Genomic DNA, 72089 nt, shown 5'->3' on the forward strand with positions numbered 1-72089 from the left:
CAAATAAATTATATACAATACTTGATTTGAGATTAAACTTAATTTTGTGGGGAAACATCCATCTGAGCTTGAATAGTTCAACAAATATTTAATTTAACTTTCTTCTGCCTTTGTTATATCTGCACTGACTGTGAAACAAAATTGGAATTGAAGCTCAGCATTTGAAAAAAAAAGCAGATAAAATATATATGATAGCTTGCTATCTATAAATATGTTCTTTCTTTTAAAGAAAACTATTACATTTACTCAGGCCTGGAATGAAACGACGCTATGACATTTTATTTTTAATAGCATACATAAACATATTCATCAAGCCAATCTTTAGATAGCACTTTTATAGTTGTATTTTGAATGTTCTCGGCAGGGCAGCAGCTTAGCAAAGTACAACCACGGTACAGCTTTGTCTTTTTATGGTTCTTAGCTAAAGGTTTCTTTTTCTTTTTCTTAATTAAATACTTTATAGCAGACTAAATGTTGCATTTACAGCAAAACAGGGTAAAATAGCCACAAAGCTGAAGCAAAGAGGCTGTGCTTTGTTTTACTTACAAGTAGCCTCGATATCTGCATTCAGAATTTTTGGCAGATGCATTTATTCAAGCTTTGAGCCCAGCCCTTCTTGGAGATTTAGGGCTTTGAAAATAAAGGCCTGAAATCACTTTATTTCAGGGCTTTTCTAGGAAGCCATAGATTGCTGGTTCGAATCCCCGCTGGTATGTTTCCTATAACATCTATATCAGGCAGCAGCGATATAGGAAGATGCTGAAAGGCATCATCTCATAGTGTGCGGGAGGAGGCAATGGTAAACCCCTCCTGTATTCTACCAAAGACAATGATAGTGCTCTGTGGTTGCCAGGAGTCGACACCGACTCGACAGCATACTTTGCCTAAAGGATAAAAATAGTGGCTTACATGTCCCGTAGCATAAATCAGGCACTGAAGACATGCACACCCTGTGCTGCTACAGGGTACTAACACATGCAGTGATGGTGCTCCACAAAAAGATAGTGCCAGAACTAATGGCCCCTTGCATGATTGCACATTGTGTGCCACTTCCATTATTTCCAATGAAAGTAGCATACAATGAGGTCGTTCTTACAACCAGCTGTACCTGGGTGGAACAGTGATAGCCCAGGTAGGACAGGTTGTGAGAAGTGCCAGTATTTAATTAATTAATTAATTAATTAATTAATTAATTTTGTTATATTTCTATACTGCCCTCCCAAAAGTGGCTCAGGGCGGTTTACAAAGAGAAATATTAAATAAATAAGATGGATCCCTGTCCCCAAAGGTCTCACAATCTAAAAACTCCCAATCCTGGCACTCCACCTCCAGGTAACCTGGGTTTGAAGCCAGGGCTAAAAGTGCGGTAGGAGAACACACATGTGCCTCCTACCTCACTGCCTGGTCATGTGGGTGCTTGTACCGCTGGCAGCCATCCTGGCCATAAAGGCCAGGGGAAGGAGCAGCCCAGCAGCCCGAAGATATCCCAGTTTTCCTGCACTGCTCATGCAGTGCATTGTGGGATATCTGGGAACCCAGCTATCCATGCCTCCTTCTCACCCTGCTGGTCATCGCTCATGTAGGCATGTGAGCGGCAGAGCCCTCTGCAGGCTCAGATGGTGGGGGGAGGCAGGTAGGCTCTTGCCTTCTTCCCAGCCCCAGCCCTGAAGGTTCAACAACCTTAATGTGTGGCTGCGGTAGTTCCAGTCCCACAAAGTACTGTCACTGCATGTGTCAGGTTCTGCAGTGCCTGCATTATGCTGTGGGACATGTAAGCCATTGTTTCCAGCATAACTACCAAGAAATACTCAAATGGGAACTTTTAAAAGTTGTTGGCCAACATCTGGACTTACAAAGCACAAGTGCAGCAAAGGAAGCACAAGTGTATTTGCAGCATTCCCCATTAAAGCAGTGTTGCAGCTCATGTGCAAGGGAACTATTTTCTCTGAACTCCTCTTCCCTCTGAAGCACTCTGTGACCCTTGAAATTATGTCCCTGGAAGCTGCACAACCCTCAGGTACATATTTTTCAGGGGTCACAGAGAACTTTCAAAGGGAGGGGAGATTGACAAAAAATCTCCCTCCCCCCATCCCTGAAAATGCTGTTCTACTCCGCAACACAGAAAATGTGCATTGCTTCCTTTGTTGCACACATGCTTTGTACGTCAGGATGTCAACCACTGAGACTTGTTTCAGTGGATCTCTGGTGGCTATGGTGCTTAGTTCATATACTTGTTTAGCAACAACTTAGTTGTAGAAGAATGCCCCACTGCTCCACCATCATGCACCTCACATAATTGGAGATGTGGTCATAAGCCCCTGATCTGTATCATCAGCTCCCCTTTCAGGAGAATAAAGAACACATGCATCAGGCTTCATGTATACAGGACATCAAGTGGAGAGACCATGTCAAATGTCACATTAGGTGCATGGAAAGAGTGGGAAGCATAGTCCTGATCTTCAACCATGAAAACTGGATCACCACCCTGTAAGTGTGTGAATAGGACTCATACTTGCAGAGCATCCAGCATCTCTTTGCACACTCTTGGCAGATGGCTTTGTCATACTAACTCTCGTAGCTGCTCTTGGAGATCACGATGTGATGCACGGGCATCACGGAAGGTCCTAAGTGCTGTCATCTCATTGGACTGATGCAGTAAAAAATCATCCATTCTAATAAGCTCCCTAATGTAATGGAACAGTTCTGCTACCCAGCTGCCTTGAACTTCTCCAGCCCAGTGGGTAAGATGTTCAGTAATTCATGCATACACATTTTCCCCCAAGGCAACACACTTTGCACACATGGAAATGAATGCAAATCAAATGGATTCTACATGTGGTTTGAACTTGCTGAATCCAGGCAAGTGTCTTTCCTTCTAGACTGATAAAATTTTTGAGCTAAATATCAGAAAATCACTCCTAACACTGAATATGCTGAAGAACTGACCAACTCTGGTGCAATTTCTTTCAAACAATGGAACAGTGAATTTATGTTATTTCTAAAAGCATAGATTAATAGGCTGGCATTAGTCAAAAGTAGCTAAACAAAAAATCACAACAGATAAACAAGTATGGGAAGTGTAATTTATTCAGAAACTTGAAAAGAATCAAATGGCTTTTTAAAAAACCCCAACTACTTAAAATTACAACTATAAAACATCTTAAAAAAATAAATCTGAAAAATATAAGCCTTAGGCTTGAATCCATCAATGGATGCATTGCTTTTGTTAAAAGAAGCATTGTGCCCTTATCATACCATCTAAGTGCAAAAGCAGCCATTATATGCACCTTGAGATCGTTGACCTTTGTGCATTAATGCATACAATGTGCAGATGGTGTGTGAAGTCTCCTGCTTTTTACCTTCAGCAATGCATGTCATGAATTCCATGGTAATTTGGTGTATCATGCTTCTCTCATGGCAGTGTTTGTCTTGGGTGGCATCCTGACTACAGAAGCAGGGACAACAGCAAGAGGCTGCATCTTTATACCTGAACACTTAGGAACATAGGACACTGCCTTGCACTGAATCAGACTATAGGTCCATCTAGCTCAGTATTGTCAACACTGACTGGTTTACAGTGCTGACTTATTATTAATGTCAAGGTTACAGAAAGAAGTCTCTTCCATCCCTGCCTGGAGATGCCAGGTACATGCCAAGGAGTGATCCTGGGACCTTCTGCATGCAAGCCACAGCCCCATCCCAACATATACAGGTGGTTCTCACATCCATGCTGTGGAGGGTGGGCTCCTGCCTGCCTCCCTGCACATGATCTGCCTGCCTTCCTAAGCTCCATCACTCACCCAACACACAATCAGTGCTGAGGTGAGTGGCAGAGCTGGGAGCTGAAGAAGAAAATATTCTGGTTACGCAGCAGGGATTAGGCTGGTAGGGCTGCTTGTGTGCATGCCCTCATAGACTCCTTTCTAAATACAAACCAAGGATGATGCTGCTTAGCAAAGGGGACATATCATGCTAGCCAGGGCTGCACCTAGATGATTTTGGTGCCCGGATCAGCCCTTCTGTGAGTCCCCCCACCAGGTGCCCCCACCACCATGAGGTCCCTGAAACCTACTTTTGGGGGGCCTCCTGCTGCAGCTAACCTACATGCCTTTTTTTGTTGTTGTTCTTAAAAAAAAAAAAAGCGACTGCGTGGCCGAGAAGTGGCTGGGGGTGGGAACCGAGTAGTTGACCTTCTCCTCCCCCCACCCCACTGGGCGATAGCGGCAGCAATGGGGGAGTGACTGCTAGGGGTGTCCTCTCTGCCCAGCGGCTGCTGTGCACTGTGAGGCACTTCTGCACAGTTCAGAAAAAGATAGTTGCAAGCCTGTGACTTCGCAGGCTTACAATGATCTTTTTCTGAACTGTGCAGGCACGCCTCATTTATCACAGCAACTGCTGGACAGAGAGGATGCATCCAGCGGCCACTCCCCCCATCGCCTCCACTGCCACTGGAGAGGGGAGGAGCTCGACTACTCAGCTCACTCCCCCCGCAGCCACCCCTCGGCTGCGTGGTGGCTTTGTTTTTATAAAAGGCATGTAGGTTAGCCCCCTGGCCATTTGGAGGTCCCCCCAGACCTCGGAGGCCACCTCAGCTCACTGGCTCGCAGATTCTCAATCTTGCTGCTTTTAAACATGCAGTCAAAACTTACTAAGGCAAGTGGGGGGTGCAGGTATGCCGGTGTCTCTGTTGTTGGTGGCTGGTGAGAGGTAGCTGGGGAAAGCAGAAGCGGAGACACACTTCCCCGCTTTCTCCATAATAGGCCTGCAGCCTTTGCTGCTGCCGGACACCGCCGAACAGCTGATCAGTGGCATCCACATGCTCCGGAGGCCTCCCTCCAGCCAGGGAAAAGGGGGGGGCAGTGAACACGGACTCTGTGGTGGTGTTGGGGGTGACCCAGAGTGGGCCCACAGGGCGGGTAGCCGAGACCCCCTCAGCACTCACATGTGAAGCAGTCTGGGGGGTCTTGCCATGCAAATAAGAGGGTTGTAATGGAGGTAGGTAGGAGCAAGGAAGCAGGATGGAGAAGAGAAACTTAGAGAGAGAGAATAATAATAATAATATACAGTAACCTTTCATGTTTAGACTCAAGATATCTCATTATGCAAATATTCCAAAATCCGGAAAATTCCAAAATCCGGAACACTTCTGGTCCCAGCAGTCTAGCTAAGGGATACTCAACCTGTAGCATAATACAGCTTCATGTGCTCCAAAGCTGACCTTTGTGTCCCAGCAGGTACACATGGAGACAAGCTGTTCCTGAGGTAAATTGGACACAGAAATTTAGGACTTTAAGGATAAGACCAGCACTTTGAAATGTGCCCAGAAAGAAACTGGCAACTAAGCTGCTGCAAAATTGGGATACATGAATCATAAGCCCCACACCCACAACACTCTCACCTCTTCATTCTGCACCAGTTGAAGCTCCTGAAAAGTCTTCCGTGGTAGCCCCATGCACAGCACATTATAAGGCTCGCCACAGGAGCAGAGGGGATACCCTAAGAGGGTTTTGTGGGGAGAGTGGGCAGTGGGGATCAGGGGCCTCCTGGCCCCCGGAACTCTCAGGAGGCTTGTTGTAGCCTCCTCATTGGTAGTCTCCTCTTGAGTTGCCATGGTGTGGAGCCATGCTGGGGTGACACACAATCAAACAAATGGGGTTCGTAGAGTGCATGCTCCGCTAACCTCATTTAAGGGGAGGAAATTAAGCAGGCTTGTCACTGGAAGCCGCATGGCTCCCAGCAGTTCACACGTGCAGTGGAAACCAGGCTGGGCTCCCTTAGCCCAGTTTCCACCATGTGTGAGAATAGCCTCTAAGTGTGTTTCCAGTGGGCATGCCATTCCAACCAGTGTTCCCTGTAACAGGGAATCCGATATTGTTGACTACAGCTCCCAGCATCCCCAACCAAATGCCAATGTTGTTGGGGATGCTATTGTAGTCAACAATATCTGGGATTCCCTGTTAAAGAGAACACTGGTCCCAACTAGGGATGTGCAAACAGGTTCGACCCAGTCCATGCAGAGGCCAAATGTGCAGGTGCTGCAGCCTCCAAAATGGCCACCAAACTGGAGGGGGAAGGTCTGAATAGGTTAAAGAGCCGGCCAGTATGGGCATGAAGGGAGGCCGGCAGGGGGAGGGGGAACCTCCACAGACCCACCACCACCTCCAACAACTCCCCCGAAGGAGGTAAGTAAAAAAATGATAATTTTAAAATTTAAATAAATAAATAATGTTCGCGTAACCCTGCCACCAACTGGACCAAACCCGGGCAGGGGGGCTGGCCTGGTCCGGTTTGGGTCTGGTCTGGACTTGAACCGAAACAGACCAGCTGGTTCCATGAACACCCCTAGTCCCAACCCACTGGCATGCCTGGTTACCAAATTCTACTTCCACCCAACAGACCAATGAAATGTAGAGAGTAGCTTCTTACACCTGTAAGTAGGTAAAAAGGAGTAGGAGGGAACTGGAGGTTCCTGGAGAGAGAGTGCTCTTGGTCCACCACTGTGCCCTGTTATGACTTCCACCTGAGATCCTGCTGAATCTCTGCCCAGCTTCAATCAAGGTGTCAAATTAGGCAGATATTCTGGATAGAGTCTTGGGTAGAAGTAGAAATTGGTGACCAGGCATGCCAGTGGGTTGGGACCAGAGTTCCCTGGAACAGGAATTCCTTGTTAATGTTGACTACAACTCTCAGCATCCCCAGCTGCATTGGCCTTTGGCTGGGGATGCTGGAAGTTGCAGTCAACAATGTGGGATTCCCTGTTACAGGGAACACTGCTTAGAATGGCATGCCCACCGGAAGTATACATTGGTTTGCTCCTATTCCCTTAGTACCTACTTATGGGTGATCATGAAAAGCCCACAGGGTTACCACAGGACCAATACTTCCCCCAGAATCCCAACCAGTAAACAAAGAGCAAGCAGCACTTACAGCCAGTCTTCATGAGTGTTCTGACTAGACTTGGAAAAGAATATTCTACAATTTGATTCCCACCCCCCCACCCCCAAATATTCTACACCTGCAGCAGGAAAGGACTGCTAAAAGAATAAAACTGCCTCAGTAAATTCTCAACCACAGATATTCTCAAATACAACCAACATTCAAATTCATACAATTCTATTGCTTCAGGGCACAGAGATGGTTCTGTGAAAAGTTAAATCTGTCCTTTTTAACATATGAATGGAAGCTGGTTTTTAACAGCAGTTACCATCTTAGCAAGTGCCTCTCAGCAGGGGAGATAGAGTCATGCCTTCTCTGAAAAAGACAGTTTGTTTTAAAGTAAGGGGAATAATTTTTAAGTAATCCATCTGATTTTTGATTATTCTGAGAATGAGATTGGCACAAGGTCTCATGGTTAGTTTAGTGGCTGAGAAGGAGAATTGGACATGGATTCTTTTCCCACTGCTCTGAAGACTGTGGTGTCACCATGCTCAGATTTATACAAACAGATTGGTACTTTTTGAATCTAAATATCATATTATTTCCCTGTGGGTCTCCAGCTGTGGCTGGACTCCAATACCCATCACCCTATCCTGATGTTTGCATATTATGCACATACAGTCTGTGTATAGTGTACACACATACAGCCTTGTATGCACATACAGGCCTTGTTCAGATGATCATCTGCTGGCACATGCAATCAGGACAGGGATGCACTAAGTTTGCCTACTCTGACGTCACTGCAGGACACTATAGGACAATATGCTGTCAGGGCATCCTCTAAAATGGTTAGGGGGCATGCATCTGAATTAGGCTTGGGCCCGAAATGGCTCCGCCATGTTTTGGCAGTGGCAGGCATATTCCTTTAAGTGCGGGGGAGGGTGCACTCACCCCTCCCACCGCATTTCCCCTGCTGGTGCTCCGTTGTTTTAAAGCCCCTCGGGGCAGCAGCATTACTCCCTGCCGACCTGTTGCCCTCATCGGCTGGAAGTGGCTGGAAGTACAGGGCACGTATGTGCCTGTCGCATGCGCGCACATGTCCATCTGCCATGCACACGCACACCTATGACAGGTGCATGCACACCCTTTATTCCGGCCACTTCTGGCCAATGAGGGCAACAGGGCTGCAGGGAGGAATGCTGCCGCCCCAAGGGGCTTTAAAACAATGGCGTGCTGGCGGGGGGAATGCGGTGGGAGGGGTGAGTGCACCCTCCCCCGCCCTTAAGGGAATACCCACCCACCCCCGCCGCCAAAATGCCAAAATGGCCTCGGCCTCTACATGTGCTCCAAGTTTGGCTTTGCTGAAAATTGTCATTTTAATTTCAGTGGGACTACTTTGACTAACTTTCCTCATCATGTCAGTCAACGTATGCTATAACACAGATGGAACATTTCTTGCTTGCCATTTGTAACTATTTGCATAGCAAACTCTCTAGCGTCTTTTACTTTCTACTTACTGCACTTCTCAGTTCCAGCATTGCTGATAGTCTGTGCTGATATGGTTGCTGAATGTTCCAAAATAGAATTCATTTTACAAATCTGACTTATTCCCTGATTAAAGGATGCGAGTCTTCCTGGACAGCAGTACAATCACATCCAATGCTTTCTCAATTTCTAAGCAGCAAGCAAACATTTGAATTATGATTCCCAATTAAGCTGTAATTGGCCATAACGTATGCCCCTTCTAAATAGACAGGGCAACCCAATTGAAATAAATGTGATCGCCCACCCCCCAGACTTGAATGCTAGTCATTTAAAAAGAAAAAGAAAAAAACTAATTTCAGCCTAGGAGGCAAACTTTATATTTTAATCAAGCATTACAGATTCTCCAAAATGCATATATACATGTCAGGGAGAGAAAATTTTGTTTCTGAAGTGCTGAGTTTATTTGTGGCCTTATATTGCCAACTGCTGATTGGAATAAAACTGCTTGTTTTTTGATATGCGGTAAAACTGAAGGAAGCCACATTGTAAGGACTAGACTTGGGACAAATATTTATAATTTATTTATTGTTACATTTATATTTTGCTCTCCCTCCTGTACAGCCCAGAGCGCTGTACATGGTTATGTTTATCCTCACAACAACCCTGTGAGGTAGGATATTATTATTATTTCTTGTTTACACAGTCAGACAGGTGTTATTGACTGGTTTGTTTTATCCAGACATCAAGTCCTTCCCAAGGACCTAGGATGCCAGAATTTTATTGTCAATGGTTATAGATATTGTCGCAGAATATAGGCTGTTCCCAGTAAAGCTGCTTTTTGTAATTGGCTGATGGTGATTTCTGTGGCCCCTATAGTGTTGAGGTGCTCTTCAAGGTCTTTTGGAACTGCACCCAGGGCGCCAATGACCACTGGGATTATTTTGGTCTTTTTCTGCCACAGCCTTTCAATTTCAATTTGTAGATCTTTGTATTTGGTCATTTTTTCTATTTCTTTTTCTTCTATTCTGCTATCCCCTGGTATTGCTATGTTGATTATTTTAACTTGTTTTTCTTTCTTCTCAACTACAGTGATATCTGGTGTATTATGTGGCAGATGTTTGTCTGTTTGTAGTCGGAAGTCCCATAATATTTTTACATCTTCATTTTCTACAACTTTTTCAATTTTATGGTCCCACCAATTTTTGGCTACAGGTAGCTTGTATTTTTTGCAGATGTTCCAGTGTATCATCCCTGCTACCTTGTCATGCCTTTGTTTGTAGTCAGTCTGTGCGATCTTTTTACAACAGCTGATTAGGTGGTCCACGGTTTCATCTGCTTCTTTACAAAGGCGGCACTTGCTGTTTGTTGCTGACTTTTCAACTTTTGCTCTTATTGCATTTGTTCATAGTGTCTGTCCTTGTGCAGCCAGCATTAAACCCTCTGTTTCTTTCTTCAAGTAACCATTCTTAAGCCATTGCCAGGTCTTGGTGATGTCTGATTTTCCACTTATATTGTGCAAATATTGACCATGCAGGGGCTTCTTTTTCCATTTTTCTGCTCGGTTTTTGACTTGTTCTTTCTTGTAGGCCTGCTTTCTTTCATTGGTGTTGAATAGTTTCACATTATTGACCATTTGAAGTGCATCTTCTTCACTGTCATTATTATTATTAATAATAATAATTATTATTATTATTATAATTATAATTATTATTAATTCGGATAGGCTGAGTGATACAGCCTATTCACAGTCACCCAGTGTGTTTCATGGCTGAATGGGGATTTGAACTCAGGCCTTCCGGGTCCTAGTCCAACACTCTAATCACTACTCCATGTTGACTTTTGGAAGATGCCACAAAGTATTCTCAAATGATTCTCATGGTAAATTTGTGAGGTAGAAAATTCCACTAATATCCTGCTGAACTTCTTAGAATGTTCTCCAAATAATTATCACATTGTGGCTTCATCTGCAAATTGAACGTTAATCTGCACCTTTTTGCAAATCAGCTACCAGCAATTACCAGCTTAGCACCAGGAATTAGTGTCTCTCAGCAGGGGAGGTAGAGTCATGCCTTCTCTGAAAAAGACAGGTTTTTTTAAGGTATGGAAGAAATAATATGTTGTTAATTAATCAATTTGATTTTTGATTAATCTGAGCATGGGATTGGCACAAGGTCACCTGGTTAGCCTAGTGGTTGAGAAGGAGAATTGGACATGGGTTATTTTCCCTCTGCTCTGACCATGCTCAGGTTTATACAAACAGAATCAAAAATTATATTATTATCTAACCCTATTGTCCATCACAGCAGGGCATAATGGGGACCCAATCTTGAGAAACTCCTGTCCCACCTCACACCTTTCACCTCACCACACTTTGCCTCACCTCCAATCTTGTCCCACCTCTGGCAAGGCTGGAGGCAAGGCGAGATGAAGCTGGAAGCTGGAGGGGAGGGGAGGAAGAAGATGGTGTGCTAATTTGGAGCATGTGTCCATGCACTAGGGTCCAACCTGTACCTTGCTTCATATGTTTTGCAGGGAACCTTTGCACAATAGTGCAATACCCCCCAAATCCCCATAAGCTAGCCCAGCAATACCTTCCTGCACTCGTGCATGCCCATTGTTCATTGTGCATGACCAGCATTAGTAATTCTTTTACTTTCCTTTATTTTGCATTTAAAGCAGCATCAGCTTTCTCTTTTGTTTGTTTTGGCTTCTGCCTTTTTTATTGTTGTCTTCTTCACATTCTACTTTTTGGGATATTGGATCAGTTCAGATGGCCCTTCAAACTAGCCAGTGTAATTAGATGGCCCATGTGATTAGATGATGAATGGGGGTGGGGGGAGATATTCACACCAACAACCCTCCCTCATGTATTTACAGGAGCCAATTGGAGCATAGTCTGGCCCATTGTGGGTTTTGATTCTATGTTTTCCTGGCTTATCTTTCTAATCTTTTTCTTGTGCTTCTTCTCCTTTCTATCCACCACTTTCCAAAATCCACCAGGTCTCATTTATTGCTTCTCTCTTTGTTTTTATATTTTCATCTTCTAGTTTCCCTCATTCATTCCTTTGATACTGGTTATCACTGTATACCAATGGCATTCCCTTATAGTTTTTTATTTGTTTCTGGCTTTGATTAAAGCATTGTTCTCTATTCTTTCTTCTTGTCTTCTGTTTCTTCTTAATTGTCTAATCATTATCTGAAACTCTAAGAGTTTGGTTTTCATGCTTCTGATCTGTTTCATTATATGTTGCTGATATCTCTGTCTCTTCAAAATAAGATGCTTTGTTAGATATGTCTCTTCTTTTTCTTCTCAGATTTCCTCAGCTGCTAGACACTGCTCTTTTTTGTCTTAAAATTTTCCAAAATTTGCACTTATCTTTATATTGATACTGCTCATTTATTTTATTTTTTTAAAAAATCTAATCTTGGTTATTTCAGCTATGTGCTTTTTGGTTTATCCTTATCTTATATTAAGCCTATATATGTCCAATGGTTACAATTTTTTCAGCGGAAATTGTAGCTTTGTCTGAGAAGACTTGCACTTTACTTAGAATATAATGTGTAAACTTAATGTGTGAATAAGGATAGATTCTCCCCATGATGTGGAACACTGAGAATATCTGAATACAGAATTTGTCTCCTCAGACAAATGCTATTCTCAGTTACAGTGGAGGGGGGCTAAGGTACATGTCAATGTGGGGGTAAGATCTGACTGCACCAGGGGTGTAGCAAGGTTGGAGTGGGCCCAGAGACAAGATTTTAAAATGCCCCCCCGGAAGCTCAGCTCATGAAGTAAAGAAATCTTAAATGAGGCTGAATAGTGATAACAAAAAGCATATAGATAGATAGATAATTAGATAGATAGATAGATAGAGATAGAGATAGAGATAGAGATAGAGATAGAGATAGAGATAGAGATAGAGATATCCTATGTGCCACAATAGAACATCATCCTATCATCCTAAATTATTTTTTAAAAAGTTTTGTAAATTGTGGACGATGCAAGTCATTTAATGGTACTAGAGAAAGACATGCTGTTCTGGTAGCTCCAGGTCTTAACACTCACATCAATTTTGGAGGATGAATACAACTCAAGGAAGCCCGGGCGGGTGTGTGGCTGGGGGAGTCAGTCATGTGACTTGCCTCTGGGGGGGGCCAAGGCATTGGGACCCCAGACAACTGTCTCCCCTTGCCCTATTATAGTTAGGCCCCTGGACTGCACACTTGTGCAGAGGCTGTGCCACAAAGGGTTCAGTCTATATTGTAGGAGGCCTGAGGCTAGGGTTGCGTACAGACTGATGTTTGAATTCAGATCAAATTTCAACCAAACCACTGGTCTGTGAACAGGTTGGGTCTAACCTACCAGCCAGTCTGGTCCATTCAATCAAACCAGCTTGAACCAGTTCAGCAGTTCAAGAGACTATGCTTGTAAAGGGGAACCGGTGAGGATTCCCCTTTACAAGCAAAGAGGAATCCTGGCTTGAAAATGCTTCTAAAGGACGGCTGGGGATAGTGGATGGTGAGAGGGAACCTTTAAAAGTAGATCCTCACCAGATTTCCCTTTACAAGAATAGGCTCGCGAACCTCAGCGAAGGGGTCCACCACAAACCGGGCTCAGTTTAGTTTGATTGCTGACTGGTCTGCCTCTCATGGAGGCCAGTCTGGTTTGCAATCAAACCATCAAATGAGCCTCTTTCATGGCGGGCCTTTTCCCTCTCATATGGTTAATGCACACCCCTACCTGAGGGATACATGAGCACACCGTGCAAGCTAAGTAGAAACAATTTGCCCAATTAACCTAAAAATCCCCCTCTAACAACATTCTCCCAAATGTTGGTAACAAATGTTCTCTAAATAGTCAATAGGCTTGTTCGTATGACCGTATGGGGATGGCTAGAAGGGCAGGATCACTCCTACTTCATGACTCCCAGGTGACCAGAACCTCTGTTTGGGTTCTGGCAAATCCATCATCTACATGACTGATGCAGCGGCAGTGGATTTCATTGTAATTTAAACATTTTATTTTAATATTTTAATATTTTCCTCCCAAAAATTAAAATTTAAATATTTTAAATTTTGTACACCTCCTAAAGATGTACATATCAGGTGGTATAAAAATATGATAAATACACACATACACACATACATACATACATACAAATAATTGAGAGCTAAAAGTGCTGCTTCAATGTGGATGGTCCTCCAAACATGCCCCTGCCTTCCCAGCATGCACTGTGCCATCAGAAGCCTAGATCATTCTCATGATGGCAGCGGCTGCTTCCTTCTGACTGCTCTGCCATAGAACTCTATGGTATCCATTTCAGGACAGGTGGGTGGTGCAACATTTTGCTTAGTGAAAAGGCCCTATGTGCCCAAATGACTGGAGGAGGGAGAAAAATAGGAGAAGACTCTTTTCCTCCTTCATCAGTTAAGAGCAGGATAGAGATTCTGGACGATCCAGGATTGGAAAAACTGGGTTGGAGGGATTCCCGTGGCTCCACTTGAGCCTGACTAGCTGGGATTTTCTGCCTATTTCATAACATTGTTGGTCATGAGAGCAGCCTTAGTGAATGTTTTGTAAGGGTAGCTTGGGGGAGGGGGCAGAGGGCAAGCACCCCCTCACCCGCCCCCCCTTCATGTTTCAGAAACTGGAACATGGCTCACTCACCTAGATATGCACTTTCCCCCTTCTCTGTGCCCCCTGTGCCCCCCCCCACCTTTGGTGCTGTCCACTAATGTGTTTTGTTTTTTAAAATATCATTAATATTTGATCTCTGGCTATTGGATATTTGATTATAACTTACTTTGTGCTTGCCCTAATGTAGAAAGATGTGTGGGGATAAATTGTTAAAATAAAATAAGTGCTTTTGGTAGGAGGGTGGCAGAAAGGAGAAGGAAGAAGATTTGGTTCTTCGGGAAATGGGTATTAATAAAGCAGTTGTGAGGATAGAATTGCACAGAACAAGAGCTATGCAAGTGACCAGAGACCAGAGTGAAGACATTCTCTTGCAATCTGTTGAACATATGAAGCTGCCTTCTACTGAAACAGTTCACTGGCCCACAATGAAAGATATCTAGTTCAGCATTGGATGGACCAACTCTCCAGGATCTCAGGCAAGGGTTTTCCCCTAGAGATGCCAGGGATTGAACTGCCTAGAGATGCCAGGGATTGAACCTGTGCCCTACTGCTGAGTTATGGCTCCTCCCCATATAGTCTTTCTTTTGTTGATGGGGCAAGGGATATACACATAAGAATTTATCAGCCATCACTCTGTCTGCAGATCCCTAGTTTGACTTTAATTTAAAGTTGACTTTTGAGAGTACATGAAACTTAATAAGCAGTGGCATCAAGCATTTCACTGTATCTGACAGATTGCAGACTGTATTCTGGATTCCATCTCTGTGTCACGCTTTTGCATAACCATGAAATAGAACCTGCGGTGCTGTGCTATGCAGAAAAGGTGATGGGATTGAAATAGGGATGTGTTTATTAATTCTCAATGCTTCCATTGATCTCTTCAGGACAGTTACAACTCTGGGACATAGTCACACGGTAATTCAGTCATTAATCTGGTTTGACTTGACTTAGGGATGATTCACATATTAACAGAGTGAAATTTAGGTCCGTTGTCAGTGGGAAGACTCTTTGTTGCCTTTGATGCAACAATCTAATTTATTCATTGCCTTTGTCCATTCATGAAGTTCCACATTGACTTCAGAATGGAGAGAGAGGTAGGGCAACACTGAAGTGTTGTGTTGGGGAAATCAAACTCATCAATAAGCTAGAGGACAACAGCTAATTTTTAAGCGTCACTCTGGGAGAAACATTTAGTGCTTTGCAGTGCACTTCATGGGCATAATTAGAAAGCAAATTAACTGGAAGATGCTCAGGTGTTATGGCAATCTCTAGAAGAACCTGCAGAGAAATAAACTAGATGAGGACAGAATAGAGCCAAGAAGGAAATAAATTGCTTTGCAATTGTCTAATGCAGGGGAAACAAACGGTCAGTGCCAGGATTCAGAGAAAATATGTGCGTCCATAGAAGAACACTGCGTGTGCAGCTGGAGCATTACTTTCACTGTCCCCTGCAAGCTGTTGCTGCTGTCCATCAGATAAGCAGCTTTTTCATTTAAATTGTGGCTCATCTCTTCAGCAATGGGAGCTCCCGAAGAGAGAAGGGAACGAAAAACTGCATAGGAAACATGATTCTCTATCATTATGATGATTTTTTAAAACATGTATATCTGCCCAAGGAGCCCAGAGCAGTGTACATGGTTATGTTCAACCTCACAACAACCCTGTGAGGTAGGTTACACTGAGAGATACATGACTGGCCCAGAGTTACCCAGTGAACTTCATGGCCAAATGAGGACTTAAGCTTGGGTCTTCCTGGTTGTAGTCCGACACTCTAACCACTATGCCTTGACGATGAAGATGATGATGGAAGATATGTATATACTACTTTTCCAAAAAAAAAAAAGTGCTCAGAGCAGTTTACATAGAGAAAAATACAAAATAAATAAAATGATTCCTGTCCTCAAAGGGTTCACTTTCAAAAAGGGAACACAATGTGGACACCAGTAGCAGCTACTGGACAAATGCTACGTTGGAGTTGGATATGCAGAGTTGTTTTTCTCCTACTAAATATAAGAGAATGGTCAGTTTAAAAGCTCAGCAGGGTTGAATGTGTGCATGTATCAGTTCCTTGAATTTATCATGTACTGGAGAGGTCGTCCTGTGCCCACACCCAACAACAGGGCCAGCACCTTTCAGTGAGAGACAAGTAAAACCTGATGGCCCACTGCAGAAGTGCAAACATCTTCTATTCTATTATGTCTTCATGTTCTGAGATGAACTCCATAAAGTGATGAGGATGAAGTACCGTGTTGTATAGTTCCTGTGCCCCACCCTCACCCCCTATAACTTTCTGCTGGATCTGCTCCTGATCCCTAGTATCCCCAGGGCTTAGATAAATACTTGCCTGAACCTTGGAGAAGCCACTGCCAGTCAGTGTAGTCAGTACTGAGTAAGATGAACCAATGATCTGACTGGGTATAAGGCATCTTCCTATGCTCTTATGTACCCTACATAACATCTTAATATTCATGTGTGAGAGTTGATGTGCATGTGCATTAGGACAAGATGTATCCACCCGTTCAGAGATTCCATCCCTAGAGACTCTAGAGCGAAATGAACCCTGAAGAACGACACCTCTAGGTAGCCCTAGAAGGCAAGAATAATGATTTCTAAGGGACAAGCAACAGAAAATAGCGCCTATTCCTCCTAAATAGGGACCAGGGGTATAGCTATAATTGAGCAGATGGGTTCAAAGAACCTGCCCCCCAGCTCTTGAGTCCCCCCCCCGGATCCACCCCTCCCTACTTTCTTCATTATCTCCCCCACTCTGAGGGGCCTCCAGGGAGAGGGGTGAACACGGACCCCCTCTCCCCTAGCTACGCCCTGACAGGGTCGTTGGAGCATATGCATTTGGGGGTGTTGCTAGGTAATGAAGTACTGGAATGGACAACAGAGTGCAAGACTGGAGCAAACTCTAAGTATTCCCCCCCCCCCCACGACTTCATGCTGTGGAGTTTTCAAGAGCATTTGGTGTCATTTGTCAACAATGCTGCAGAAACAGAGAGAAGCCCATAGGGCTCTCTCACCAGGACCTAAATCTTTAGGCAGACAGTTTACTGAAGCTCAATTTAAAAACACGATTCCTCTGGATTATTGTCATTGCTGTGGGCTGTTCTCAGGGCAAGTGGAATAACAACTTTCAACAACTTTACTTTAACTGATATATTTCTGGAGAACAATTCTTTAAGGAAGTCAGCAACAGGATTGAATTCTCAGAGCAATCTAGTCTTCTAAATGGTTGGAAAATATGAATAAAAGAAGGAGAGTGAGAAGCAGTCAAGTTGCCATTCTCGTTTTGGAAAATGTGTACTTGGCAGGCAGTCATTCATTTTTCATTCTCTCCTGTTCATTATGTCAAACGTTCTTCTGAATGGAACACGATTTTGCACAGCACCTACTGTAACCACTGGGCTCTTGATGCTTTCAGAAATCATTCCTCATCTTCTGAATCTCAACTTGGCACAAAGGTATTGTCAAGGTTTGCCTAATAAATTAACACTCCAGATGATCTATTGCATAAAGTTGTGAACATCCATTAATATTAAAATCTGTGTCATCTAGGACAAGTAACCACCAAAAATGTTGTCAGTTTAATTACTCAGTTGAAAAGCAAGGCCAGAGGAAACATGGAGGATTTGTCCACCGCCTGCCTGGAGTCAATGAGGGGAGATTTTTTAACACCTCTTTAACCCCTAAGTGACTTAATTGAAATGTACTGTGAATAACTACTGTAATTATTTTTCAAGCAATGTCAGGAGCATTTCTAGATGGGGCTTTTAGTTCACTTCTCCTCCAGAATGGAGGGTGTGTGTTTACAAATCAGTCAGATTTGCCCGAAGTCCCTGCAAGCTATCGGAGAGCACCCCAGACACAATTCAGGTTTTTCAATGCTCATTAGAGTGTAGCCTGGTTTATGTCCGGGGTAAAAAAATCCACTATTTGTTTGGGGGGGCAAATTTGAACTCACCATAAAACCTCACAGTAAAACCTGCTGTTTGGAAATGCTCCAGGTTGCCCTGCCTCACTCAGTCCTTAATAAACATCATCTTTAATTAATAATTTTTCAGACAGGATGAACAATTTTAGCAAACATACATTAAGGAAAAAACAAAATATTTCCCTTTCTCGATTTATCTAAATAGCCATCACACTCTTCCAAACCTTCCTTTAAATAAGCGTTGAAAAAGGAACAAAGCAAAACAAAAAAGATTCCAGTCACAAAATCATTCTGACCACTATTTTCTACCCCCCCCCAAAAAAAAATCTTTCACAATGCATGCAATTCCAAGAATGGTTTCCAAATTACCTGGAATGTGTCATAAACTTCCCTTTAAACACAGAGAGAGAGAGAGAGAGAAAAATGGCATCATTATCACTGGGGATTAGAGAAGACAAGACATGGGGTATTGTTCAGACTCTTACACTAGTAGCAGCTATTTCTGTCATAGGAAACATGAGGTACAGGAACTTTATTAAATTATGCAGTTGAGTTTCCCGCATTTGGAGAAATCGCAGGGGTCAGCACACCCGCAGTGCAATGGATGAGACATGACAATGACATGTCTGCCATGTCACTGGCAGACATGCAGAGCAGCATAGTGAGGATGCAGTGGGAGCAGCATCCTCACAGATGGAGGAAGCTCATAATGCAGCTGGAGAGTTCCCCCACAAGCACTGTACCTGTGCACAATATAAGTGAGTGATTTTCAGTATCTGTCTCTGGAAGCATTCTGTGCCTTCTAAAAATATGCCCCTGGTGGCTGCGTGACCCTCAGGGAAATATTTTTAGAAGACACAGGGCACTTCTGGAAGCAGTGAAGCCCAAAACTGCTCCCCTGGCAAGGAAGTGGGGAAACTCTCCACAGCATGACTATATTGATGGGTGTGAGGAGAAACATTAAAATCCTCACACAGCAGAGCAGTGTTCCCTCTAACAGGGATTCCCAGATGTTGTTGACTAAAACTCCCAGAATACCCCAGGTGAAATGGCATTTGCTTGGGGATTCTGGGAGTTGTAGTCAGCAACATTTGAGAATCCCTGTGAGGGGGAACACTGCAGCAAAGTATGCTCTGGTGGTAAAGACAGTTAGCCCAAGAGATTATCTGGAGATAATAGGCTGAGAAATAAAGATTGATTGAGAAATTTAAACATCACATGCTGAGATGAGCAACATACCCAAACATGCATTAGGCCTTCAACAACCACAACCACAATTCTGACACTTAACTGACCAAGAGAGACCTATTAGTATAACTCCTCATGCCTCTAGTGGCCAGAAGAGCTTGCTGCGGTGCTAAGATCAATAACTAGCTGATTTGGCACAGAGCATCTGTGCCCCTAGTGCATTCCCCCCTCCAGCCCCAGTCCATTCTCCTCCCCGATTCAGCCTCCCAGGCCACTCCTCCCAGGCCACTTTTCCTCCAGCGGTGCCTTCCCTTGGCAGACAGCATGGCTGGTGCTTTCCCTCCCTCCCCGCCCACCAGCAGCACTTTCTCTCACTGGCCAGCCTGGCTGGCATTATGCTTTGCTTCCCTTCCCCGCCCGCCCGCCCGCCTGACTGGCACTTTCCCTCCGGCCGACCGGCTGCCACCGCCATTTTCTCCCCTATCCCCGTTGCTATCCCCCAGGCAGCTGCTCGCAAACTCTCACGAAAGCTCTCACGCATGGGATTAACGATGGGTACGTTTTGGTGAAATATCTATATCTATATCTATATCTATATCTATATCTATATCTATATCTATATGCTCATTTCTAACAGAATACACCTTCCTAGTGTGTTTGCATTGCTCTGGATGTCTGCCAGTATTTTTAGTCACAAAATGTGTAGAAAGAGAGCAGGTGGAGAGGAGTTGCCAAATCAATGGTACACCATCCACTCATTATTTGATGATAAATGCTAACCCGAGTAACAATGTGAACATGCAGCCAGAAGACACAAGCCTGCAGTGAATATGTTCCCACTTCTGAAGCATGCATTCTTGAACATGTGCAGGAGCAATTTTCACCGACCTCCAAGGCCATAAGGAGATAAGAACACCCAATGGGTGGAGAGGGAGTACCACCATGTTCTGTCTGTCCTAAAACCCTGCCCATTGCTGCCCATTGTGACAGCCCATACTTTACAACAGATTCCTAGTCCACTGAAATCCTGGACAAGCCCTGCCCTAGGGCCTTAGGACATATTGTCCTTTCAGTGCAGTGGGAACTATAAGAGCCCTTCTGGCTGAGACAGGTCTTGCCTCATTGTCAAAGTTCCCTTTTTCCTGGTGTGTCTGTCTTGCTGCTTCTCTAGTGTGCTTGGTTTGCACTCTGGCTTGTTTGCACTCCTGATTACCTGCTTGACCCCCTGGCTCCTGACTATTGATCTGGCTTGGATTTTGGCTTGTTTCTGTCTCCCAGCTCCTGCTCTGACCCTCTGACATGACTGATAATCAGCTTCACCTCCAGTGTGTTCCTGGCTCCTGCCTGACTCTCTTGCTCCTGAAGACTGCATGGTTTGACCCTTGGATTGTTCCTGACTTCTGGCTTGATCCTCCTGGATTCTGACTGTCTGCATGGCATGAATTCTGGTGAGCCAGAAACCTGCGCCCCCTTGCACTTTGGACTTACACTCCTTGCAACTGCTGCACATGGCCCAGCTGCCTGACACAAAGACATTTTAAGGATTTCCCCCTCTTCTCTGGAAGATATCCCATGATGCTTCACTTGCTGTTTAGGAGGAAAAACTCTGCCCTTCTCCAAAATGGTGTTGTTGCTCAAAAACGCTCAGGCAGAGAAATATGGCAATACTGTGAGACAACCATGCAGGTTTGAGAGGAGAGCTGGTCTTGTAGTAGCAAGCATGACTTGTCCCCTTAACTAAGCAGGGTCTGCCCTGGTTGCATATGAAAGGGAGACTAGAAGTGTGAGCACTATGAGATCTTTCCCTCAGGGGATGGAGCTGCTCTGGGAAGAGCAGAAGGTTCCAAGTTCTCTCCCTGGCTTCTCCAAGATAGGACAAGATTTGTATTTTTTAAAAAATAGGACAAGATTTTTGTATTGAACCAACAAACTACCAAAGCATACAGTACGTTGCCAAAGCACAATTATATACAAAGTGGTTGTTTGTACATGATATATCTACAAAGATTTACACACAAGGATTTGGAAACCCACAAGGTTATGAAGTATATGCAGGTAGTACTGTAACTCGGGGGTGGGGGATTTCAAGGCACATCAGGTAATGGGGGGGCGCGGTTTTACGTCCGACGTCCATTTCCACAAATTGTCCCATTGCTGTTTAGAAGAGATACTCTTGTCTTTTTGCACATAGCCATACAAACTTTTCCAGAAGAGATTTACTGTCTCATCTGCGTGAACCTCTTGGTTGCGTCTTCCCTCCCTAATCCTATGCACGAGCATTGCATAAATGACATACAGGTTTACTAACCTGATTACGAGAAGGGGATAGGGCTGAGAGAGATTCCTGCCTGCAACCTTGGAGAAGCCGCTGCCAGTCTGTGAAGACAATACTGAGCTAGATAGACCAATGGTCTGACTCAGTAAATGACAGCTTTCTATGTTCCTAGGTTTATAAACTAAGATAATCTGTGCAAGATTAGCCACTCTGGCTGATGAACAAAATGCTCACACTGATTAAGTATGACCACTTGAACAGCATCCCACATTATTGCAGTACACATGAACACAATACCACGAGAGAAGCTTAGCATGCCAGATTATCAGAGAAGTCATTATGTGGATTGCAGGAGATGTAAAGGAGACTCAAAGCACTGGCTGATATTGAGACTTGTGTTGCATTGGTGCAGTGGTGCTGCCATAACACTGTTGCACAAGTAGGGGAAGAAGTGTTTTTTCACTAACTTCCCTTCCCTCTGAAGTCCATTGTGACTTCTGAAAAAATGCCCCTCAAAAATATGCAACCCCCAGGGATATATTTTCATGATGCACAGTGGGCTTCACAGCGAACGGCATCATCAAAAATCATGCCTTGCCCCACTTGTGCAACAGTGCAGTGTTAGTCTAGAGTTAGTAGTAGTAACTAGCTGGGCTGGGTGCAAAGCAACTGTGCCTCTAGTTTTCCCCACCCACCTGCCCTCTGCCACTGCTGCTGATTTCTTTTCCAGCCTGCCCACCACCATTTTCTCCCCCCAGCCGCCCCTGCTACCATTTTCTCCCACTCACCCTGCCGCCATTTTGTTTCCCACATTGCCTCCGGCGGTGCCACTTTCCTCTTCCGCTGCCGGCAGCTTGCTCACGAACTCTCACGAGAGCTGCCATACATGGGATTAGCGACGGGTATACCTAAGATAAATCTATCGATCGATCGATCAATTGATAGATAGATCGATTGATTATGGTTTTATATTGTTTTTAAATATTTTGTAAACCACCTTGAGATTATTTTAATGAAAGGCTGTATAAAAGTTCAACAATAAAAATAAAAATAAATAAATAAATAATAGAGGGGGAAGCTCACAACACAATCCAATAAATGTTAGAGTAGCAGAGTGAGTATTCTGCTGCACCCATGCAGTGCTACTCTTGAAGTCCGCCACCATCTGCATATGATATACCCTGCGAAGAAACACAAACAACACATGAACTGGCCAAAGATCACAAAGTGAGGGTAAGATCTGTGAGCTTTCAGCAACATCAGTGCACGTATTTTCGCAATGTGAGTGCCCAATCAGACCATGCATTCATCTAGTTCATGGTTTACAATAGTGCTGCTGGAAACAGAATGCTGGACTAGATTAAATAAATGCCTACTATCCAGGCAGCTTGGGTCATCAAACAGATGCCATAACAAATGAGTTGGAGGGCCCAATATGGTCTGCAAGCCACCAGTCACCTATCACTGAGTTAAAGTAATGATATTCATCTTCTCAGTCTCATGAGGCAATTAATTGTAGATTTCACAGGAAAGTCTGTGGCATTTGTCAAATCTATTGAAGTATGTTTTTTGGCGGGGAGGGGGGATCTCCTGCTTACAGTTTGTCCCAGAGGAAAACAAAACTGAGAGATTGGAATCATCCAGAGTCATCAGTAAAATTAGAAATGCTTAGCAGCTTTTCAGCCTTTATTTATTTGTTGCCCATCTGGATGAGGGATGCAGAGGTTAAATATCGTTTTACCCATTGCTCTCATCAAAATATATTATTGTCTCAGATGGTTCATTACAGCTTTTAATAATTTAGTACAACTGAACATACTGGTTCATACAACACAATCTATAAACTGTAATGAACCTCATCCAACTGTTCAGAAGATTCTTGATATGCAGAATGGGATCATAGTGGTTTCATTCAGGCCCCTAAGACATGAGCACAATCAAGGGTTCCACCAGAGGTGGTATCCACCTTAGGGACGTGCGAATGGATTCAGGTACAAAATGATTTGTACCCAAACCTACTTGTTTTGAGTAATTTGTGGATAAAACAAATTGCCCTTGTGTTAGCTGGCCAGTTTCAGGTCCAAAAAAAATCACCCAGACCTGAAAAAATTGTAGATTCAGACCTCCATTTTGTGGTGATTTCTCTTGCTGTCTCCATTTTGTGTCAGGAAATATTTTTGAAAATCCCACCCTCCCAAGCTTCAGATTGATGACTTACAGTGTGCAATGATTGGCTGGTGATTCCCCACCCCACCCCCGGTTCCAGATTGGCTCATTTCCATCCAAATCTTGTGTTGCCTGGGGTAGCTGACCTCACATTGGCTAGGTGAAGGGTAAAAGAAGGGACAAGGGTGGGGGGAGTTTGAAGGAGGGATTTTCAAATGTACTTGAGGAGGCAGGCAGCCACCATATTGCCTTTCTGCCTTGTGGGAGAAGAGACAGAGCGAGAGCCAGAAGAGCTTTGCTTTGCCTTGTCTGTCTTCTGCCTGGAGTGGATTCTCTGCTCTTTGTTCCTGCTTTCCTGATTGAGGAAATGAGATGAAGATTTTTTTCCCCGCCCCCTTCTTGCTTCCCCGCCCCCTTCTTGCTCACTGCCTGCACCTGCTGTCTGTGTGAATCGATTTGGGTACAAAACTATTTGTATTCGAATCTACCTGTTTCGGGAGATTTGTAGACAAAACAAATCACCCCTATGCTAGCTGGCCAGATTCAGACCCAAAACAAATGGGGGGTGATTCAATTCGGGTACAAATCAAATCGGAAAAAAATGATTCGTGCACATCCCTAGACCATGTGCCATAAGCAAGAGGAAGTTGGATTTCTGTACTTCCACCCTTCAGCTTCTTTTATGAAATCTTCTCCCCTCTGTGTGGGAAAAAGGCAGGAAAATGGCTTTCTTCTGTGGAACTGAGGGTATGCAGACAAGTTGATGTACCACTCCAGTGGATGAAAGAAGAAACTCAAGGCGGGGAAAGGGAAGAGATCTCTAAGGAAGTCTGAAAGTGTCACATGATTCAGCAGATTGCTGTGCTTGCCACAAATAAATCAGACAATCTGTTGGCCATGAGCACCATATATCTTGTAAGCTCTTTTGAGCACTGTTGTTAAGGGGGAATAAAATATGTTTGATAATTATTATTTGGAGGGGATTGAGGCTTCAGATTGCTTTTTTACTTCGAGGAAACAGGAGGAGGAGGTGTTGACAGCAGCATATGAGTGTGCAGGGAGGGGGAGGAGGTACTGTGTGAGGAGGCACCTTGCTTGCCTGACCTCTCAGTTCCACAGCTGTCAAGGTCTTTTTCGATTTCTGCTGAGAAGGAAGGTGCCGGCAGCCCACACCTTCTTCTGTCTCCAGCAAGTGACTGTGGGGTGCTTCATAAGGCACTGAGGGGAGGAAGGAGTGGCAGTGGTCTCTCCTTGCACAGGGTTTTTGTTTCTTTTTTAAATGATAATTCTTGGCTATGCTGCAGATACATTTACATTAAAAGTGAGCACAAAGCTGTGCACAGCACTTTGAGCTTCATTTTGATATATGTCTACCTCAGCCCTTTGAGAAACCTTGCTGCTCAGCACACTGGGTAACAGTGTGGCTGGAGCTGCAACTGAAATTTTACCTCAACAAAATCAAAAGGAATTGGGGGGCATAAATTGCAGCTGGGCATGATGGGGGTTGTAGTTCAGCAACATCTAGAGTACCACTGGTTGGGAACCCCTAGTCTACCCTGACTTGCAGTGGCTCTCCAGGTCAGGATTCTCACCCAGTTCTAAACGGAGATGCCATGGACTGAATCTGAGATTTTCTGCATGTACTCGGCCACTGAGATAGCATCAGCAGCAACTTTATTTATACAGCCATCCTATATCAAATTGTTCTCTGGGTGACTACAGCCCTTCACAAAATAAGATGAGTGAAATAAGACAAGTAGAAATGAGTGGGATTTCTCATGGTAGGGTTGCACATCTCTAGTATGGCCTTTCCCCTCCTCTCTAAGACTCCTGTAACCACCCCTTTCCATAATTTCCTGTGTGTCACGGTTTTTCACAGAAGACTGGTCAAGAAAATCACCCAAAACCAAAGGTGGGGAAAAATATGCAAGAGTCAAATGATGTTGCATATAAATTATAGTTTGGCTCTTAAAAGCACACTATTTGCAGCAACCATCTAGAATGCTTGTGTTGCTGGGCTTCCCTTGAGAACTTTCCTTTGAGAACTTTATACAAAAACTTATGTCTTTGTATAAGGTGCTAACCTAGATGGAGACTCCACAATTAATTTTATGTCTGAACTGGAGGTGTCCAATAATTCCTCTTATATGATTCAACTAGATCAATTTCAGTTTGTGATTCATGAGGATGTGGACAAGCTGCTTGGATCGGTGAGACCTACCACTTGTTCTCTTGACCCTTGTACAACATGGGTCAAGAGACTGTTGGTCCTTTTGGACCTCTCAGCGGCTTTTGATACTATCGACCATAGTATCCTTCTGTAGCGTCTGAGGGGGTTGGGGGTGGAAGGCACTGTTTTACAGTTATTCCGCTCCTACCTCTCAGACAGATTCCAGATGGTGTTGATTGGAGATTGTCGCTCTTCAAAATCTGAGCTTAAGTATGTTGTCCCTCAAGGCTCCATACTCTCTCCAATGCTTTTTAACATCTACATGAAACCACTGGGAGAGATCTTCAAGGGATTTGGAGCTGGGTGTTATCAGTACGCTGATGACACTCAGATCTAGTTCTCCATGTCAGCTTCTTCAGGTGATGGCATATCCTCCCTAATGCCTGCCTGGAAGCAGTAATGGGCTTGATGAGGGAGAATAAACTGAAGCTGAATCCAGATAAGACGGAGGTACTTATTGTGCGGGGTCAGAACTCCAGAGACAATTTTGATCTACCTGTTCTAGATGGGATCACACTTCCCCAAAAGGAACAGGTTCGCAGACTGGGAGTACTCCTGGGTGCACACCTCTCCTTGGTTTCTCAGGTTGAGGCGGTGGCCATGGGTGCTTTCTATCAGCTTCGGCTGATACGCCAGCTGCGCCCGTTTCTCGAGATCAATGACCTCAAAACAGTCGTACATTTGTTGGTAACCTCCAGACTTGACTTCTGTAATGCACTCTCTGGGGGGCTGCCTTTGTATGTAGTCCGGAAACTTCAATTGGTTCATAATGCAGCAGTCAGGTTGGTCTCTGGGTCATCTCGGAGAGACCACGTTACTCCTTTGCTGAAGGAGTTACACTGGATGCTGATAGGTTTCCGGGCAAAATACAAAGTGCTCGTTATAACTTATAAAGCCCTAAACGGCTTAGGTCCTGGGTATTTAAGAGAGCGTCTTCTTTGCTACGAACCCCACCGCCCATTGAGGTCATCTGAGGAGGTCCGTCTCCAGTTCCTGCCAACTCGTTTGGTGGTCACACAGAGACGGGCCTTCTCGGCTGCTGCCCCGAGACTGTGGAATGCGCTCCCTGTTGAGTTAAGATCCTCCCCATCTCTGGTTATTTTTAAAAAACATTTGAAAACGCATTTTTTTACCCAAGCCTTCTCAGGTTTTTAATTAATTAAAAAATACTGTTTTTAAATTTTATGGTTTTTAAATTAGTGTATTGTTTTAACTTTTATATGTGTTATATGTTTAACTGTTTTAACTTTTTATGTGTTTTAATTGTTAGCTGCCCAGAGACATAAGTTTGGGAGGGGTATAAATTTAATAAATAAATAAATAAATAAATAAATAAATAAATAAATAAGGTGGCCAAATGAAGCAGAGTACCAAACCCTCTTTCAAGAGCTGCATGCTGTGATTGCCAGTGGCATCATCCCTGGAGAGACTGGGGCAAGCATCTTGGAACAAGTGTACAGCTGGAACTCATATTGAAATACCTAGGCCAAGGACCTGCTACGTATATTTGCAACTCAGGGAATCAGATTCTGCACCAAGAAGAACCATATGGATCATGCAAATTGAGCAGATGTGCATAATTTTTTGGCATAATTTATTCTGCATGCATTTTTGTTTGTTTTGGTGTTTTGCTATTTTCCATCAACCATTCTAGTTTTGCTAGTCATAGTAAGGGGTAATGGAACATGCAGGACACCATAAGTCCTGTCCCCAAACACTGGATACCTTGTATCCCCTTTGGCTCCTGACATTTTTGCAGCTGTTGCATACTTCCAAGCATATCTTTCATATCTGTACTAACCTAGATTTAAAATAAATAAAAGTTGAAATGATCAGGAAGTTAAATTTCATTACCAATGCCACATTCTGCACTCTGGTGGAATTCTGACCTACACAGAGCCCTGGTTATTCCTCACTTCCATAGTGCTGGGTACTATGCTACTCATCCAGTAATGTACTTATTATGTTTATGTTCCACTTTTCTTCCATCATGAAACTCAAAGTGGAAAACATATGGTTTTCAGGTATCTCTCATTCAGATATTGACCAGAACAAGCCATGCATAGTTACAGAAAAGTAGAAGAGACCCAAATTTTAACCCTCGGTTTGTAGTGAGTTTTGCTGGTTGAAACCAAGGGTCTATGGAGACTCTGTTCCATCCTGATGCAGAACTGGAGGAAGCATTCCTCCAGTGAGGGAGGAAGCTCCTCCTCTCTGCCTCCATTATTGGCTCTGAGGGCTGTCTTTCTAGCCAGAAGGAACCTCGATTCTATGATAGCAAATTAGAGTGGATTCATGGTGTCTCACTGAAAATCATTTGCTATCATAGAATCCACACTCAGAATACCTCTGAAACAACAGAACCCTGTACCCCATGGGTTAGAAACCCATGGGGGTGGTTGGTACCCTATGTGAACTACACCACCACTCGCTCTGGGCCACCTCAGCACCCCCCAAGTGCACTTATGGGGCTGCTGAAAGCTTCATTATACATCATGAGGAAAAACCTTAAAGACGCATAAACTTCAACAATTCACCAAAAATCAGCCCTCTGCCCAAATCCTTTGAAAAAATTCAGGCAGCTTCCTTGCCCCTACCCGGCACTACCACCAACCCCACACTGCTCTAGGCCACCCCTTTCCCCCTGACGTGAAGCGATACACCCTCCATTATACCTAAAGGGGGAAAACCTTAAAAATGCGTAAACTTCAGAAATTCACCAAAAATCAGCCCTTTGGCCAATCCCTCTGCAATTGGGGTGGTAGCCTCCACCCATTAGGCACTACCACCCACCCCACTCTTTTGCCCCTGGGACCTGAAATTTGAGCAGACGTCACATCAGACCTTTTTGCATTGAAGTCAATGGGATGCAAAAAGGCGGGAAATTAAAATAGACGTCATTGCTCAAAATGGAGGGGTGGAAAGAAGGTCACAAAATGGAGCTCCGAAACATCCGAATATTTCGGATCCGAAACGGGTGATTCATTTCGGATCCGAAATTATTCGGATTTCTTAGAGGGTGATTCGGTTCAGCTCCGAATCACCCGAAATTCGCTGCTTCAGGTACAGATCGTTCTGTACCCGAAACGTTTCGCACATCCCTATAATTCTACACAAACACCAAGAAAGCCCTCTCCCAAAGTTACATTTGCATTGGGACAATGTTCAAACAATTGTGCAAAAGCACTTGTGCACAATTGCAAAAATGGTACGATTGAAGTCGTGCAGAAGTAATGGGTGTTCTGTTATGCAGCTGTGTTTGTGCAATATGTATGATTGTACAAGAGCACTCAAGCACAATTGCAATGTTAATGTTGCAATGCAAATGTAGCTTTGTGCAGTATGTCAGCCTACATGTATTTGTTCACAGGTGAGGGTGGTACATTTAGAGTTCAGAATATACCAGGATGTGGAAAGCAGCTACTTTGTACTCCACATTAATAAGATCCTGTTGCAAATAGGTGTGATCACAGAAGAAGGAAAGCCTGCAGAAGGACCTTAATTGTATACCTGTTATAGTGTGATTACTTCTCCAATTAGGTTATGAATTTTCCATCTGTGCATTAAAGCATTAAAAAAATGAGAAAGAAAGGTAGGGGGAAGATAACCCAGAAGCCATTAGTACAACATCATTTCACATGAATTCATACTATTATCACCTAGTACTTTGAGTACAGCAAGGCACACCAAATGTTTAACCTGCAAGGAAAAAGAAATCAGGATAAGCAATAAAATGCCATCCCATAATAGCTGGAATCCTGTCAGACTCGTGAGAATCAGCCATCTAATTTGGGCCACTTAAAGAAACAGTCTGTGTAGGATGAAATAATGTTGGAATTTTAATGCAGAATGTTAAATACAGTCTTCCAAAGCAAAAACTGTCACTCACGGGATAATTAATGACGCCTTTGTACAAATGGAAGGTTAGCAACGCAAGTTAAACAACATCATGCAATATAATTTGTGAATTCTTAACTCCAATAATTACATAATTGGAGTGTATAACATTCCTTGTCAGCACAGGGCATTTTCTTCCATTTTTATATCATGCACATTTCCCCCCCTTGCTAATACTAAGGCATCGTTTTCGAACTGAAGAAATTCAGAGTGACAAAGAGAACTATGAAATGGCTGTTAAATGACCAAATATTTGATTTAATACTGTTTCCTTTGGAGGAGAGGAGTTGTTTGTTCTGCCAGTGTCTGATAATAATTTAATTTAACAGCACAATAACATTTAGAAGATCATTAATATTTGATTACTAAATGGTGTAGTTATAGCGTTGCTGTGTCATTTCTTTCTTTTTTCTTTCTTTTCAATTATCAGTTTTAAGAAGGGGGATTATCCATTTCAAGGCAAATGCATGATCCTGTCATAAACACAATGGTTTACATTCTTTTTAATATGCTCATTCAGAGCCATTCATTTCTGGTAAAGATGGGTTGGAAAAAGACATAAACTCCTACTAGCAGGATGCTTATGGAATGCTGGGAACTGCCTCATCCATATTGGTAAGGTGGAATAATATGCTCGGTATATGCGATCGGTATACACATACATGTATGCTATATACCGAGCTCGGTATGCTATACCACCCCAAGCCAATTTTGGAAGGGCGGTATAAAAATTGAATCAATCAATCAATAAAATATTACCTGCTTTCATTTTGTGGCCTGCTCATAGTCAGAATTGTATGCCACGTCCCTACACATTGTATCCCGCACCTCCTGAGCTGCTTGGCCACACTCTTTGTATCTTTACAAGCAGGTATTGGTGAAACATTTGAGGATATGCTAGACAGGTCTACAGTAAGTTGTACTGAGCTCAAGACTGCATAGGATCTAGTGATCCCTATTTATTCTCTATTTTCTGAAATCTGCCCCAAGTAAATCACTGTTCCTATTTTGCCCCAATTATTATTTCTTGGGGCTACATTGTTCCATTTTGTTCATGTGAGCTGCTAGATTTGTCATTCTTCAGGATTGACAAGCGAGCTGGTCTTGTGGTAGCAAGCATGCGTTGTCCCCTTTGCTAAGCAGGGTCCATCCTGGTTTGCATTTAAATGGGAGATTGCATGTGTGGTCACTGTAAGATGTTCCCCTTAGCGGAGGGGGCTGCTCTGGGAAGAGCATCAGCATTCTTTCCTGCAAAAGGTTCCAAGTTCCCTCCCTGGCATCTACAAGATAGGGCTGAAAGAGACTCCAGCCTGTAATCTTGGAGAAGCCACTGCCAGGCTGGAAAGCTCCAAAAATTTCTGAAGCGGGGTCAGAGAGGTCTGTTCTGAACTGGGCTATGAAAGTTTGGGTTTGGACTCTCTCCGAACCCCTCCAATGTAGTCAAAATCAGACTGATTTGGGTAAAATTAGATGATTTTGCACAGCCCTACCTCCTATGGACATGTCCCTATTTTCATCAGTGAAATATTGAAAAATATGGAAGGTCTGCTGGGGACAAAAATGCATGCTAGTGACAGGTAGGCCACTAAATAATTTGGGGGGTGGTTGTGGTGCACACATGCCTAGAAAATTTGGTCTCGCTCCCTAGAGATTTCTCTCCTAACATTCAAGATCTTTTAAGATGTCCCTCCCATCTAGTCAGGAGGCAGGCCACATGTATGCAGAGTTAACTCTTCCATGGAGGGCTCCATGTTCCCCAGACCAGCCCTAATGTTTGTAAGTTACAAGAGCAACCTACGAACATTTAAAGAGCAATGGAAAGAATGGCCAGAGCATTGCATTGTTGCCAGCCCCTTCACTATGCTGTCAGGATTGCTTTCAAGTTTGCCAGTAGGCCCAGCAGTTTCCTAATATCGACAGAGTGCTTCCTGTCATGTCAGCTGCTATTTTCTCCCTCACTTCATTTTCTGTTAGAGAGAAGATTCCAATCAGACTCTCACATACACTATTTATCTGAATAGAAGGTGACTCTGAATTCAAAGACAATGACTTAAAAGAGAGGTTAAATACAAGTTATACTAGTATTTTTCCAAAAGACAGGGGACTCCACATTTAAGAATGCCCAACCCCATTGAAAAGGAAAGAACTGTGGGGAAAACCTCATCTTGTATTCAGGTAAATACCGACTGATGTGGTATTGATGTGGAGGTGTCCAGAGACTCCTCTTATGTGATTAGGTTGTATCAGTTCCAGTTTGTGACTCCCGAAGATGTGGATGTGCGGTGTGGCCTAACACCTGTTCTCTTGACCCTTGTCTGACATGGCTTATACTATCTGGCACGAGGGTTGTTGTAGAAGGCTTGGTAGAGATCATAAATGCTTCCCTGAGGGAAGGCAGGATGCCTCCTTGTTTTAAGGAGACTGCCTTTGTCGGCCTGATGGACGATCTGCAATTGAGAATAAAAGCCTCCCCATATCTGAGAATTTTTAAAAAAATCTTTAAAGATGCATCTGTTCACCCAGGCTTTTAATTAAATACTGTTTTAATAGTTTTAATAGTTTTAACATTGTTTTAGAACATTGTTTTAAAATTTTAAATTGTTGCAATGTTTTAACGTTTTCTGCTGTTATTTATTTTAACAAATCTTGTAATTTTTTCAGTTCTCATTTATTTTAACTAATGTTTTAACTGTACTGTTGTCATTTATTTGGTTTTATTGTAAAACGCCCAGAGATGTAAGTTTTGGGTAGTATATAAATATGTTAAATAAATAAATAAATAAATATGGTAGTATATCTCTTCCCAGATGTCCCTCTCCCACTCTGCAAGCTTTCCCTACGGTGCAATGGAAAGAATGGAAGGTGGTTAGAACTCAACACTAACCAAGGAATTCAATCAACTCAACTCAACCAAGGTAGTTAGAACCTTGAGATTTTCAACAACAAACTCTCAGTCCACTCTCAGATGCAACCACTCTCAGATGCAACCAGTCCACTCTCAGTCCACTCTCAGATGCAACCAGAGTCCACTCTCAGATGCAACCAGAGAATCTACACTCAAAACATCTCAGAAACAACAGAACCCAGTACCCCATGGGTTAGCAACCCATGGGGGTGGTTGGCACCCTATGTGCTCTACACCACCACTCACTCTGGGCCAACCAGGTGCCCCCCAAGTGCAGTTATGGGGTAGCTGAAACCTCCATAATTCCCTATGGAAAAGAACTTTAGACGCATAGACTCCATTAAATTTTTAAAAATCAGCCCTCTGCCCAATTCCTTTGAAATAATTCTGGCAGCTTTCTTGCCCCCACTGGGGACTACCACTCACCCTACTCTGCTCTGGGCCATCCCTCCCCCCCCCCATGAAGCTATACTTTTGCTGAAACCTCCATTGTTCCCTATGGGAAAAATCTTAAACTTCAAAAATTCACCAAAAATCAGCCCTTTGCCCAATTCCTCTGAAATTTTGGTGGTAGCTTCCACCCACTGGGAACTGCCACCCTGTCCACTAGTTTTGCCCTGGGGTAATTTTTTAAAATCCAAAATGTTTTGGATTTGGATTTTGCAGTTTTGAACAAAGAACAAAATTAGGGTGTTTTGGATTGGCTGATTCCAAAAAAAAAGAACAAAGTGGGGGTGTTTTGAATTCAGGCCAAAAACAAAACAAAATGCACAACTCTAGTTAGAACTCAATACTTGTCTGAAACCAACATAGCAGACTCCCAAGTCTCACCTTCCCTCCCAGAGGCAGATAAGGCAGTATTTCCACAGGCTCCATCCAAACCACTGATACTGAGATGTCAATAAAAGGACTTTTAAAAAACCTATGGGGAAGTATTCAAACATGTGATCTTCTCCCTCTGCTCTGAACTGGTACAGTCCAGCAAGAGATGTACCATATGACTCTGGTGAACTGTGTGGCATAGCAATATATCAGAATAATCTGTTGTTCAGGTAAATTCGTTTGTTTCTAAGTTCTGTTTCTTAAGTCAGATATAGGCAATGAAATTCATATTGTAGTCTTGTTATCAAATTTAATAAAACATAAAGCAAAACTATATGTGGAGAATCTGTAAATGTGTACAGTACATATTTCCACCCCTATTTCCCATTGGAGTAATGTGTCTTTTACAGCAGAGGGATGGGATGGGTCTTATAAGTTATTTGAAAAAAGATAAGAACCAGGTTGTTTACATGTGGGGATTGCCAGCTGGGGAGGGGGGAAAAACATACGCTTGCATTCCAGAAAACTTCACTCAACCTTAAAAAGAAACCATCTGGTTTTGCCGTTTTGTTCTTGTTTAAGAACAGCTTGTGTTTGCAGATCACAATTTAACACATGGTAATAACTGGCAGGACTTTGTGAAGCATGAATCACTTTCCCTTATGCAGAGGGGGGGGGGAATGGAAAAGATTTTTGGAAGCAGTCATTTACTTCTGATCACTAGCTTGTCTTCTGTGCTGGCTTCTGTTGTCACAACTGCTATAATATTTCAGTGAAACCCCAAAAGGAATGAAGAAAATATAATACAGGTCAGCCAGATTTTTCCAGCTGTCATGTCTGTTTGCCATGTGCCACCAATATTGCTGCAATGGCTCTGCAGGATCTCAGACAAGAGTCTTTCCCAGACATACCTGGGTACATTGCGGGGCCAGAGGCATGTTCTGCATTCAACCCAAGCATCCCAGAGATGGAACTAGCATTTGACCAGAGAAGCTCACAATATTAGACTCCTCTCTTCGAAGGCTTGCAAGCAGAATCAAGACAAGCAACCTGCTTTGTGTACTCTGTATGCATCCTGAATTGATCACTCACTGAAACCCTATTCACACATTATGTTCGTTGCATGTACAATCTGTATATATGTTGGGGATGCGGCTGTAGCTCAGTGATAGAGTGTCTGCTTTTCATGCAAAAGGTCCCAGGTTCAATCCCTGGCATCTCCAGGTAGGGTTGTGAAAGACTCCCATCTGAAACCTTGAAGAACCACTGACAGCCAGTGCAGACAATACTGAGCTAAATAGGCCAATGGTCTGATTTGATATAAGGCAACTTCCTAGGGGTACAGGAAGTTGCTAGGGGTGCACAGAACCCGTTCAAATTGAACCCAGCCCAGCCCAGTCTGGCCAGTTCGAGCCCAAAAGGGGATGGCAGCCCAAATTTGAGCCAACCCAGAACTGGTTCAGATCGAACCAGTTTGGCCCAGTTAGACCAGTCTGGGATGCTTGTAAAGGGGAATCTGGTAATGAATGGGGTGTTGGGAATTCTCTCTGGTAAGAGACACCCTTCTATTACAGCAGAGTGCACAGAGGCAAAACACAGCGGAGTCGGCCCAGGCATGCGTGTTTGCTGAGAGCAAAAGAAACTTGGAGCCAGTTCATGGTTTCAAATCAATATGAGGATCACCTTATGCACCGTGGCCATGAGTGCAGGCTGGCAGGGAGCCGATGCTGAGGAGCTGCCACCACACAGCCGCCCGTAAGATGACCATGCAGCCACGCGGCCTGGTTCATGCAGAGGCCAATTGCTCAGGTGCGGTGGCCTCCAAAATGGTCATGGCGCTGGAGGAGGAAGTCCCAAACAGGCTGAAGAACCAGCCGAACAGCCAGTGGCAGCATGAAGGGAGGCCGGGGGGGAGGGAGAACCTCCACAGACCCACCACCACCTCCTACAACTCCGCCAAAGGGGGTAAGTAAACATAATTTACAATTTTTTAAAAAAAAATTGGGTCTGGTCCGGACTCAAACCAAACCAGACCAGCACACCCCTACTCATGTGTGGGGGAGCTGTGTTGAGAACCCCAGCTTCATTCCTGGCAGCTCCTGACACAAACTTGTAAAGGACCATCTAATTTTCTATACTCTTTTAACATGATAGCAAAATGCCAATAGGTTCATTAAAAGGTGTCTTGCTTCCCTTGACAGGATCCTAAACTTTGGGCCCTCCTTGCATACCTCCTAGGATGTATCTAGCTGAGGATATTTTCAAGATGACAACTCCTGGAGATGGTACGAGGTGGGCCCATTGTGTTGTTGGTGGGTGCAAACCCAGGCCAAATTCAATGTCTATTTTTATAGTTCAGTTTGAACGAGAATGCAGAATCCACTTCACTCATCTCAAGGGGTACTGTTTTGACATGGAGCTCCAATTTGCTATTATTCCAGTGTGCTTTGGATCCAAAGATTCAACGGCTTTTTGGACCAAATATCTCATCCAACCCAAATATCCTACCAATGCTTCACCCTGCCCTAATGCCGAGTATGAAGGTAACAATAAACTGCCAAAATCTGACTTTTTCTAATCTCCTGTATCTTGGTCTTATATTAAAGTTACAATTTTTCTACTTTTTTTTGGTTCAGAATGAAAACTACGTGTTACCATAACATCTGAATGCCAGATATGAGAATTGTATTTTTGCTATGTGCAGTTGCTACAAATGTCTGCAATTTCAGATCTATTCCAAATCTAACCTGCCAGAAAACTGGCAACAAACACACTTAGAAAAGTTAGTGAACTTCAAATGATATACTTTTTCATTACCTTGCAGCTCTGGGAAACAGTTTGCTACATTTTCTGTTAGAATAATACACTCTAATGAACATCATCACAGGTTTGAGGTGTCTGCTCATTCTTTCTCCTCTTTCTCTCAGAATTCTCTCATCCTTTAGGGGAGGAAGTTGATGATTTGGTCTGGCAAATCTATGCTCCCATATGTGCCCTTATGATATCAGGCATCTGCTTCCCGTCAAGATGTCAGTTTCATTTGAAAAGACAGAGAGGAAAAAATGAAACACCACCACCCTATTGTCTTATGGATGCTCACAGATTTCAGCTAGAATATTTTGCAGTTATTAAATATGTATATAAACGAAGGTTCATCAAATCCGTAGCAAGTCTGAAAAAAATCCATAGTAAACTTTTATTCCATAAACAGGGTGTGAGCTCAAACCCATTTGCCCCTTAGAAAAACAGAGATACACAATTCCACCAATCCATAGATCCCTTTCTGCATGCAGTAGGTCTTTTGTATGCACTGGATAGATGTTCCGCCTATGTAGACTTCTGACTGCACATGGAAAGGACCCCATCCATTGATCCCCAGTTCTGCCTTTCATATGCAGCAGTATCCATAGGTGGCCTCAAGCTGCAGCATGCAAGTTGAAAAAGAATCCTAGTATAGAATATACTAGAGTCTTTACCTCTACCTGACATTGACCACACACCTGCTGTGCCTTTGATGTAAAACAGGATTCATGAGAGTGCAAAAAAAAGGGGGGGGGGAACACCCTTCTATTGAACATTCAGTCTCTTTAGCCACATGAGTGTTGTATCACTTCACTACAATGAGGAGGATGGACTGAGTTGAGAATGAATTTGAGATCATTGTAGAGCACATTCTTTACATGCTTCTGCAAGTACCCTCAGAGTACCCTCTGAGTACGAGTTGCAGGGGAGTAACATCAGGAGAGAGGGCATGCCCTCAATTCCTGCTGGACACTTCCAGTGGTGGGCCACTGTGTGAAACAGGATGCTGGACTAGATGGGCCTCGGGCCCAATCCAGCAGGGCTATTCTTATGGTCTTATAAGTTTCAGTCCCAAACATCTCCAGTTGAAGGACCTCAGATAGTAGGGCTGCAAAGTCCCAAGAACTTAGAGAACCAACACCAGTCACCGTAAACATGACCAGGCTAGAAGGACCAGTGGTCGAGTGCTCTGATTCCACTGCAAGCCTGAAATGAAGCTCCATGATACAAGGCTGTCATCATCTAGGCTGCACGTCCAGCCTTTCTGAGCCTCCAGCCAGCCAGCCCCCAAGGGCTAATCCTGGCACACTAAGCACCACAAAGTCTTGATCTTTGAGCCAGCTCCTCAGTCAGAGCAAGTTGTCTGTAGCACGAGAACTCTGCCTCTCTTTCCAGATTGCCTTATTGGATCTTGAACTCTGTTTCACTTTGGCCACACACTTGCCTCCCACCCTTCTGATCCTTGTTTGCTGTTCTGGAACTCACTCTGTACTGGTGACTATAAGCCACCTCCAGCCTCAGAGCCAAGATGCCTCCAAATACCAGTTGCATGGGAGTAACAGCAGGAGAGAGGGCATGTCTTCACTTCTTGCCTGTGGGCTTCCTGGGTCACCTGGTGGGTCACTGTGTGAAATAGGATGCTGACTAGATAGGCATTGGACCTGATCCAGCAGAGCTATTCTTATGTTCTATGTTCCCACCTATTTGAACACACTTACTTCTGGCCCACTTTGGATGGACAGCCACTTGCCCAGGTATTAAAAGTAATAGGAACATAGGAAGTTGGCATACACTGAGTCAGACCATAGGTCCATCTAGCTCAGTACTGTCTACACAGACTGGAAGCAGCTTCTCCTGAGTTACAGGCAGGAGTCTCTCTCAGCCCTATCTTGGAGATGCCGGGGAGGGAACTTGGAACCTTCTGCTCTTCCCAGAGTGGCTCCATCCCCTAAGCGGAATATCTTACAGTGCTCACACATCAAGTCTCCCATTCATATGCAACCAGGGTGGATCCTGCTTAGCTTAGGGGCCAAGTCATGACCACAAGACCAGCTCTCCTCAACTGGAGTCTGAAGTCAATCAGAGCCTGAACCTTGTGGCAGATCTATAATTAAGCGGCCATGTTTCATGAAGAAGGGCTGCCCAAAACCCCATGGGGGAGGGCAGAAGCCACTGCAGTCCCCATAAGGCCCCTTGCCTGCTGCCGCTGCCGCTGCTACTAGTAATAATAATAATAATAATAATAATAATAATAATAATAATAATAATAATTTGATTTTTATTCCGCCCTTCCAAAAATGGCTCAGGGCGGTTTACAAAGAGAAATAACAAATAAGATGGCTCCCTGTCCCCAAAGGGCTCACATTCTAAAAAGAAATATAAGACACACACCAGCAACAGTCACTGGAAGTACTGTGCTGGGGGTGGATAGGGTCAGTTACTCTCCCCCTGCTAAATAAAGAGAATCACCACGGTAAAAGGTGCCTTTTTGCCCAGTTAGCAGGGTAATAATAATGTGTATATACCACTCTTCAACCAAAGTTCACAAAGTGGTTTACATAGAATGATTCATAAAAAAGATGGTCCCCTGTCCCCAACGGGCTTACAATCTAAAAAGAAACATAAGGCAGATACCAGCAACAGCTACTGGAGGGATGCTGTGCTGAGGTTGGATAGGGCCAGTTGCTCTCCTCCTGCTAAAAATAAGAGAATCACTACTTTAAAAGATGTCTCCTTGCACAGTTAGCTAGGTAACTAACTGAGCCTCTGAATGTGAAGCAGGCAAGGTAACTTGCCTGCACCTCTATTCATCACCTCTCATCTGCCTCCTCAGGCCACCCACCCTCCTACCCGCCACCTTGGACCCCCACCATCCCTCCCTCCCTCCCACTGCTGGCCTCTACTCCCTCTGCTGCCCACTCTACCACAATTAGAAAATAAGGACATAAGAACAGCCCTGCTGGATCAGGCCCAAGGCCCATCCAGTCCAGCATCCTGTTTCACACAGTGGCCCACAAAATACTGCTGGAAACCACAGGCAGGAGTTGAGGGCATGCCCTCTCTCCTGCTGTTACTCCCCTGCAACTGGTACTCATAGGCATCTTGCCTCTGAGGCTGGAGGTGGCTTATAGCCCTCCGACTAGTAGCTGATGATAGACCTCTCCTTCATGAAGTTATCCAAACCCCTCTTAAAGCCATCCAGGTTGTTGGCTGTCACCACATCTCATGACAGAGAATTCCACAAGTTGGCTTGGTGCCCTTTGGCAGCTGACAAAGGTGGACTGGGCTGTGATGGTCAGTGGTAGTGGCAGCACAGCTGTTATGGTGCCGTCCACATTCAGATGTAATGCTGCCACCAAAAGACCTCAGGTTTCAGGGGTTTAATTTACTACAAACCAAAGGTTTAAATTGAGGTTTGGCAAGGCAAACCGCAGGTCTCTTTTGCCGCAAAACCTCAGTTGCACACATTCAGATGTAATGGAGTTCCAACCTCTGCCCCTTTTACTTTCAGTTTTGCATTGTGTGCAGATGTGGCCAGTATTAAATTACCATCTTGTTGACACTTCAGGTGTAACCAAATTTCACATGGGGATTAGTCTCATTGAATAAAGCCTTTTTCTGGCTGGCCAATATTTCATTTCCTTTTCATCCAGATGACAGTGACAGCAATGGCCTGACTACATTCAGCCTCATCATAGATCTACATGGCCTTCAAGGAATTTGCCTGTACTGTGTATCATGATCCCTGTTAATATCTTTCCCATATATTATAAGGCACTGGGAGGAGGATGGGAAACCTGAATTAATTTAACTCAGTGACCTTTTACAGCTGTCAGATTGTAATAATTTTACCCCCTTGATCTTCACTGGACTTGTGAAGGCCTCTAGAAAGGCATAAGAAGCTGACATTTCATGTTACATCATAGACATGCAAGGGCCAACATGCTTACTTGACATACTATAAAAAGGAATTCTCAAATAAAATTGCAATGCTCTTAAACAAAGCATGAAATCATGCTCTGAAACATCACACCCACATTATACTTTAAACTTAAGGATACTGAAGACCATCCATATGTACATTAATCGCTTCCAAACTTTCTAAGTTCTTATTTCCCTGAGGGGAAGAGCACCATTTTCACAGACCTTTGAAGTCGCTTGGGATATGCAGGGATTCATTCATTTTGTGATAATGAGTGGGGGTTAAAGACACTTAAAGGTAAGGTGTGCCATCAAATCGATTTTGACTCCTGGTGCCCACAGAGCCCTGTGGTTTTCTTTGGTGGAATACAGGAGGGGTTTACCATTGCCTCTCCCGCACAGCATGAGATGATGCCTTTCAGCATCTTCCTGTATCACTGCTGCTCAATATAGTACCAGCGGAGATTTGAACCGGCAACCTTCTGCTTGTTAGTCAAGCTTTCCTCCCTGCACCACTTAAGGTGGCCATTAAAGATACTTGCAGGGAGGGAATTGTAAGTCTATGTAAAACAGCAAAATATAAATCTATAAGATGACGCTGCTTGGGCTTCACTCACTCACTCACTGGCATGAAGCTCCCAGACCAAACCACAAAAGAGGGAAATATGCCATTTTCACACATAGGTTCCAGACCTTGCCCAGACTACCAAAAAAATCCCTAACCCCAGAAAAGTGCATTACTTTTTGTAATTTTCATTACAGAAAATGTGGGGAAACTCTTCCATTGGAAAGCATGGGCAATGATACCTCATAGAAAGAGAAATAGACTAGAGTCTCAGAGAGATAAGACATTCATATGCTTGCAAACTATAGGCTCCAACTGTGCGGGAGGAGGCAATGGTAAACCCCTCCTGTATTCTACTAAGGACAACCACAGGGCTCTGTGGTCACCAGGAGTCGACACCGACTTGATGGTACACTTTACCTTACTTTTAACTCAGCTCCATTGCTGGTTCAGCAACCAGCCCTTCTTCAGGAAGTGCTCTATGCTAGCTGAAAATATGTCCCCAAAGGATGCACAACCCTCAGGGACATATTTTCATGTGATACAAGGGGCTTCCAGGCAAAGGGGAGGTTGTTGAAATTCCCATACACACACACTCACTTACTGGTGCTGTATTAGTCTGGTCTGGAACTCTTCAGAATCACCAGTGCTTCTTCTGTTACACCAGAGCTTTGTTAGTCACCCAGTGGATATATTTAGTTGGCTCTACCCACATTTTAACTACACAGATTTTTAAAAAAGAAAATACCTGCCCTATCTGTCAGGTAGATAATGAAAATATACCACCATCTTTCTTTAAAAGTGATGATACAGATTCAGCCTGCTTAACTATGCTAAACAGCAGTAGTAAAAATGCTGTTAATGTTTTATTCTCCCAAATGTGGTTTTTATGTGATCTTTCCCAGCATAAATAAAATATTATCACATTTTCCTTTTCTCGGAAGCTATTTATCTAGCCTGACCTTTAGAAGTTAGATAACTACTTCCTCACTGTGATATCTGTTATAGCACATCAACCTGTGTATATCCATTCTAATTCAGAAAAGCAGAATTAGTAGTTTTGATTGACAACATGAGTTGAAAGCTGTGAAGAAAGAAAATAATAGCACATGGAGGTATCCAAGCCCACTGGAAGCTGTAAGGTATGAAAAACTCAAATCATAATGCAAGGCCTTTGCAACCATACAGGACCAGGCTGGAATATATGAGGTAGGGATGCCATTAGTAGGAACTTCTACACATAAGAATAGTCTGAGATAATGGATTAACCACAAGATAGAAGATAGAAATAATGCTGAAATCTACAATTGACAGTTCTGGTAAATGCATCCCATCTCACTCCCATGATAGGGAGTTAGGTGGCCCTATCCCTACTTCAACGCAGAATCCCAGTGAGTAGGGTCATTACTTTAATTGGAGGGGTTCAAAATGTGGACTCTCTTTATATGAAACAAAAGTTTCAAGCCATGTCATACTGATCCACACCTTGAAAGTGGATCACCTTGAAAGTGAACCTTGAAATCAGCGGCGTAACAAGGCTGGAGTGGGCCCAGAGACAAAATTTTAAAATGGGTCCCTTGCTGATACACACACACACACACTTTACAATATATAGCCATGTGACTTGCCTCTGAGGGGCCCCTCGAGGGGTGGGGCCCCCAGGCAGCCGCCTCCCCTTGCCTAATAGTAGTTATGCCCCTGCTTGAAATGCGTCACAGATTTAGACCCACTGCCTTTATCCACAGATTTAGACTCACCTGCAATATGAAGAGTTCCCCCCACCTTGCTTATAAAGGGAGGAAAATGGCAGGGGGAGGGGAGAGAAGGTGGGCAAACCCATTTTCATCAGAAATGATTCCAATTAAAAACACCCTCAATATTGAAAGGAGATTCTATGCAATGCTGTATCTCCTTGGATAGGTTTGATACGATGCCTATAAAATGTGGTATTGCATTGAATCTATTTTCACAATTGGGGACATATTTCATAAGAATCGTTTCTGGTCAAAAATGCCCCCAAATGCTCCATAAAACCAATTATTGGGCTGTTTGATGCACTGTTCTACTTGCTATCCTAGGGACAGCAGTAACAGCAAGACTGGGGAAGAAAAGACATTTTCCCTCCCTCTCTCTCCTCCACCCCAGCGGCATGCTGTACAAACTATATTTCCCAGTGCTGCTGGAACACTGCTTGCAGACATAGCAAAGTGTCAAAGGGATCTCCCTTCCCCCTCCATCCCACTACAGTCAGGGCAGCAAGCCAGGAAAATGGATGTGCAGGAGGGAGAGTAGAGGTTTGGTGGGAAGGAAACAGGCATGTGAGCAGGTAAGCTGGGTGGAGGAAGAAAAGGAGGAGGAGGTTGGAGGTTCATTTACAGGGATGGACAAACACCACTCTGTTGGTCTCAAAAAGCCATTTGGGTGGGTAAGCACAAAGCTACTGTAAGTAAGCACTAAGTAGACAGAGGCATAGGCTTGTAGGTGGGGGGTGGAAAGGACACAAAAGGGGTGAACTTAACATCTTCTCCTGTTCAGATTAAACTCTGATCCAGAGAAGAACTTTGGGGGACAGTAATGCTTGCCTCATACTTGAGGCAAGCATTATGAGCTGCCAAGATTTGTATTTCTGAACCATGAAATATGAAACTTGGTGACATCACTGCTTGGAATTTGTAGACATATAGGAGTGGTTAGGATCACAATCTTAATATATATAGAGTGTCTCTTTGTATGTATATAAAGAAAGTGGTGAAAAACAGATCACACCCTTTTCTCCTAGGCAACAAATATTTTCCATTCTCTGCACAGAAGCTTTCCTCTTTCTTGACATGTAGGAAAATGAATGACCATAAATAGCACATAAAACAGTGCTGCAAGGCTGTTTTCGGAAGTACCTGAAACTTGTAACCAACCCAAACATTTTTATCAGCTCCATAAGGATACACAGGCCAATAATAAAGCCATGATTCACTAGCCAATCCAAACCCAAATGACACCTGCTTTTAAAACAAATAGCCCAATCAAAGCAACATTGATGCGACTCTAGAACAATAAATATTAGGTCTGTCACTGCTTAACAGCTTCAAAGCGCTATACACTGTCTGGCTGTCACCACCGACGATCTCAGCAAGAGAAACAGAACAAATATAAAACAGCACATTTTGTTCCGAGGCAGCTGTAACTCCAAGTCATTTTTCCCCTCCTCTGAAGTTTTCTCGTTGTGACTTTGTTTCATGCACAATAAATGATAGATGGAACCTACACTTTCCAAAATTGAATTTAATCTTTCACGGTTGCATGGCAATAAGAAGAGTGCACAGGGACACGTGACAAAGAACAAACCGAATGAGGCACTTAGAGGAAGACACTGCAGAATTTCTGATGCAGCGTCTAATTCAATTAATTCACTTATAATTAAAATAACTAGTTTCATAGAAGGAAACAAAAGGCTTGTATCTGCTTCTGTGAAATGTTGCCACTCTTTCACTGAATATAACAGAAAGGTACTGGCTGATACTAACAAAGAAATTAACCTGATCCAAGGATCCCTGAACATTCCCACCAAAGAGATGGACACTGCCAGTACTGTCTGCTTTGATAGCACCCATCACTTGTTGGGAGAGAAGGTAAAAGGGGAAGTTGAGTTCAACCCTCGCTCCCAGCAAACAAATTGATTCTATGTGCTGCCAGAAGCAAAGCTGACCATCTAGCTTGAGTTGAGCACATGTGCATTGCTCTATTTTAACAAGGGAGGTGGTGCACATAGCTTCCATGCATTTTCAGGGAACTTGATCTGCAAGTGTAAAGGCATGCCACCCTCAGTTATTTACTCTAGGTTTATGTTCCAGATTGATATTTCAGTTGTGAAACACAGAATCTTACAATAATTTATTTTTCTGAAATATATTCATCATTCAAATTGCATTTTAAGTATAAGAAGTACATTATGAGTTCTGAATCATTTGCCTTCTCAACAGGGTCCTTCTGATACTTTAAAAAATGTTTATCAAGGTATATATCCTCCTTTCCATCCCAGCTACAGGATGCCAAAAGTAGCTTTAACATAACTTTTGCAATACAGGCTACCCAAACCTTTTAATGTAATTTTGTTTGTGTATGATTACTTATGGATGTGGCTGTAGCTCAGTGGTAGAGCAAGCAGAAGGTCCCAAGTTCAATCCCTGGTAGCATCTTCAAGAAGATCTGAGCAAGACTCCTCATGCCTGAAACCTTGGAGAGCCACTGTCAGTCAGTGTAGACAATACTGAGCGAAATGGTCCAATGGTCTGATCTGATATAAGCAGCCACCTACATCTAATTTTGGGTTTATTCTCATGCATGAAACTCACTGTAGTAATAATAGTAGTAGTAGTAGTAGTATATTTTATGATATTTAAAAAAATGTTCTTTGTTGCTTCTTGTAAGGACCATGCAATTAAAATCAACTGATCAATAGATTAGGAAGTGGTACAGAAAGAGAGGGACATGCCAGCCACCACACAGTCAGTTGGTTCTTTGAGGTTCAGTCCTAATATGCTGGCTCTAATGAGCCACCGGTTGTGTTAAGGCTCAACATCTAAAAAGCTCCATACTCCACATGATAGCCAGCTGAACTGCATCAGCCTGCCAGACCATGAAGTCTCAGGGCCATTCTGAACCCACCCAGCCAAGCTGTGCATTAGATCTTTCTGGGAGTGGAAGGATGTAAAAGTTTCCTGTCTGAGCTCAGGCTTTCTCTCAGTTTCAAGGTCTCTTTGGTCCCTGTGTGTTCTGATTCTGGTGCCTTCTTGGCTTGACACCTCGCTTTGGCTTTGACTTTTGGCTTGTTTTCCATTTCTGATTCCTGTTTGTCTCCCTAGCATGACCCTTGAATTCAGCTTGGACTTATCTTCAAGTGCTGATTCCTGTTTTTTTCTTGGCTTTGGTTCTAACTTTTTCCTTGTCTTCCGCTCCTGGTTCCAATTGTCCACTTGATTTCAACCCTTGTCTTCAGCAATGGATCACAACTTGCTTCCTGATACAAATTCACTCCTGGCCCTCTGTTGGGCCTTCCTGATCCTGACTTCTTGTGTCTGCCCATGAATCAGGAGAGAGGACTTGCTGCTGAGCCTCTCAGTGCTGGCTCTCATTCTGCCCACTGGCCCTGAGGATGCAGAAGCCTTTAGAGGAAAGCACATTGGCTAGTGGGGAGCAGTGGGAGGAGTAACAGCTGCTGTGGATATAGTTTGGCCTAGGGGTGTGCAATTCGGATTTTCGGGTGATTCGGCTCGGACCCGAGCCGAATCACCCCCGTTCTGTTTTGTGCCCGAATCTGGGTCACCCGAATCACCCTTGATTCGGTTTGGATTCGGATTTAATCTGAATCCGAATCCGAATCGATTCGGGGGGGTAAAAAGGGGCCCAGGGGCAAAATTTTGGGGTGGGGTGGTAGTGCCCAATGGGTAGAGTCTACCACCCCAATTTCGGGGGGATTGGGCAAAGTCCTGATTTTTTGTGAATTTTTAAAGTTTTAGTGACTTTGGGGCAGTTCGGGGGCATAGCATGGGATTTGGGCAAAAGGAGTGGGGTGGGGTGGTAGTGCCTAATGGGTGCAGGCTACCACCCCAATTTCAGGGGGATTGGGTAAAGGGCTGATTTTTGGTAAATTTCTGAAAATTTCATGTCTTTGGGGCAGATTGGGGCAGATTGGGGCAGAACGTGGGGGCTGGGGCAGAATAGTGGGGTGGGGTGGTAGTGCCTAATGGGTGCAGGCTACCACCCCAATTTCAGGGGGTTTGGACAAAGGGGTGATTTTTTGAGAATTTTTGAAGTTTTGGTGACTTTGGGGCAGTTTGGGGGCAGAAAGTGGATCTGCCCCAAAATAGTGGGGTGGGGTGGTAGTGCCTCATGGGTGGAGGCTACCACACCAATTTCAGGGGGATTGGGCAGAGGGCTGATTTTTTGAGAATTTTTGAAGTTTGGGTGTCTTTGGGGCAGATTGGGGGCAGAAAGTGGATCTGCCCCAAAGGAGTGGGGTGGGCTGGTAGATAGTGCCTGATGGCTGGAGGCTACCACCCATCCCCAATTTAAGAGTGATTGGGCAGAGGGGTGAATTATGGTGAATTTATTTGTATGAGGTTTGTCTTCATAAGGTGAAGTGTGCTAAATTGATTACTTCCTCATATTATTCATATTATTCAGCTTTCTGAGGTGTGAATTCTCATTCTATCATAGCAAATGAGATTTTTTTCAATTAAACAACTCTCATGACCCCACTTTCACTTTTTCACACTTTCCTTTACTATGAATAATATGAGGAAGTAATCAATTTAGCACACTTCACCTTATGAAGACAAACCTCATACAAATAAATTCACCATAATTCACCCCTCTGCCCAATCACTCTTAAATTGGGGATGGGTGGTAGCCTCCAGCCATCAGGCACTATCTACCAGCCCACCCCACTCCTTTGGGGCAGATCCACTTTCTGCCCCCAATCTGCCCCAAAGACACCCAAACTTCAAAAATTCTCAAAAAATCAGCCCTCTGCCCAATCCCCCTGAAATTGGTGTGGTAGCCTCCACCCATGAGGCACTACCACCCCACCCCACTATTTTGGGGCAGATCCACTTTCTGCCCCCAAACTGCCCCAAAGTCACCAAAACTTCAAAAATTCTCAAAAAATCACCCCTTTGTCCAAACCCCCTGAAATTGGGGTGGTAGCCTGCACCCATTAGGCACTACCACCCCACCCCACTATTCTGCCCCAGCCCCCACGTTCTGCCCCAATCTGCCCCAATCTGCCCCAAAGACATGAAATTTTCAGAAATTTACCAAAAATCAGCCCTTTACCCAATCCCCCTGAAATTGGGGTGGTAGCCTGCACCCATTAGGCACTACCACCCCACCCCACTCCTTTTGCCCAAATCCCATGCTATGCCCCCGAACTGCCCCAAAGTCACTAAAACTTTAAAAAATCGCCAAAAATCAACCATGAACCGAATCACCCGAATTTTTTGTGCCCGAAATTCGGGTGATTTGGCTCGTGCCCGAAAAAATTCGGGGGGCATCGGGGGTGATTCGGTTCGGCCCCGAATCACCCGAAATTGTTCGTTTCGGGCACAGATCGTTCTGTGCCCGAAATTTTTTGCACATCCCTAGTTTGGCCAAGAGACTCAAGTAACAATTCCTTTTCTCCATTCTCTCCACCATCCAATGGTAGCATCCCCTAGATGACTTATAATTATGTGGGAACCTCTGGGGGATACTCCCACCTGTAGATGGCAGTACCGAGTATAGTGGGCATGTACATTTTGGCTTACTTGTACCACTGCTATGGACTTATTAAGTTTCCTTATACCAAGTCAGACCATTGGTCTATCTAGCACAGTATTGTCGACATTGTCTTGGGGCAGCTTTCCAGGGTTTCAGACAGAGGTCTTTTCTAGTCCTACTGGGAGATGCCAGATTTTGACATTTTTGCAAGCAGGTAAGGAAAGAGCAAAACTTGAAAAACAATGCCACAGACCCAACTTCTTTAATGTTAACACCCACAAGGACCATAGAAGCCTGCTTGATTTCCCTGGTACAGTAGCTTCTGAATACCATTTCAAGCCACCACTATTTGTATACTGCAAGGAGATGGTTAACATTTCCTGTTGCATCTACCTGCTCCCCTCACACTAAAGGCCAGGGGCAGCTCTAGGATAAATAGCACTGGATTAAGAGTGCATTCAGCACCTCCCCACCCTTCATCAGGGTTAAAGTAATTTATCAGTGTTGTCAAGTTGTGGTATTCTAGTGTTCCCAGCCTTCTCAGGAATGCCTGTGAAAAAAGACCAGCACTATCTTTCCATCATTTATTGCTTTGTTGCCAGTACTGATCTGCTCCAGTTCCAGGATCCCAATGAAGTCCCACAAGCCTACTGCAGGATGGATACTCAACAAACTGAGAGCCACCAAGCTCAGCTTGGCACCCTTCAGGCAGGCAACTTTGGTGACTGCCCAGTTCACCCAGCCTTAAGGCCAGCCCAGATAAAGGCAATTGTCTTAGGTGTTGGTCAGGTTCACCAACTGACACAGCTCTTAGAACAACAAATCTCATACTGTTGGGACACTGTTATCTTTACAGACCACTGGTTGTGTCCAGGGTTAACTCTGGTCAACCTTATTTGATGTATTTGTTTACTAATACAACTTTGAATCAGTTGAATTCTCTACTTCAAAGTGCTGGAAGCGATGTTCAGTTCAAAGCTAAAACCGTAAAATGCTATCATCAATGATTAAAATCAAACAAGCAAAATGAAAAGCCAGCTTTCATATTAGAAACAGCCGTAGCCAGAGCCATAAAACTGAAGACTAAAAACTATATACAAAATGGATTCTACTCTTACAGTGTGAATTGATCATATCTCAATAACAGAGCACATGCATTGTTTGCAGAAAGTCAGGGGTTCAATCACCTGGTATTTCTGGGTGGAGTTGAGGGACCCTTTTCTGAATCCTAAATAGCTACAACTAGTCCATGTAGACAATACTGAACTACATTAACCATTGATGTGACTCCTTACTCAGCAGCATGAAAATAGCAGCAATTGATAAACATCCTCCTAATTATATTTTGATCTTGTAAACTGTCTAGACAAAATCTATTAGGCAGTATCAAATGCAATCAATCAATTAATACGGAACTCAGTGTCAAAAGGTACAAGAATATCAATAGGCAGATCTCCTGACAGCACTTTCCAGAATGTGGAAGCCACTACTGAGAAGACTCTGCTTTGAATTATTGCTGTGGTTTGAACTTGCTGTCTCCGGTGAGTGCTTATGTTTGCTTTGCACAACTTCAGCCATCCAGCTGTTGTTGGACTCCCATAATCCCCAGCCAAAGTGGCCAATAGTCAGAAATGATGGGAGGTGTACTCCAACATCTGCAGGAAGGGCCAAAGTTGTGCAGCCCTGGTTTAGGAGAACCTTTTTCTCAGTACAACTCTTGGGTAATAGTAACAAGTTCCAGCCATTCATGATGATCAAACAGAATTTCTTCCAGGCATCTTAATTTATTACAACCCTCCCCCCTCCCTGTTCCCTTGGCACTCCATTAGTTCATTACCCTGATCTCTCTCATCACTTTCAAAGGCCTTCTTATATGTAGGAGGGAACAAACAAAGGATTCATAAGCTATGCTGTCAGCTGTCATCTAAGCAGGAACTGATGCACAGTTCTCCTGAATAGCTCAAACAAAGCTTGCTATCAGTGCTGGAGTGCTGAGACAGGTGGCCTTGACCTAAGCCATTTGCCTTTTCATACAAGCATTATGTTATGAAATGTAATCATTAGCACGTTGGTGACATGCTTGTTGTAACCAGACAGCCCTCCAACAACTGCCTTTTTTCAAGGCAGGGCAGCTTATCCAGAAAAAGCTGCTCTGGTAGGAGTATGCAGGGGATAATATTAAATAAAGGAACATATAAACAAAATGCACAGATTGAGGCTAGGAGACAGCTAGGCAGTCGCTATGCTAGAAAGTATTTCAAAGCTGGGAGACAGAATCCTGCAGGAGACAAAAACAAAAGCCCTATGAACATGCTGTGTTTGATACATGTATGGTCTTTATATAGTGTATATGCACATACCATTCTGTACACACATACAGTTATTCAGACATTAGGCCTGTTCACACAAGCATTTGAAGTTAGTTTTAATGTGGGTTACCAACGTTTGTGTGATTGTGTGAATCCAGGCCAAGGTGGGAATCTCATGCCATAAACCACCTTGGCAAGGGTTCACACAATCACCTCAATGATTTTAACCCACATTAGACCTAGATTCAACTGGATGTGTGAACAAGCCTGTTATGTTCAACACACATACAGTAGTATATTTCCTTGCATTCATAAGCTATGCTGTCAGCTGTCATCTAAGCAGGAACCGATGCACAGTTCTCCTGAATAGCTCAAACAAAGCTTGCTATCAGTGCTGGAGTGCTGAGACAGGTGGCCTGACAGCAAAGCATTTGAGGGCATCTGTACCCAGTTCCAGTTTTTAAATTAATGCAGTGCAGGTATTTGCGCATCTTCATGTATACAGACACATGTACAACATAATGGCTGCATTCTCATGAAATGTGGGCCTGCAGTTCCATGCCCCCATCCCGCTGCGCTTCTGTCCAAATTTGGACATTCAGAAGAGCTGCCTCTCTGCAGCTGAGAGATCGCAGAGAGGTGTGTATCTGGCTGTGAGGACTCCCTACTTGATAGAAGGACAGCCACACAGCCAATCAGGGCAGAGATGAGGATCGAGATTCCTCCCTCAACTCCAGTTCCAGGGTCAGCGGCTTGCACTTCTGAATTTGGATGCATCTCGGCCTTGAGGCAATGAAACTTAATTCAACCTGAGGGTTCAGATTAGAGTCCCAATCCTGAACCCTCTGTTTTGTCACTGCGCCGGACTGGGTTCGCCACATTTGGACATGACATCCATGGAACTGCAGGCCTATTCAACTGTGGTTCCACGTTATGTGCAAATGCAGCCAATGTCTGAATAGGGCTAATTTTCCTGACTGCTGGCAGTGGCGCACCTAAGTAATTTTGCTGCCCGGAATGCTCCTGCTGAGAGGCCCCCCTTCCACAAGGCCCACCAAAACCTGATTTGAGGGGCCTCTTGCCACCACCCCATGCCCATACTGCTGCGTTGAACTCCGACTCCCCCCCCCATTATTTCAGTTGCCATGTGCGCAGCTGAGGGGTGGCAGCCAGGGAGCAAACTGAGCAGGCCTCCCCCCCCAGTGGTAGACGGAGTGACCGCTGGGCCTGATCATCTGGCCCAACAGTTCTTGAGAACTGCAAGGCACTCCAGCATGCCTGCACAGTTGAGATAAATCTTCACAAGCCCATGACTCACAGGGTTGTGACAATCTATTTCAACTGTGCTGCTGAAATTATGGGGGGAAATTGGAGGTTCAGAGTGGTGGGGCAGCAGCGGGGGGTTCAGGGTGTCAGCAGGAGCCCCCCCCCACTTTTTGAACACCCCCGGAACTTGGAGGACATGGACCAGGGCCCCAAGGTCCGGGGGTAAGAACACCTCTGACTGCTGGTATCCCTAATGATGATGATTACTACTACTGCTTAAATACTACTTTTCAAAACAAAAGTTCTCAACATGGTTTGCATAGACGAGAAAAAGATGGTACCTTCTTGAAAGGGCTTACAGTCTTGAGCCAAACAACACATTAATGTATGCACCCATTTTCTGGCAATGTCCAGCATCTGTACTGTCTTCCCGGTTTTGTCAGTTTTTCCACACTCCCGAATACCAACATTCACTTTGTTTAGATTGCTCTCATTCACCCACATTCTCAACTGGTGTTGCATAGAAAACTCATCTGCAGTACAGGTACATCACACAGAGAACCAGCAGTTCCTTACTTAGGACGCCACACATAATTTATTATCAGCTGAGGGATGGCAAAGGCTGTACAGGAAACACTATGCTCTTGTAATTCAGCTCCATTTCATCCATGTAAAACTCAAGTCTAAAACCAACACTACAATAGTAATCGAGAAAGGGAAGCCTCTCTTCTGTGTAAAGGTCTTGTAGAATACTGACCAGGGAAGAGATTTTGGAGTGATTACAGGGAAATCCCTAAAGCTGTCTGCTCAATTTAGAGGCTCATGGAAGAAAGCACACAAGACTCTCCGATTTCTGAGGATTGCCAGAAGAATATAAATGACAGCAGAGGTAGCTCAGCTGTAGGAAGCACAGCTTAGGCCTTTCCTGATATGCTGTATCCAGTAATGATCACTAGCACTTTGAAAGGATATAAGAATGATGAATGTGTAAAGCTGGCAGTGATAAAACGTCTTTAATGGCATAAGTTATGGTGAGCACTGGAAAAATATGGCTTTTCCAGTTAAGAAAGAAGCTGGTTTCTGAACAGTGCTCTTTAAAATTATGACAGCACTAGAAAAGTCATATATTAAAAGATATATATTGGATAGGGGCAATTTAGACTTTGTGGTAATAACACAAGCTAGAGAACAATGGGAAATAGAAGATACATCATTGGGAGAGTGATGAGATGAAGCGACTGACTCATTGACTAAACAAGCAACCCGAGTATTGTCTACACAATCTGGCAGCAACAGCTCTCCAGAATTTTAGACCCTGGATTTTGAAGGAACTCTCCAAGGTTTTTCCCAGTCCTGCTTGGAGACACAAGTGATTGAAAGTTGAACCTTCTGCATACAATTCATGTACTTTACTAGTGAGCTACAGATATGGGAGAAGAAAAGCTCTCATGGTTCACTTTCCATCATTAGACAGAAGAGGAAACTTTTGGCAGGTGCACTTCACCAGCTGCTCCTGCCAAACTGCCATCAATGCAATTAAAAGTACAGGAGCATCGTCCTAATTTCAGCCATGTGACATCAAGATTACAGGCCAGGTCTTGTTACTGGAGTAGTAGAGCTGCTGCTTCTATAGTTCCCACCAGCCACAATTACACTTGCCTGGGTTGTTTCTAGATGGAATTGTTTGGGACATGGAAGGTTGAGGCAAGGAGGGAAGGCTGTGTGGAGTGTGAAATGTTGTGGGAAAGGGCAACTGAGCTATGTCAGTTGTGCCAATGGAGATTGGGATGGTGAGGTTAAAGGACGGGTAGAATTATTAGAGTAAGGGTTGAGTTAGGATCTTTGCCCATAGGCCCATTCACATGGCTGTTAGAGGGTGTGTTGGAGGCTGGGTGAGCTCCCTGTCAGCACCTTGGTTTGGGTCTGCAAACCCAGCAGACACATGAACATGGCTGCCCAGAGCACCGTTGTTGAAGGGGCAATCCCCACCCTCCATAGAAAGTCCTCCAAGGGCATATATGTCTTCCAGCATGCCTTGCACTGCCAGCAGATTGGTGGCATGATGTTAGCAGATGCCCCCACATTGGCTCTGAAGGAGCAGGTGGCAAATAAAGCCCCTTCCAAGCTGCTCCAGCATCAGGAACATATAGAGTGCTTTGTAGGGCAATGCATCCATTGATGGAAGCCACTGTAGATGTAGCTCTCTATGGTTTCCATGCAGGGGAGGGTGTGCTGAGAGCTGGGCAGAAAAAGTGTGAGGGTTCTCATGTCTGGGAAAACAGGGTAGAAGGCCTCTTTTCTCCTCCACCTGTGGTTAAAAGCTGGTTTTTAATGGTCGTGTGAACCAGCCTAATTTGAGTCAGCAAAGACAGAATCAATTGTATACAGAAATACCTTTATCCAACATTTGTGCCAATAAACCAGAGTTAAGTTATATATTTCAATTTGGTCTTTCGGAGAGCCACATATCTAAGGTCTGAATATCTACCCCCAAATAAAGCAACTAGTACAATTGGACTGTGGCAAAAATGTCTGCTGTGCTTCCTGCCTGTGTCAGTCACTACCAGCTTATGCCTGGTGCTGGTTTTAACTGTGGGATACCCCTCCTATGTTGTTAGGGCCCAGAGAAATAACTGGGACTGAAGCCAAAACACAGTGAGATCATTCACACAACCACAAGGGTTGGTCTCCGGAGGTTCCCTTTCCTTCCACCGGCCTCATTACATTGTAAATTGCCCTGTTCGGGTGATCTTCAGCCAGTTCCGGGCCTCACCCCCATCATTGTGGCCATTTGGGTGGCTGTCGTGTATGCCCAATAGGCCTCTGCATGTCCAGGTCATGCCCAGACCATGCAGAGGCCCATTGGGCATGCATAACAGCCTCCAAAATGGCCACCATTATGGGGGTGAGGCCCAGAACTGGCCAAAGACCACCCCAAAAGGGAGATTTACAACACAGTGGAGGTCAGCGGAGGGAGGTGGGACCTCTAGAGACCCCCCTCCATGGCCTTGGAGAAGCCCCCCAGAGGGGGTAAGTACATTTTTTAGAAAACAGATCATGAACCCCCACCCCCAAACGGCTGGGGGTTGTGGTGTCCGGTCTGGTACTGAACAAAACCTGTTCAACATTGAACCTGTTTGCACATCCTTAGTAGTTTTGCAGCTCAGGGGATGCTGTCTGTCTGGGCTTTCTCTACATAAGAACCTAAGAACAGCCCTGCTGGATCAGGCCCAAGGTCCATCTAGTCCAGCATCCTGGCTCGCACAGTGGCCCACCAGATACCGCTGGAAGCCACAGGCAGGAGTTGAGGGCATGCCTTCTCTCCTACTGTTACTCCCCTGCTACTGATATTCAGAGGCATCCTGCCCCTCTAGTTTGCATGAAAAGCACTACACGAAAAGGCTGTTTGGTATGGGGAGGCAGTGATGCTCCCTGCATAGGCCTTGACCCCTTCAATTCACTAAGTAACAACCAACCCAAGACTGTGAGGCAGCTCTGAGCCAAGGTGTAATCACCTGAAGCATTTTTTTTTTTTGGTTAGGAATTTGTGCCTTGGGCAGCAAGTTATTAGAACCTGCATTATGGGTGTGGGGGTGGGGATGGATAGCTAATCCCCTTGTTGATTGACTGATTGATTGGATTAAATAAAGCTGCAGCCCTTCATCTCCAACTAAGCCTCATGTGTTCATTGGTGTGAGTGCAATCAGATTCCAGCCTTTATGCACTGGATTGCCGTATTTGAAATAGCAGCTGGAAAGCATTTCTCAGGCATCCCAACGATCTTAGGAATGTGATTATAATTCACAAACAGCAGTGTCTATACCTGATTCACGCTGTAATCCGAGGCCTCATCTCTGTTAGCATTAACTGTTCGGCAGAGTGCTGTGAAGCCCGAGGCAATTTCCTCCATTTAGTGTAGAAATCTAACATTGTTATTCATTTCTGGTATTAAGACTGTCAAGGCTGTGTAAGAATATTCAAAAGCCAAATTAGTACCCGTCCCTGACTTCTGTTTGTGAAGTCAGAGGCAGACCTGGGGGCAATCTCTGCAGAGCCTAGAGGCAAAATTGTGTAAATTAGTATTACAAGCATGGGAAGGTCGAGCAATGAATAATTAGACAGGACCTCAAGCTTCGTATTCTACTTATGAACTCCTGAAACTTATTAGTCTTTGAATGTGCATGAAGATACATAATGTTTGGCCACTGTTCAAACACTTAACTTGCAGCTAAGTTTCTCATTAGCCCTATTCGGACATCACAATGTGTTTGTGTATGGGTGTCTAAATGCATGAACAAGCTTGCACAGGTGTTTATTTTAAAAATGAACTTGGGCATAGGCCTCCTCAAATGCAGGATCCAGATGGCAGGTTTACTACTCTATGTGCATTTAACATACTTGCTGGATAGAACTTCTCATTCTTTCTCCCCTCTCCATCTCAATATCAAGAGTTTCTCCCCCTGCTTTAATTATCCATTTGTGACTCAGACTCATTTAAACTCTCCTCTGCACACTTCTTAAGAATGACTTACATACTGCTCAGTGCCCTGCTGATGGAAGAGTGAGGCTCTTTTGCTCCTAAAGATTGCAATCAGAGCTGTAGCACTGATTTCCCCATCGTTCCCAATTGGGGATGGGGCTGTAACTCAGAGGGAGAGCATCTGCTTAGCATGCAGAAGGTCCCGTTCAATTCCTGGCAGCATCTCCAGGTAGGGTTGGGAAAGACTGCTGCCTGAAACCTAGGAGAGCTTCTGCCAGTCACTGCAGACAATACTAAGCTAGATGGACCAATGGTCTGGTGTGGTCAAAAGCAGCTTCCTATGTTTCTGTGTTGGAATTCACAGAGACTCTCTGTACTTGCTATCAGCAACCACAAACTTTGGATTAGCATGGAGCCATTGTGCACACCACACTCCACCATCAGTGAGTGCTACACATTAGGGCTGTGCAATTGTATCAGTCCGATAGGCATATCGAATTGATATGCCGACTATTGGGCATTATCGGAAGGATTTCAAATATGACAGCAGGGAGTTCTGATTAAATTCTAACTAAAATCCCTTCTGTCCTAACGGAAATCCTTCTACTTCTGATAGTAATAATGGAACAAAAACCAGCCAAGCCAGCTCTGGGTTGGTTTTTAAGGACTGCGCCTTCCAAAGGGGGTTGGGGGCCAAGGTAACCCCACAGTGGGTACTTCCTGGAGGCTTACCTTGTTCCCCCATTTCAGGGGTGAAGTCCCTAAAGCCCAGGAGCTTGTGTGAGGCAGTGGGTGCTTTCGGTGGGGGGTTACCTAGGCCCTCAACCTCCTGATTTTGGAGGTGCAGTGCTTAAAAACAGGATTAAGGCCAGTTTGGAGAGACTTTCTCCAAGCCTTCTTCCAATAAGGATTATTGGTAAAATATTGGGTCAATGCCAATGAGATTCTGATACCAACAGTCTTGGGGAGGCCATATCAGCCTCCCCGATATTTTTTTTCCATATTTCTATTGGATCAATACTGAGCCAATATTTCTGATGGTGCACAGGCCATTCTAAACAGTATATAAGCCAATGTTCATGGGAATAACTGGAAGCAGTATGGCCAGCTTCACATGTAGCATGGGACCAGCAGTTTGGCCAAGCTGTCACAGTCCTGAGCACAAGTTTGACCCTTACTTCCAGTCTTAGGAAAGATATGCCAACACTGGGCACATCATATGAACCCACCAATCCCAGCATATTCTACCCTCCTTGTGGCATGGAATCTGACATTGGTAACTTAGCACTGAAGCAAGGAACAGATGTTGGGTACTGTGTCACAAGTAGAGTAGAATATGCCAATATCTGTGGGTTTATATGGCATGCCAAACCTTACTGAGATCAGAAGTAGGGCTTGCACATATTCTTGGGGCCGTAAGCTCAGGTGAACCACTGGTTTTGTGCTACGTGTGAACCTGGCCTATATCTGTACAAGCTGTGATAGTATGACATAAGCCTCATACATTTATTCTGACAACTCTCTTTGAGGGGTTGAGTGGTCATCATCCTAACAAAGTATTGCTGCTCTGGTGCTGAAGATGAGTTCCAGGATAACATAACACCAGCATCCGCGGGGGAGGAGAGACAAATTATAACAACGTTACCTTCTCCTGGAAGTCCTCTTTCACCTGAAATTATATCCCTGAGGGCTGTGTGGGCTAGGTCAAAGCCAGTTATCCACTGCCCACAGGGACACATTTCCAGTTGGCAAAGAGAGCTTCAAGGGCAAGGGGAGGCTATAAAAATATGCCTTCCCCCTGCCCTGCAAAAGTGCCAGTGCTGAGTTAGGAACATAGGAACATTAGGAACATGTCTTATACTGAGTCAGGCCATTGGTCCATCTAGCTCAGTATTGTCTGCACAGACTGGCAGCGGCTTCTTCAAGGTCACAGGCAGGAGTGTCTCTCAGCCCTATTCTGGAGATGCCAGGGAGGGAATCTAGGACTTTCTTCATGCAAGCATGTAGGTGTTCTTCCCAGAGCAGCTCCATCCCCTACTGGGAATATATTTCAATGCTCACATGTAGTCTCCCATTCAGATGCAAACTAGGGTGGACCCTGCTTAGCAAAGGGGACAATTCATGCTTGCGACCACAAGACCAGTGCTCCTCCCGAGTTCTCCTCCCTCCTACCCATCTCTCCTCTCCTCCCATCCTTTCCTTAGCACAGGCGCATCTCCAGGATCAAAACACTGGAAAGATGCTGTGTTGGGCTACACTGGTCAGTTCTTCCCCACCTCTGCTACATAAGAGAGAATCACCACTTTACAAAATGCCTCTTTGCTCAGTTAGCACAAGTTAATGTTTTACTAATTAAAAAATGGTAATACAGTACCAGTCTTCCTGAATATATACAAACGTGTAACTAAACTGTTCTGTGAATCATACCTTCCCACTCTGTGCTCTGGTAAAGGTAAAGTGTGCTATCGAGTCAGTGTCGACTCCTGCTGCCCACAGAACTCTGTGGTTTTCTTTTGGTAGAATACAGGAGGGGTTTACCATTGCCTCCTCCGGTGCAGTTTGAGATGATTACTTTCAGCACTTTCAGCATCTTCCTATATCGCTGCTACCTGATATAGGTGTTTCCAATAGTCTGGTAAACATACCAGCGGGGATTCAAACCAGCAACCTCTAGCTTGCTAATCAAGTCATTTCTCCGCTGTGCCTGTGCTCTGAAATACCTTTTATTCCCCTCTACTTAAATCTCTGTATCAAGATCTGGCTGAGGCAAGGGTGGGTCCTCAACATTTTTTAACTTTCCTAATGTTCACACAAGACTGGGGGGGAAATGAAAGTCACAACAAATGGAAACTGAGCTGCCTAACAGGTCATGGGACACATCCCTGATGATGTCGTTTGACATGTGCTGTTATCAAAGGCATAGTTCTGTCAGTTCATGATGTGTGGACATAAAATTACTACCTAGCAGCTGAAAAACAGTTGACTGCTTGACCTATTGACACAACCTAGTCTGAGAGAAACAGGGATATTAAGCCATGAAACTAGAACCTGGAGCTCACCATTGGACAAGTGTGTATATAACAGGGGAGAAAAATAACTCTCTAGATTGTCAAAGATGTCTTCTCCAGGAAAGATATTGTCAGGCAAGTGGCAAAGGTATGACTCCTCTTAATAAGAAATCCTTTTCAAGTCACGATCAACAAATGACAGTTGTGTCACTATTATTATGCAGCTGGCAAACAAGTTATAGAAAATGTGAAAGGAATAGGTTCCAGAGATCACAAGAGAGTTTACAATCAAATTCTTTATGCTGCCATGCATGCTTTGGAAGAATGACTCTGAAGCACTCAGACAGTTAACTCTGAATAGGAGTTGATTCACCAGGCACAGAGAGGCAATTTCTGATCCTGGCAATATTCACACTTGCTATCTTGTGTCATGTCTCTCCAATTCATCAGTGTAGGCCTGGTGATGGAGTTTGTAATATCTTGTCACTCAATGGCAGCTTCACTTCAGTGAGAGTCCTTTCAAATAAAGCCAGATTTACAGTACATATATATTCTGCACCAGGCATCAGATGTCGTCTGTACTTTGACTGAACCTGGTAATGCCAGGGATTGAAGCTGGGACCTTCTACTGGTGCTCTAACACTGAGCTATGGCCTTTCTTCTTGGACACCATTTGGAACTCAAGAAGCTTTGTACCTGGAAAGGCTAGAAACTGGGATCTTCTACATCTTCTCTAAAGCTGAGCTATAGTTCCTCCCTTTAGGCACCAGTTTGAGCTGAAGAAACTCAGGATAATATACTGGGAATTGGGGCCACTGTGTATTTCCTAATACATAACTTGGAAAAAATAAAGCAAGTTCCTATTTTCAAGAATTCTTGATTTAGGGTATCTGGTCTATGCTTGATATGGTTGTTTCATCAGTGAAAACATAAAATCCAAGGAAGTTGATTTCCAGTGTCCCATGGAAGAGGCTTCTGCTTCCAGAATTGAACTTTTCTAGATCAAATCAATCCTATATACTATATATTTATTTATTTATTGTAAAAACAAATAACCCCACTCTTCTTCAGGAAAAACTAGCTTACAAACCTAAAATGAAATCACAATTAACAAAAAAAAAGTATAATTGCAACTAATCAAACAGTACAGAACAACAGCATAACACAGCAAAAGTAAATAGGATGCTTAAATGTTTGGACTAAATACTCTGTCTTTCATGTCTGCATTTGGTTTATAAGCTGATTGTGGACCATAATATATTTGATTTAATTGAAATAGGGTGCAAAGATGACTAAAATATTATGACACAGACCAAACTAATACGAAATATTTTCCAGAACCTACATCTAAAATTAATTGATCCTGAACATCCCTATTTCTTTGAATCGAGAGACCAAAATAAGTTTCTTACCTACAAACTTACCTTATATCAAGTCAGACCATTGATTCGCTTAATTTAGTATTCTATACATTGACTGGCAGCAACTATTGAGGACTTCAGACAGGGGTCTTTCCCATCCCTATCTGAGGATGTCAGGAATTGAACCTGGTATGTTCGACACACTGATGACACCGCTACGCTGATGACACCACTCTGATAGCTGAGAATGTGGATGATCTGCAAGCCGTAGTAATGAAAGTCAAGAAGCCCGGTGAAAAAATGGGACTACAACTAAATGTACAGAAGACTAAACTAATGACAACAGGTACAGCAACCAGACTCAGAATTGACAATGAAGACATTGAAGTGGTGGATAGCTTCTGCCTTTTAGGATCGACTATCAACAGTAAAGGATCCAGCAGTCAAGAAATATGCTGCAGACTAGCACTTGGAAGTTGGTAGGGCTGCAATGAAGGCCTTGGAAAGGATATTTAGATGCCATGACATGTCTATACCTACAAAGATTAGAATTGTTCAGACAATGATTTTCCCCATAACGCACTATGGTTGTGAAAGCTGGACTTTCAAGAAGCAAGATAGAAAAAGCATTGGCGCTTTTGAACTTTGGCGCTGGAGGAGACTTTTGAGGATACCATGGATGGCCCCTCTGAGTGAGGGAGTTAATGAAGAAAATAGGGAGGTGTGAAGCTGGGGGACCCTCAGGAGTGGAGGTGGATGGGTTCTTTGAACCATTTCACTCAATTATATCTGCACCCCTGTGCCTGCTGTATGTCCGAATGTGGAACTGTAGGAAGTGCTGTCTGAAACCGAAGTTGAGGAAGCTCCTCCCTCTCTCCAGATGTGATTGGCTGTCAGGGCTGTCCTTCATGCCAGAAGGAAGCCCGCACAGCCAGTTCCCCCTCCTCTCTGCAGTTTCCCTGATTGCATTTGGTTTCCTGTCCATTGCGTCCTGGAGTGGACAGGTAAGTGCATGGGGTGGGGACAGTGGATCCATGTTACATGCAAATGAGGCTGGGGAGTACTCTGTGAACATAGGAAGCTGATAGACCATCAGTCTCTGTATCTCAATATTATCTGTATTGACTGACAGTGATTTTCCAGGATTTCAAAGTGGTATGTGAAAACCAGTCTGTTTTTCACTGTTTTTACAGTCTGGAGATACAGTACCAGGAATTGAACCTGAGATCTTTTGTCATTGAAAGAATGTGCTCTGTCACTCAGCTATAGCCTCATTCACAAAGTACAAGGGCTCAGAATATTGTGAAGGCAGATTTCCTTGAAATATCTGCTATAAAAGCATGGACAAATCTGAATGTTGATTTCAGAATCTGGTTCAAGACTTCTGGAAACAGAAGTCTTCTTACCAAAAAGTGAAAAATTTCATGTATACACTTCCCAGCGACCCTTCTTCCAAACTATTAATTCACTAAAGTTCATATTATAAATATATCTTAATTAAAAATTGAGGTTTTGTTATTCAGATTTCCATATGCAAATGTGAAAGTAGCATATATTTCCCTCAAATAATTTCAGACCTCTTAAGCAAAGGCTGAGCAGTCAGGACCAGCACTAAGCAATACCCTTCCCTGCTTAACTCTGCGTGTTCACTTATAAGCTGATTTTTCCACCCCTCAAAGAGACCCTCAAAGCAGCATTTAAAAACTGATGGTAATAATACTGTACACATTTCGCAAAATAAAATAAACAAACATTAAACAATATTAGAAAAAAGAACAAGACAACCAGTCATCAGGAGCATCTGCTTAATATTCTGCAAAACTGGTAATATAGTAGATGTGGCCCGATATTTATACAACCATCTTATTATTGTGTTATTTCTAATTTTTATTATAAACCTTTTCATGAAATAAAAGTATACATACATGCATAAACAAACAAACAGAAGCAAAACCAAGAGCAAAGCCAGCAGCATTGACAAAATCTCCGGTCAGGGAAATATCTGACTAATACTGAAGGCCCATCAAAACCAGAAAATCCTCAGTAAACACGTGAAGATCAATAAGGAAATGGCCATGGAAATCTTCTGAGGAGATAGTGTCACAGTTGGAAGGCTCTGTCCTGCATTCTTGGGCTGTGCATAGGTTTGGAGGCCTATTCAACTTTGGCCCACTTTAGCCTGCTTAGCCCAAAATGAAGCACTGACCTCATTCACACATACACCACCCAGAGCCTCTGGATGGGGCAGTTTAGGAATGTAATAAGTAAGTAAGTAAGTAAGTAAAGTGGAATTGCGGGCCCAATGGACCCGCAGTTCCACCCCCCCACAGACACTCCACTCCCGCTCTCCTGCCCGCATTTGGACAAAACTGAGAGTGTCCCCTCTGCAGTCAGCGTGACTGCATAGAGGAGGAGGAACTGGCTGTGTAAGCTTCTTGTTTGAAGGATAGCCTGCACAGCCAATCATGCATGGAGATAGGAAAGAACTTCCTCCCTCAACTCCAGCTGGAGTGAATGCAGCTTCCAGTGCTTCATTCGCACATAATGCTCCTGGAAGGGAACCTTGGTTTTGACCAGCGAAACTCACTACAAACCGAGGGTTCAAACTGGAGTCTCCAGAGCAAAACCTAGGGTTGCTGAAGGAATGGGACCAGATTGGCACACATTTGGAAATAACTGTAGGGAAACCTCTAGTCCTTGCAACTCCAGTTCCCCATTATGTGCGAATGCAGCCACTGTCTTGTTGAGGCCAAAGAAGACTGAAGCTAAGCAAACCAGGCTGAACCCTGCAGCCTCTCCCACCCAACCTATAAAACTATTTACAGGACCAGATAGAGGCAGATGTCAAGTCACTTGCCTCTGTCTTTGCTCCTGATGACCAAAGAGAGCAGGCAGCCATCTTCTGTGTCTTGACTTTTCAACTGGTTTTTTTGTCTTCCCCTGGAGTCCTAGGAATGATACAGGCATTCCTGGGATTTGTAGTCTTTTCTGAGGCTGCAGCCATTGTGGCCAGTTTCTGAACACTTTTTAAAGGCTGCCCCACATAGAGAGAGGCTGCTTTCTAAGCAGGATGTAACCAAGGCATAGAGTAAGACATATTTAGGCATTTCAAACAGTCAGGACTCAAATATGGGATGTGTCTTGGTACACTTTTGTTTGTTACTGTGCTTGCAATTACTCCTGGTTCTCCAAGGACATGGCCTGATAGATGATGTTGCAGGGAAACAGAATATAAGTTTCATTATTCTCAGCACCTTTTTGCATCTTAATGAGAACCTGGGCAGAGAAGGAGGGAGGGCAGGAGGGAGAGGCAGAGAGAAAGAGACAGAGAGAAGGTTAAGCTGAAACCAGAGTGCATAAGGTTTGCCTCTAGGCCTCACATCAGGAACCTAAGCCCATAACAATTATATTGTTTGTTATCGAAATAATGAAAGAGAGTAATTAGAGTGATGCTGTTAAAATTACCTGCTCTTTGTAATATATGCTTCCTAAATTAGTTTGGCAAATGTGCTTTGTAATAGTCTGAGTCCATATTAAAAAAAAGAAGCAGCAGCAGCAATTAGGCATCCAAAGCACCATGATGACAGCTTTTTAGTGGTGCTTTCATTTTTAATTTTAAAATGGCCAGGTCCCACCGAGAACAATATTCTTGCACTATAATCTGTCTGAATGTGATGACGTGTTGTTAGCAATTAATTAAAAAAATCTTCCTACCGCTCCTAGGGAGTTGAAAGTCACAACTGTCACCTCTAAGTAGAACCCTTTCTGTAATTAACATAGCCAACAGTAGATGACATTGTAACATTAACTCAGGGTTTCTTAACCTTGGGCCTCCAGATGTTTTTGGACTACAACTCCTATCATCCTCAGCCACAAAGGTCATATCTGGGGATGATGGGAGTTGTAGTCCAACAACATCTGGGGGCCCAAGTTTAAGAAACCCTGGATTAACTCAAAACTGTAATCCCCATTCAATTTTATTTATTTATTGTATTTTTTTGTTTGTTTGTCAAATTTGTACACCACCACAAACTTTCATCCTTGGGAGGTTAACAATAAAATAAAACATGTTAAAACATACACAAAAACTTTAAACAATTTAGGCAATCTAAATGTCAAAACAGATTAAATCAAAAAAATTAAAAAGCTGAAAAAGCTTGGGTGAAGAGGTGGGTTTTCAAGTGCTTTTAAAAAAAAATGTCAGAGATATGGAGGATTGTATTTCAGTAGGAAGCACATTCCACAGCCTTGGGGCAGCAACCAAGAAGGTCCATCCCAGTGTGGCCACCAGCCAAGCTGGCAGCAACTGGAGACGGACCTCTCCAGATGACCTCAATGGGCAGTGGGGCTCATAATGAAGAAAATATTCTCTTAAATACCCAGGGCCTAAGCCATTTAGGGCTTTATAAGTTGCAATCAGCACTTTGTATTTTGCCCAGAAACCTATTGGCAGCCAGTGTAGTTCTATCAGCAAAGGAGTAATGTGGTCTCTCTGAGATGACCCAGAGACCAACCTGGCTGCTGCATTCTGTACCAACTGGAGTTTCCGGACCACACACAAAGGCATCCCCACATAGAGTGCATTTCAGAAGTCAAGTCTGGAGATTACCAATTTATGTACCACTGTTTTGAGGTTGTTCATCTCACGAAACAGGAACAGCTGGCATATCAGCCAGAGCTGATAGAAAGTAGGAATGTGTGAACCGGTTCAAATTTGAACCAGGATGGTTCAAAGGTTCAAATTCGAACCAAACCAGCCCTCAGGTTTGAGCTGCAGGTTCGAATTCGAACCAAACAGGGGGTGGTTCAATTCAAACTGGTTTGAACCAGTTCAAACCTCCAAAAGTGGGGTAGCTGGCACCCATGGGTACCTGCCACCAAAAGCAATCGGACACTCATACGATTTTTAATGAATTTTTGAAATATATATTTATTTTTCTCTCATAGTGTATAATGCGACTCGAACTATCCCATTATTCCCTATTGTGGAGCATCCATGGGTGCCAATAACCACCCAAACCCCAAAGAAATCAGACACTCCTACGATTTTTGTAATGAATATTTGAAATATTTTTAATTATTTTTCTCATAGGTTATAAAGGGACCTGAACCAGCCCATTATCCCCTATTGTGGAGCACCTAGGGGCACAAAAGTTGGAGGGTGGTAGGCACCCAGGGGTGCCTATCACCCCAAAAAACCCCAAGGCACTTGGACACTCCTCTGATTATTGGTGAATTATTAAAGAATTTTTGAATTCCTCATAGGGAATAATGAGGATTGCAGCAAATGTATAGCTTTATGTCGTGGTGAAAGAGGTGTCCGAGAGCAGAGTGTGGTGGGTGGTAGTTTCCAAGGTGGGCAAGGAAGCTATCAGAATTATTTGAAAAGAATTGGGCAAAAGGCTGGTTTTTAAGTGATTTCCGAAGTTTACGCGTCTTTAAGGTTTTGATCCATAAAGAAGCATGGAGGTGTCAGCAAATGTATAACTTCACATCGGGGGCAAAGGGGTGGCCTAGAGCAGAGTGTGGTGGGTGGTAGTGCCCAAGAGAGGCAAGGAAGCTATCAGAATTATTTGAAAGGATTTGGGCAAAGAGCTGGTTTTTAAGCAATTTTTTGAAGTTTACGTGTCTTTAAGGTTACCAAATAAGAGTGGATTCATGGTTTATCATTGAAAATCTAATATGCTACCAAAGAATCTACACTCAGAACACCTCAGAAACAACAAAACCCAGTACCCCATGGGTTAGCAACCCGTGGGGGTGGTTGGCACCCTCTGTGCACTACACCACCACTCACTCTGTGCCACCCCAGCACCCCACAAGTGGCTTTAAGGTTTTTCTCCATAGGGAAGAATGGAGGTTTCAGCAGCCCCAGGACAGGACTTGGGGGGTGCTGGGGTGGCCCAGAGCAAGGGTGCCAACCACCCCCATGGGTTGCTAACCAAATTCACAACTTGTGGCTGGCACTGACTGGAGCAGGAAAAAAGCAAGTTATAGCCTTAAAAATCCAAAAACCCTCTGGGGGTCATGGCAGTGCATCAGTAGTTGCCCAACCATGTTGATCCCTGATGTGGACCATGCAGAAGATCAAGTTAACATCCCAATACAACAAACTGACCTGAAGCAGATGACCCTATCTCTAACCATATTTCACAAGACTGAATGGTCCCCTTTGCAATTAATGGGAAAGGGGAATTGGAGGGGCCTTAAACTGAATTTCTAGTACATCCAAACATGAACAACCACAGTTCAGACACAAAAGTGACCCACCCAAAACTCTAATTTGAACCTTCATCTTGTAGCATTACATCCGAATGCCAGACTGCAGCCCCATTGAGCTCTCCCTATTGAGCTGGACTGCAGCCCCATTGAGTTGAGGGAGGAAGCTCCTCCCTTGTTCTGGCTGTGATTGGCTGCTCATTCCAGAGGGAAGCCCACATAGCCCATTCCCCCTCCTCTCTGCAGTCTCCCTGACTGCAGAGAGGGTCCTTCCGGTTACATCTAAATGCAGACAGGTAATTGAGTAGGGGAGAGGCAGGGTGGAACCATGGGTCCATCAGACCTGCGGTTCTGCACATGCGAATGCAGTCATTGAAACTATTTTAGCTTCTTTTGAATTTCTTTGAATGTTTTACCTGACCAGAAATCTCCTAATGCACCCTGAAATTTGCTTTAAGTGTTTACCATTTAAAACGCGACAATAATAAACCATCAACCCAATTAAATCAATTTTAAAATCCTATATAATAAAAGGCTAGGGTACCTGCGTCCGTGTCTGGATATCTGCGTCCGTGTCTCTAGAGGCCGGGTGTTCTGCGCATGCATGGGCTCCAGGGGGCGCCAGATTGGTCCTGGCGGCACACCCAGGAGAACAGCGGCAGCGGCAGCAGCCATGGCGTGGGAGCCAGGCGGGCCAGGCCGGGCTGCGGAGGCAAGTCGGTGGGCCTGGCCAGGCCGGGCGGTGGAGGCGAGTCGGCGGGCCTGGCCGGGCCGGGCAGTGAAGGCGAGTCGGCGGGCCTGGTCGGGCCGTGGAGGCAAGGCGGTGGGCCTGGTCGGGCCGGGCTGCAGAGGCGAGGTGGCAGGCCTGGCCGGGCAGGGCCACGGAGGCGAGCCGGCAGAGGAGGCGGAGGCGGAGGCAAGCCGGCAGCCGCGGCCATGGCCGCGGTGGTGCCGAGAATGCGACCACGGTGGGGAAGGCGAGCTGGCGGCCGCAGCGGCGGTGGAACTCTAGCACCCGTTAATGGAACGAGCTTAATGACTAGTACAAAATAAAATTCTAAAACTTAAAAATTTAAAACTATAAATTAAAAGCCTGATTAAATAGGTATGTTTGCAGATTTTTCTTAAAAACATCCAGAGAAGGGGAGGCTCTAATTTTGCTAGGGAGCACATTCCAAAGTCTCAGGACAACCCTAGAAAAGGCCCAATTATCAGTTGCCACCAACTGAGCCAGTGGCAACCACAGCAAGACCTCCCCTGATGATCTTAATAGGTGACAAGGTGAGTTCATGAAGAAGGCGTTCTCTTAAATTTTGATGGTCTTGCTGAAATTCATTAGCTTCTGCCACAATTCTTCAGGTGTTTTGTGCAAGCAGAAGCCTCCAAATTCACCTTGAATTTCACTTTTGACAAGTGAGCTGTAGAGCCAACTATAGCTCTACCCTGTTCTGAATCTATTTCTATTTTGCACAGACTAGCACACCAGGGGTTGTGGAACAGTGGGACCTCACAGCACTTACAGAGAGGCAGATCACCTTTATGCAAAATCCTGTCACCACCAAAATAAATGACAACATGTGCTCAGAATTGAATGTCACCACAAGTTTCTCCTTGACAAACATTTTTATTTACTTGTTCATTTTGGCAACGTTGTTATATCATTTCAAGGCCAGACAGTGGAATGATGGGTTGCAGGAATCTATTATTAGCTCTGCCTTTTACTTGCAGTGTGACCTTGGGCAGGTCACTTAGCATACCTCTTACCAATGTTTTCACATTTATAGATACTACCTACCTTTCCTTTGTGGCACGAAAGTCACAATCTCTGTGTTTAACCTTTAACTGGTACCTTAAAGAAACATCGAAGAAACATTCAGCTCTTGATTCCAGCCTCTCATCTTCTCTTTGAATCTAACAAATTCTGCAGTGTGGTCCATTTAGAGTAGAAGGCCTGCAAAACCATTGTGTTGTTCAGTAGTTTTGCTAGAGATATAAAAAATGATAGTGCTCAACTCCAAAGAAATCCATCTCCTTCAAGCATGTGTGTAGCAGGGAGGTCATGACTTTCACAAGAAAGTTAGACTAGGCTCAATTATATTTAGTGATGGGCAAACTTTTCTCAGCTTGGTTCAGAACTTGGCTCAGAACATCGAGATTTTTTTTTTTTTAAAAAATAATAATAATCAGAAAATAGATCTATTTATGTCAAGCACAATTGGAAAACCTTGTTGCATCCCAGTTATGAATCCTGTAACACAACTGGGTTAAATTCTCCCTCTAAACCTCACCCTTAGTACAATTCCGCTAATCTCTTCCCTGCCCCCCATTCCCTTTCTCCAAACATACCTGAACATAAGAACATAAGAACAGCCCTGCTGGATCTGGCCCAAGGCCCATCTAGTCCAGCATCCTGTTTCGCACAGTGGCCCACCAGATGCCGCTGGAAGCCTACAGGCAGGAGTTGAGGGCGTGCCCTCTCTCCTGCCATTTCTCCCCTGCAACTGGTACTCAGAGGCACCCTGCCCTTGAGGCTGGAGGTGGCCCACAGCCCTCTGACTAGTAGCCATTGATAGACCTCTCCTCCATGAAGTCATCCAAACCCCTCTTAAAGCCATCCAGGTTGTTGGCTGTCACCACATCCTGTGGCAGAGAGTTCCACAAGTGGATCACGCGTTGTGTGAAAAAGTACTTCCGTTTGTTGGTCCTAGAATTCCTGGCAATCAATTTCATGGAGTTACCCCTGGTTCTAGTGTTGTGTGAGAGGGAAAAGAATCTCTCTCTCTCCACTTTCTCCACACCATGCATGATTTTATAGACCTCTATCATATCTCCCCGCAGTCGTCTTTTTTCTAAACTAAAAAGCCCCAGGTGTTCTAGTCTTGACTCATAAGAAAGGTGCTCTAGGCCCCTGATCATCTTGGTTGCCCTCTTCTGTACCTTCTCCAGTTCAACAATGTCCTTTTAAAGATGTGGTGACCAGAACTGTACGCAGTACTCCAAGTGTGGTCGCACCATAGTTTTGTATAAGGGCATTATAATGTTAGCCGTTTTATTTTCAACCCCCTTTCTAATGATCCCTAGCATGGAATTTGCCTTTTTCACAGCTGCCGCACAGTGAGTCGACACTTTCAACGAGCTGTCCACCACAACCCCAAGATCCCTCTCCTGGTCCGTCACTGACAGCTCGGATCCCATCAGCATATACTTGAAGTTGGGGTTTTTCGCCCCAATGTGCATCACTTTACACTTGCTAACATTGAACCGCATTTGCCATTTTGTCGCCCACTCCCCCAGTTTGGAGAGATCCATTTGGAGCTGCTCACAATCCATTTGGGATTTCACTACCCGGAAGAGTTTGGTATCATCTGCAAATTTGGCCACCTCGCTGCTTACCCCTGCTTCTAGATCATTTATGAATAAATTAAAAAGCACCGGTCCCAGTACAAATCCCTGGGGGACCCCACTTCTTACTTCCCTCCATTGTGAAAACTCTCCATTTATACCTACCCTCTGTTTCCTGTCTTCCAACCAGTTAGCAATCCACACATGTACTTGTCCCTTTATCCCATGACAGCTAAGTTTCCTCAGGAGTCTTTGATGAGGAACTTTGTCAAAAGCTTTTTGGAAGTCCAGGTAGACTATGTCAACTGGATCACCCTGATCCACACACTCGTTGACACTCTCAAAGAAGTCCAAAAGGTTGGTGAGGCAAGATTTACCTTTGCGGAAGCCATGCTGGTTCACTCCCACCAGGGCTTGTTCTTCTAGGTGCTTTACAATTTTATCCTTGAGGATGCTTTCCATCAATTTGCCTGGAACGGACGTTAGGCTAACTGGCCTGTAATTTCCCGGATCGCCCCTGGATCTCTTTTTGAAAATCAGTGTTACATTTGCTACACTCCAGTCCTCTGGTACAGAGCCCGATTTCAGGGATAAGTTAAATATTTTGGCAAGGAGGTCGGCAATTTCATATTTGAGTTCTTTGAGGACTCTTGGATGGATGCCATCCGACCCTGGTGATTTGTTAGCTTTCAGTTTTTCCAGACAGTTTAGAACATCATCCCTTGTCACTTCTGTCCAACTCAGCTCTCTAGCCTCCATCCCTAAAAAGCCTGGTTCAGGAGCAGGTATATGCTCAGTATCCTCTGCCACGAAGACAGATGCAAAGAACTCATTCAGTTTCTCTGCAACCTCCATATCCTCCTTAATAATCCCTTTCACTCCCTCATTGTCTAATGGCCCAACCGCCTCCCTGGCAGGTTTCCTGCTTCTGATGTACTTAAAGAAGTTTTTGTTATTCCCCTTGATACTTTTGGCAAAATGTTCCTCAAACTCTCTTTTTGCCTCCCTTATTGTCACCTTGCATTTCTTTTGTCAGAGTTTGTGTTCCTTTCTGTTCTCTTCATTTGGACAGGCCTTCCAATTTCAGAAGGAAGTCTTCTTCTCTTTTATGGCTTCCTTGACGGTACCCGTTAGCCATGCTGGCATCCTCCTGGACTTAGCAATAGCAATAGCAATAGCACTTACATTTATATACCGCTTTATAGCCGGAGCTCTCTAAGCAGTTTACAATGATTTAGCATACTGCCCCCAACATTCTGGGTACTCATTTTACCGACCTCGGAAGGATGGAAGGCTGAGTCAACCTTGAGCCCCTGGTCAGGATCGAACTTGTAACCCTCTGGTTACAGGGCGGCAGTTTTACCACTGCGCCACCAGGGGCACTTAGTGGTACCTCTCCTCCTTTTGGGTATACAATCTAACTGGGCTTCTAGTATTGTGGTTTTGAGTAAACTCCATGCACTCCGGAGCGAAGTGATTTCCTGATTTCCCCCCTCAGCTTTCTTTTCACCATACTCCTCATTTTGGAGAAGTTTCTTCTTCTGAAATTCAAAATATCTGTGTTAGCCATCCTTGGTGATTCTCTCCCCGCATGTATGCTGAAATTGATGGCACTGTGGTCACTGTTCCCTAAAGGGTCGATGACATTGACATCACGCACCAGGGTGTCACTCAGAATTAGATCCAAGGTCGCCTTCTCTCTGGTCGGTTCCATGACCAACTGTTCTATGGCACAGTCATTTAGCGTATCTAGAAATTTGACCTCTTTGTCCTGACTTGAATGTGAATTTACTCAGTCTATGTGTGGGTAATTGAAATCACCCATAATTACAGCCCTGCCTCTCCTCGACGCCTCCCTGATTTCCTCCTGCAACTCCCAGTCACTGTCAGCATTTTGATCCGGAGGGCGATAGCACGTCCCCAGTAGCACGTTTCCTTTACGGCCTTGTATAGTCACCCACAGGGTTTCTGTGGAGGACTCCAGTCCACTTAGGTTTTCTAGCTTGTTAGATTCTATCCCTTCTTTAACATACAGTGCTACCCCTCCTCCAAGGCACCCCTCCCTGTCCTTTCTCTAGAGTTTATACCCAGGGATAACAGTGTCCCACCAATTCTCACTGCTCCACCATGTTTCTGTTATGCC

At 44.1% G+C, this 72089-nt stretch overlaps 1 non-coding gene across 1 annotated transcript; it reads left to right on the forward strand.

Moving 5' to 3' along the window:
- Positions 1-34564: 34564 nt before the first annotated feature.
- On the forward strand, positions 34565-34642 carry TRNAE-UUC (transfer RNA glutamic acid (anticodon UUC)). Its single transcript has one exon. It is a non-coding gene; the product is annotated as a tRNA-Glu (tRNA).
- Positions 34643-72089: the final 37447 nt, after the last annotated feature.

Source organism: Hemicordylus capensis, chromosome 4 (genome assembly GCF_027244095.1).
Source record: "Hemicordylus capensis ecotype Gifberg chromosome 4, rHemCap1.1.pri, whole genome shotgun sequence".
In the NCBI taxonomy this organism is placed as follows: Eukaryota; Metazoa; Chordata; class Lepidosauria; order Squamata; family Cordylidae; genus Hemicordylus; species Hemicordylus capensis.